We start from the raw sequence: 72089 nt of genomic DNA, 5'->3' as shown, positions 1-72089 counted from the left end.
AGGGGCGCGCAGCTGTGAGCTTGCATTCGGGAGATAGTGGGTTGGAACCTCACTGTAAGCAGCCCTGAAGATGGTTTTGCGTGGTTTCCCATTTTCACACCAGACAAATATTAGGGCTGTGCCTTAATTAAGGCCAAGGCCGCTTCCTTTCCACTCCTGGCCCTTTCTTATCCCATCGCCGCCATAAGACGTATATCTGTCGGTGCGACGTAATACAAAAAAAGAATGAGTTTCTCTACCATCAGGTAGAGCAAAACGAAAAAAGAGAAGAACACTGCATTGGCAAGCATTAATGACGTAAAATACGTGCGCATTCCTAAAATCAGGTCATTCAGTAAGTCTGTTACTATTACTCCACCACCGCGCATCGTATTCCAGTTTAAAGTAGGTGCCGTTATATCAGGTGGGTCGGAGAAATTACGCTGTTGCCAAGGTTATCTAGTAACTGATGTAGAAATGTCCACGAGGCAGTTCTCTCCCGAGCTCCTGATATCCCCAATATCGTTGCAAAATAATTATACTATAAGCTTCAGGAAGATTGCTTACTTCAACGATATTATTATTATTATTATTATTATTATTATTATTATTATTATTATTATTATACGAACTATATATAAACGTGAAAAATTAAATATAAATCCAAAAAACTGTATATTAACATTTTCAGTAAGCAAGGGCCTTTCTGTTTCTTGGGCCTGTAACAATTTTTCAGCAGAAAAAAATGTAGAAAATTGCCTTAATTAAATGTGTTGTCTGAAACATTATATGTCACCTAGTTTTCTGGGAAAGTGGACATATAAATGTCGCTGTCAGTCCTCAATCACGATATGAAGACAATAACACTGGCCTTAGACTGGACAGGACTACTTACAGACGCTCGACCATCTTCGCCGATACCCAACGACAGCGCAGTTTTCCTCCGCCGCCTGATTTAGTAGCTGCTACTGCCGAACGTTGTTCTTAATCAGGTCAGGGTTCGTAGAATTCCTTGGCTGAATGGTCAGCGGGTTGCCCTTCGGTTCAGAGTGCCCCGGGTTCGATTCCCGATCGGGCTGGGGATTTTTACTGCGTATGGTTAATTCTTCTGTGACTAGGTATTTGTGGTTGTCTCAAAACACTTCTCTTCGCCTACACACATCACACCACATAATATCACTCCACGTTGAGCTGAAGTCAAGAAGGGCATCCTGACGTAAAACTGAGCCAGTACCTATCAAATGCTCACCCAAAAAATTGGGGTAAAGACCAGGATGAAGAATCAAGTGGGGAGTGATAAGCCCATTGTTCTGCTTCTTGAAACAGTCGCGTTCTTAATAATAATAATAATAATAATAATAATAATAATAATAATAATAATAAAAACCTACAACCTGTTTTCCAGTCATTGACCGGGTCAGGGATGGAATGAATGAAGCAGATATAGGCTATTAGTACGATGGGGTCGCCACTCCCAAAGTGATTTATTAATGACTGATGGATGCTATGAAATGAGAATGGAGAGTGTTGCTGGAATGAAAGATGACAGGGAAAACCGGAGTACCCGGAGAAAAACCTGTCCCGCCTCCGCTTTGTCCAGCACAAATCTCACATGGAGTGACCGGAATTTGAACCACGGTATCCAGCGGTGAGAGGCCGACGCGCTGCCGTCTGAGCCACGGAGGCTCTCCAATATTAATATTAATAATAATAACAACCATATGACCTCAGTTACCTAGACCTCCTGATGTAATGCCATCTAAGCGGCCTGCTTACCAATTTCGACGTCCCAATTGGGCTGAATTCTACTGCAGTTAACTGAAAGGGGTTTCACTTGGAAACGTGTCCTTAGCTGAGTCCTGGCATTGCGTTCACTTAGTTGTGGCGGGCCTATCCTATCCGACCTATCTCGGTAAATTCTTGTTCTTTTCCGCTGTTAGAACATTCGAGGATTAGGGAGTCTTTCATTTCCTCGCCGTGCGTGGCCCTTGTCTTTCCTTGGCCGATAGCTTCATTTTTGAAGTGTCGGACCACTTCCACGTTTTCCCTTTGATTGGTATTAATAGAGGATGGTTGCCCAGTTGTACTTCCGCTTTAAACATTAATCACCACCACCTACTGGAGTTAATTTGATTTTACCGAGTGACAAGATCTTCAATATGCCAACAATAATGATTTGGAGTGCCAACCAAGGTTTTTAACCGCGTTCTCAATGAGCTACCTCAGCCGGAATTGAACCCAACAACTTGATATCCGACGTTTTATTACCGATCCACCATTTTATAATTTAACATTTTTTGCTATTTGCTTTACGTCGCACCGACACAGGTCTTATGGCGACGATGGGACAGGAAAGGCCTAGGAATGGGAAGGAAGCGGCCGTGGCCTTAATTAAGGTACAGCGCTAGCATTGATCTAGTGTGAAAATGGGAAATCACGGAAAACCATCTTGAGGGCCGTCGACAGTGGGGTTCGAACCCACTATCCCCCGGATGCGAGCTCACAGCTGCGCGCCCCTAACCGCACGGCCAACTCGCCCGGTGATTTAACATTTCTACCTTTACTTTTGTCCTACGTTTTGATTATATTCAGTCCTTCGTTCTCTTACCTAATCGACTAATTCTAAGTACTGCTACTAAATGTTTTAATTCCTCCCCTGAAGGGTGAGGCGGGCGTCCTCAGGCCAGGAGATATGTATCGGAGAAGGTGAGAGGTTTGGCAGCCGTGACCTACTGCCCCGGCATTCGCCTTAGTGTAGGAGAACGGAAACCACGGAAAACCATTCTCAGGACGGCCGACAGTGGGGACCAGCCTCTCTCATCATCATCATCATCCAGGTATTGGCAGGTCTTGTCATGGGATGAACCTCTTCCACTTTTGCCTGTCCTGCACCAAGTTTTTCATGTCCGCATATTTATTTCCTTTGATATTATCCAACATTTGATATCTTTTCCTTCCTCTTCCTCGTTTACTTTTCACCATTCCTTCGATTCCTTCTTTCAGTAAACAGTCCCTCCTCAAACAATGTCCGATCCAATTCATTTTTCTCCTTCCAATGATTTGCAACATACTTCGTTCTTCTCCAACTCTTCGTAATACCTCTTCATTCCCCATTCCACTTGTTCTATTCTCCTCCATACCCACATCTCTAGTGCCTCCAATCTTCTCTCATCTTCCTTTCTCAATGTCCAAGTTTCTGCGTCATACAGCGCTATGCTCCAGATATAACACTTAGCAATTCTTTCCCTCAAATCTTTGTTCAGTGGTCCACAAAGTAATTTCGATTTTCTCTTAAAGCTTTCTTTTGCTATGGCAATTCTTTTCTTAATTTCTGTCGTACAATACATATCATCTCTGATCATACTTCCCAAATACTGACTTGCTCTATTTTTTCTGCCCGTATACTAGTACAACTTCCACCTCTTCCTCCAATTATCATACTTTTGGTCTTCTTATTAATTCTCATTCCATATTCTTCCAGTTTCATGCTGTGTTTATCTAACATTTGTATCATTTCATGTTCGTTTTCTCCCGTCACAACCATATTATCTGCAAATCGTATACATTTTACTCTCCTACCTCCAACACAAACTCCGCTTTTTCCATTAAAACTTTCATTGGTTATTTCTTCGAGATGTTGAACAGTGTCGGTGATAAAGAGTAGCCCTGTCTTACACCTCTTCCTAATTCAATTTCTTCACTCATGTCATCTCCTAATCTCACTCTTGCTCTCTGGTTTAAATACAAATTATTTATTAGCCTTCTATACCTCCAATCAACTCCATGTTTCTTCAAGATTGTCATCAATTTGTCCCATCTGACACAGTCAAAAGCCTTCTCAAGATCAATAAATACAGAATAAACCTTCCTGCTTTTTTCTATGTATCTCTCTCCTATCACCCTCAGTAGCCCAATGACAACTCTTGCTCTAACTCCTCGCCTGAAATCAAACTGTTCTTCATTTATAAAGTTATTCAGCTTTTAATATATCCTACGGGGCCGATGACCTTCGATGTTAGGCCCCTTTAAACAACAAGCATCATCATCATCAATATATCCTACTGTTGAGCGTCCGCAATAAGACTTTGGCTGCATGTCAAATTAGACTCAATGTCGTATGTTCTTCACATGTTTTGCTGTTATGTTTCCTTTCCATAGGGATTAATATGATTTCACTAAAGTCCGTTGGCCATTTTCCTGTCATTTATATCTGATTACAATCCAATCAACTCCTTTCTTCCTTAGTTATTTAACGCTTTTAACAGTTAAACAGAAATCTCATCTATTCCCATTGCTTTTCTATTTTTCATCTCGTTCAGTGATGCTTCAACCTCTCTTCTCAGAATGGTTTCCACTTTATCATCCCGTTTAACCATTTCTTCCTCCTCTGATTCAAGTTCTTCTTCATTTGATCGGTTGTCCCGATTACAACAATACATACATTCTTTTCCTCTTTCTCGATGAGTTGATCCATATTCTCATAACACTCTTCTACCTCTTCATCCGAATGATGTATTCTTTCCATCTTTTCATTATTTCTTGGGGTTCATATATCGTTGTGCCATCTTTAGCCTCTATTTCCTTATTGCTATTGTTCTTTCTCTTTTCTTTGAATACCGAGCTCGATAGCTGCAGTCGCTTAAGTGCGGCCAGTATCCAGTATTCGGGAGATAGTAGGTTCGAACCTCACTGTCGGCAGTCCTGAAGATGGTTTTCCGTGGTTTCCCATTTTCACACCAGGCAAATGCTGGGGCTGTACCTTAATTAAGGCCACGGCCGCTTCCTTCCCAATCCTAGCCCTTTTCTGTCCCATCGTCGCCATAAAACATATGTGTCGGTGCGACGTAAAGCCAATAGCAAAAAGAATTCTTTGAATATTATATTTTTTGCTTCTTTGTACATCGATCGATCGCACCGGCCAACCGAGCAGGTGAGGGGTAGCCACGGCTCTACGCCTCAGTATTCGGGAGATGGAAAGCGTCTGGGCCCAGGACATGACCTGTGGGAGTCACTAATTCAACCTTGTGACTCTTGCTAATAAATGGGGGTGAGATGCGAACATAAGAACTCAACAAGAGAGTTCTCTTAGCCTATCTCACCCTAATTCTCCAAAATTCTACCTACATGTGGTGCCCCTGTTAAAGAGTGCAACCCAGTGGAAGCTTGGGTACCAACCCCAAAGGGAATCTAGGTCAGCGAGCCGACAGGATGTGGAGTACTGTGGAAGGCAACGGGAAACCACCACTGGCAGTATCTCCCAAGACGTTCATGAGATGGACCTCTTTGTAAAATATTCCGGAGGTAAAGATTCCTCTCATTCGGATCTTCGGGAGGGGTATACAACTAGGTTTATAAAGTATGGTAGGAAGGAGAAGAAGAATTATTGCGGATAGGGACGTGGAATGTTCTAACCCTTTTACAGGAAGGAAAATTAGAAAACGCTAAATATGTGATGAAGAGAAATAATTTGGATGCACTTGGAATGTGTGAAGTGAGAAGGGGGTTTATGTGGAGAACTAGCAAGCGGTGACTTTCGAATGCATTAATCGGGTGAAGATAAAAATGGAGTTGGAATACTGAAGAACAAAGTTATGAAGGTTGAATATATCAAAGGAAGGATTACGATGATAAGACTGAAAGGGAAAATAAAAGAGTGATCATTCAGGTTTATATGCCGACCTGTAATCATTCTGATGAAAAGGTAGAAGAGTGTCAAATCGCGTCGTGATGAGGATGAAATGATGATGAAGACAACACATAACCCAGGAAAATTAACCAATGGTGGTTAAAATTCCCGACCCTCCAGGGAATCGAACCCGGGACTCCTGTGACCAAAGGCCAGCACGCTAACCATTTAGCCATGGAGCCGGACTACCTATGCAAATGATTTTATGGCAGTAAATACACTGCAAAAATTATGTTGAAGATAATCGCATTAATATTTTTCCCATGCAAAGTATGGTTTAATGAGAGTCCAGAATCACATATGCCGTTTGCCTTTCCTCCATGTTAAAACAAAATTCTGTCAAACCTTGCCAAATCTTTTCAAATATTGTCAAACATTCAGCAATATTCAACAATCTTTCAAGATTTGACCATTTTTCTTGTGAAGTATTGATGTGAAAATAAAAAAAAAATTCTACCGCTTTTCCCACAGCTTGTGGGGTCGCGAGTGCAAATTGTGTCGTACATTTGGATTTGGACCTATTTTACGGCTGGATGCCCTTCCCGACGCGTACCTTATAGGCCTATGGAGGAATACAATCCCTACTGCGTGATTGTGTGGTGGTCGGTAGTGTAGTGTGTTGTCTGAATATGTAGACATTGTAAAATACCATGAGATGTGTTAATAAAAGCAAGCCGCGTCTTAAAATTTACTATTTCTGAGCCGCGCCTCGCTTTGGTAATAATAGCATAATTCGTCTCGAGCTTCGCGCGCGTGACCTTGAGCAACACCGTCTCATCCCTTCTTGCTGAGACGCGACTCCTGATTTGGAATTAATAAAACCCTACCAAGCTGACACGAGCGTATTTTAGCTTCAGTCGCGGCAGGATATAAACATCTTCCTGGAATCTCCATTAACGAAAACAGCTCGGTGGAGAAGGATCTTAAACTAACCGATCTTTAGCTACGCGACTCCCTTTTATCATCCGAGGTTAAGTTGGTTGGTCGCAGTGCAGCAAGAGAGGCAGAAGTATAAACCGCTATTCCTCGCGCTGTGAGAGGTGGTGCTGGTGATTATTGTTTTAAGAAGAAGTACAACTAGGGAACCATCCTCTATATAACGCTAATCAGAGAGAAAAGTAGAAGGGGTCCGACACTTCGAAAAATGAAGGTATCTGTCAAAGAAAGGAAATGGCCACGAAGGGCGTGAAAATGAGACTCCCTAGGCCTCGAGTGCTCTAATACAGTCATGGTAGGAAAAGAACAAGAGTTGACCAAGGAAGGTCGGATAGGATAGATGAAAGTGAGGAGGCTGGCACAAGTAAGTGATAGCAGTGCCAGGACCTAGCTAAGGCCGTCGTGATCCTCAACGCACGCTCCAAAGTCCATAGCCCCTGGGGCCCCTTCTAGTCGCCTCTTACAACAGGCAGAGGATACCGTGGGTGTTATTCTGCCGCCCTCAACCACAGGGGGACGCGCTGTGAGAGATCAAGAAAATGTGCGCAGGTAGTACCTCTCTGATTTTTATATATAGGTCGCAACAAAAATATTGGGCAATTAATATCTCATGTAGAAAAGAATTTAAAAACGTTGTTACATCCAGACTGCTACACTAATTGAGATAAAAGGTGAAACGCGCCCTAAGGAGTGGTTTTCGCTTTACTGCAAAACTCTGCTTACAGTTGCATCTCAAACAAGTAGTCAAATGATTAGCGTAGTGACGTGATAAGTTGAGCGGTTCTCTCGCCCGAGGCCGTGAACGTGCTGCCATCTGTGGCGTATTTAAAGGCTACTTATTCGTAGTGGAACGTCGCTTCCGGTTGTGGAAATCTCATCGGCCACTCAAAATGCCTCTACGACGCAATTAAAGAGATATCTGAATTCGACAGGGGGTGCATTATTGGAATGCTTGAGGCTGGATGTTCGTATCGTTGAACAGCCTGTCACCTAGGTCTATGTGGCGTGTGATTGGACCAGTGAGGTCACGCACACTCCACCTTCAACTGACCACCAGGTCCACAAGCACTATCAGATCAACTGATACGGTGTACATCATCCAGGCACATTAGCACCATCGTTACAAACCTTTTGGTGCGCCCATTATATGTCCTTCCACTGACAACCAGCCATCATCGTCTCCGTTAGTGGTGTCGTTGAACAGCAAACCTGGACTGCTATGGACTGGAACCGTGTTGTCTTTAGTGACGAATCCACGTTATCTTTGTGCACTGACGGGTGAGCGCCTCAATGTGCCTTTGCTGTGGCGTGTCGCACCACCCTCACTACTGATCTGCTAACGACTGTCGGATACCCCTATAACAGTGATACGACGGACATTGGCATCACAGAGATATGTGCAGGAGTTCCTGTGGTCCTTCAGGCTTCCAAGAAGTCCAGCAGGGCAATGCTCGGTCGCATACAGCAAGAGTATCACAGGAATGCCACATTTCCGTAGCGCGCCCTATTGTCAGATTGTCGAAAGTGTCGGGGACAACCTGCAGCAGCCTAGATGCTTACACCATCCAGAGTTCCAGCAGATATGAAAAGATTTGCCCCAGAATGCCTTACAAGACCTGTACGCCTCCGTTCCTGCTCGTATAACTTCTAATATCCAAGCTAGAGGCGGACCAACATGATACTAGAGTCTCCCTTCAAGTTGTTCACTTTTCCACAGTAAAGTATTCACATTGCAGTCACTCACACTAACGTTACAATCAATGAGATTCCGGCGGCTCCTCTTTGGTTCGCAATTAATTAGTTTATTACCAATGAGTGTACACGGGGATTCTTTTTCAAAGAATTTGTACAAACTAATAACTTAATGACTGAGAAGGTTTTCTTGACTTCATCAGAACCAACAGCTGTAATCAAACTAAATGTGAACTACGCCAATCTGTTCCTGATAATGACGGTGAAGAGAATGGATCATCAATTTGTCGTCATTGTGTAGAGGAGAAGGAAACTCCGACCATGTGCTCGGAAACGGTCCCTCATTAATCAGAGGCCCCACAAAGTGAAACATAAACTTACCAATTTCTTGATGGATGAAGGTCTTGAGTTTCGAAGAGGTCCACGCACTGGATGAACATGGCTCCAGTAGATTTCTTGATATTGTTGCTTTCAAGAAAGATTCTCCCGTAGCATATATATTCTGGATGTGAAAATGCGTTTTGAAACAAACGAAACAAATCAAGTCGATCAAGACAGGGTGCATTCCTTTCGTGAGAGAGAAGTTTCGTGAACGCTACGGGAACGGCATGGCGCGCGAGGAAGTGTGCATCATACGTGGCCCAAGTTGAGTATATGATCGACATCATGCACCATCACATTTATGTAAAGAAATAAGTTGGAGAAAAGAATTGACCACGTCTTATATATTAAACATAAATCAAAACGTGTTCACAATAAATTGTTAATGCTGATTTAATTGTAATAGACTATACTGTGTCTTGTGGAAAATGGATGAAAATCTACCAATACATTTCTAAATAAATGTTTTCTCTTTCTCCCACGACAAGATATTTACAATAATGAGATTAATTTACAGTTATTTTCGACAGTGACCAAACAAGTGTACAATCTGTAGTACCTCAACCGGTACACCGCACAGTAAGTTTACTTCTCATCAGCATTTTCCTGGAATTCTTTACTGACCGAACTTTTGGATACTTTTCAAGGTTCTCTGTAAATTAGAAGTTGTAATGGTTTCCTTGGAATTTTCAGTCGAGTTTTAGGTTCTGTTTACTTTCAAACACAAACTTGAGACTCCGGCCAAGTTTTGGCTGTGCCAAGTCTGGCCAGCAGTGAAGCGGTCCGGGTTAACTTTGTTTACACAACAGCTGTAGCCTTGGCTAGGGTTAAGTGGCCCGGCTCATTACTCACAGTTAGGTAGACCAGGTATCAACCCCAAAACACGAGCAATATCTGATGATCAAGATAGTAAAAATATCCAATGACCGTCATAGAGGCTTCGAGGCTAACTGTTTAGCATGCTGGCCTTTGGTCTAAGGGGTCTTGGATTCGATTCCCAGTACGAAGATTAGTACGCTGACCAAAGAGAGGGACTCCCTTCAAGATCTTGATGGTTCTAGTGACTTCCTTACTTTGCTTCCACTCTACTTATTTTCACACATCTACATTAACATAACCTTCTTCTTCTTCTGCCTTATCCGTCACCGGATCTTGCTGATCATTCTGGATATCACAGTTTTGTTGTTGACTGCGCCGAAATTCCTCAGGTTCGCCAGCTAAGACGTGCGCGGTCTCCCAAGATTTTATGACCGAAAAAGGAGAGCTTCCTCATTTTAAACACCCTTACACATTTATTTCTCTTTACACATTCTGTCTACTCAGCTTATGTAAACCGTATGACGCGCTGGATCCACATTTCTTTTGTCATAGTCCAGGACTCTTCTCCGTACACCACGATGGAGAAAATACAGCACCGTGTGATCCTAACCCGCAACTGAAATGACAGTTCTGCTACAGAGCACTTGACGGAGGCCTGCGGGGCTCGATGACGACGTTACTTAGGTACATGATCTTCTCGACGCGATAGGCCCTCTTCTTTGGGTTCAAGTTTAGCCCACGGTTTTCACATGCCTCCACTGGTTTTGCCTGAATCTGCTGCAGGTTCTTCGCATGGTAGGTGAGGACAATGCTTTCAGCATATCTGATGTTGTTAAGTCACTCCATGTCATACAATCAGAAATTAAATTCTTCTTCTAGTGCCTTCTCACAGAAGGTTGGAGTAATTCTTCTTCTTCTTCTTCTTCTTCTTCTTCTTCTTCTTCTTCTTCTTCTTCTTCTTCTTCTTCTTCTTCTTCTGTACTTCCTGTATCAAGGTTGTCGTATCGGGATCTCGAACCATTGTTGGAGGTTCTGCGCGCAGGATTAATGTTCTCTGCTCATGTCCCTATTTGTCATTTATCTTGCCTTCTATGATCAGTCTATCAGGATGTACTTGCCCTTTCTGAAGTGGTAGCTCAATAGGCAGCTTTCTGGCTCCATGTTAAGACTTTGTATGTTTTCCTGGCACGATGGAGCACTTCCTCGGTCTACTCATAGGGTCTTCAATATTCTGCGGTACATCCACATTTCAGAAACCTCCAGTCTAGCCTTTGACAAATTTCACGACACGCCGCCGGATTTCGAATCTGAAATTAAGGTTGCCCTCACAAGCCCGTGTACCTTGATTGTTAGGACGCGTGCAAAATAATGCATCGTTCAAATTTCCACCAGGTATCGAGCAGAAAATACCGAAAATCATGATATTCGGTGTATCCATGACATCGCCGTGAAAGTGTATTGCAGTCTTTTCAATCAATCATCACTGATCGCCCACGTGCCAGATTCGCTATCTCACGTCTAGCTTGGAAATTGCGTTGAAGCAATGGAGTGTTGGTCGAATAAAACTTACAAATAGCATTGCAAAGTCGTAAGCTAAATATTTCAATTACTTTTGCATGTGCCGTTTATTCTCTGTGTGGTGTTAAGTCCATATTTGCAATTTTGATATATTTTGAGATTTGCTTTTGATTTCATAGTAAATTATAGGAACCATATGTACAATGATTTTGGACTCAAAAATTTCTCAATTGTTCATGCCCAGTGAAAAATTATAATTTACTTGAAAAGCATTGCTTTTTAACATGGAAAACGATAGAAAAGAAAGATAACATTTCTAAAACGAAATTTCGAAGCCAATATGCTGTTAATTTTTTCTACTCCCAAATCAGTGACTATATATTTTTGCAATAATTTAATCTCTTTTTATTACATTTTCATTTCAGTCGGAAAAAGCATAATTATGGTTACAGGAGTGATAATTAATAAATTTTAGAAAATCAAACTAAATTTATTTTTTATATAAATATCTTATGGCTGAGGGGTCATCTAAAAATTTGCATTACGCAACTTAGCGTCACAAAATGTGTGACGGAAGTGTAACCTAGCAACCGTGCAGGCTGTGATGTAAGGTATGGATGGATGGGCGGACAGTGTTACCTTAGATACCGTGCAGCTATGCGTCATGGCTAGTGCTTATCTGAAATTAGTAACTGTTGATGAATGGTCATGACCGAGAGACATATTTATGATCATTTGATTTTCGCAAAGGAAAATGTGAACTTTTTCCTTTTTATTGAAATTGAGAACATAGATATTACTAGGCATTGGTAAAAACATTAAAAAATATCTGCGATCTTAAAAAAATAGCAAATAAACTAATAATAAGAACCAGTGCACCACTGGGTCCTGGACCGTTCACCACGACAAGTTTGTGCTCTTTGCCTGCAGGTAGTTTCGAACTACGAAATACCCTACTTTGTTAGTAGAGTATGTAAAGGACACTTAAAGAATTTATTTGCTTACATCAGTTGAGAAATAAACGGTTCAGTGGTTTTAACATGAGACCGGTAACTCAGTCGACAGAGCGACGCTCCTTTAACCAAGTGAAGAATACAGTCCCGCAGTACAGAAGTCTTCGTCTGATACGCCACGCGCTAAGACATTCTTGTGTACGTTGATCATCAGTACAGTGTCCTGAAGTATTATTCAATTTCTGCCGTTTTGGAAGCCCTTGCTCGATATCGTGGCCATCGCCTCGAAATTTTTGGATCAGTTATATGTCTTTTAGACTTAAGAATCTATTTATGAGGAGGATGAAAGACACCCTCGCCCAGATCGTAGGCTCAGGATCCGTTACGGTCGCGTTGATACCCCTTCAGTAACTCTAATAAATGACTTAATAGGGCTCTGATGAAATCCTAAACGGCCGCTTCAATAGGGAAGGAAGGTGATCTTTGGTACGGCAAAGTTGTTGGAACAGACGTCTTCCTTCTTGTAGTTATATGAAGAGGGATTAGTGACAACCCAAAGAGAAAAATAGCATGTTTGGAGACCCTACTACCAAGCTTGAGTGTTGTGGGCTACTAGCTGTTATCCTAAACGACTGAAGAAATAGCAAGAAAGCAGGATATTTTTCCTTATATCCTTGATAGCAGGAATTAAAACAAGCAGTACATTTAATGAGGACGACTCGGTACAAATTACCCGTGATTAACTCAGGTGCTTGCCATTTGGATGACAGAATGTCGAATACCGGTCGATCTCTGGTTGGAATGTTCACACAAAAAAATAAATCTCGTGGTGTGAGGAAGGTCAACAGACATTAAACTCCTGGCCAAAACTTAAATAAGATGGGCTCGTTGCAGCCACCCCAAAAATACCTCGGATAAAATAAAATAAAAAACGTTTTACGCGATTTAAATGAAAATACTCACGCACTCCAAATTTTGTTTTGTGAACTGTTATGGCAGTCATGTATATGCTGTTCCTGAAACCAAAGGTTCGTGGGTTCCCAAGAATATAACCCTCAGGTGTGATGTATACTCAAGGAGTCAGTGAAGAGTGAGGAACTAGATAGTTCCCTGTTGTTTACGAACATTAACCTATGGAAATAATTGCTCTATAGGTAAAACGCACAAAAATTTTGGACAAAAATTCTAATAACTTTTATTATAAAGTGGAAGATAAGACAACAGCGGAAAATGTCATCACCATCGAGAAGGGAATGAGAATGGAAATTCTAATTCCATAAGGTATCTTTGCTGTCATTTCTTGATGGTTACAGTACTTTTGCATCCATCTCTTGGCACAGGCCAGAGTAAAGTGTAGCCTCCACCGAAGTCCCAGTCAACATCCATGGCTGTGACAATATAGAAGTTGCTGGGGTATGGGTAGTGCTGAGTAATGACATTCAGAGCATGACTAGTGCATCTGAGTGTTATGAAAGGTGCTGCTCATAGGGTCAGTCGTGCTGCAGTAGTACTTTCTGACCCAGTGAGGAAAGCAATGGCAAACTACCTCACTCCTCATCTTGCCTAGTACGCCTCATTTTGGTGCTGCCATTGGTTTTTGGGGTTTCCTTATAACCGCATAACCTTTGGTGGTGCTATTTGAGGATCCAACCAGCCTCTGGGCTGATGACCTAACAGACAGACAAGGTATCTCTTTGGACATTTGGTATTCTCAACAGAGAAATGGGTGCATAAATTGTCTCAGAAGCCCTTAACGCCACTCCGCACGCTGTGTGTGTTGCTTACCATCTAGGAGAAACAGTGATGATGACATTTCACTACTTACTTGTCCGATATGACGAACATTTTGTCCCACGTACTGTCTACCGACGTGAGCCCCTTCAAAGACCACAGGACTGAGCCGAGACCAAACACGTCATCTTGTACTCAGATGGCGGTGGTGTTTTTCAGAGGAAGTACAACTAGGGAACCATCCTCTATATAACCCTAATCGGAGGAAAAAAAATGAAAATGATCCGACACTCCGAAAAATGAAGGTTTCGGCCAAAGAAAGAGAAGGGCCACGAAGGGCGTGAAAATGAAAGACTCCCTAGGATCGCAAACCTAATACCGTCGGAGTCGGAAAAGAGTTGACCAAGGGAGGTCGGATAGGGTAGATAAAAGTGAGGAGCCTGGCTCAAGTAAATGGAAAAAATGCCAAGACTCAGCTAAGGGCACCGTGGTCGCCAACCCACGGCCCGAAGTTGAGAGCCCATGGGCCCTTTTTAGTTTCCTCTTACGACTGGCAGAGGATACCGCGGGTGTTATATACCCACAGGGGTTCTTGCACTCAGAAGGCCAGCGCTCTACCATCTGAACCACTCATGCCATTACCATCCAGGAATGTGCGTGTACTTAGAGCCCTGAATGACGAACAAAACCCGCGGTGTAGGGGTGGCGAGTCTGCTATTCGTACACAGGAAGCTGTATTCTCTTTCATTCGTAGCTAATGTTAGAAAGATCATTTAAAAAACAATGCAGTACTGTACTGCATTTGTCAAAATTTATAAAAATCATAATCTGCATCCATCATCGATATATCCAAATTTGAAAATGTGTTTATCATTCTAAATGTATCCCGCCTGGTGGCCGTGATCGTTAAGGCATGTGACAGCGTGCTTAGCCGGTTCGTGTCCCGTTGGTCGAAGAAATTTTTCCCATCATAATGTTGGCCGGCAGGGTAGGGGAGGTGGTGGTATACAATTCCTAATCACTAGATTGCGTGTCAAAAGCCTGGATTAAATTCCAAAACTCTCCGCAGTGCTCATATGGAGTGAGGGCATATGACCCTGTTGATAGCGGTTCGTTCGTCGGATGGAGACGTTAAGCCTTGAGCAGACCCCTTGGTGCTATTCGACAGGAGTAAGCTATGTGCCGATACCGGGGTTCACCCTCTCTCTTCCTACTATCATATATCACGTCATTAATTTCATCTCATTCTCTCCTCTGAGGTTGACGTCAGGAAGGGCATCCGGTCAGATTCATCTCACCTCATACCCGACCCCGTAGAGAAACAGTGACTATCTTCTTCTGCCCACCAGCCATGTTGAGGTTGGACTTTGTCAGCCGGCCCCGCGGTGTAGGGGTAGTGCCCTGGGTTCGATTTCCGGCCAGGTCAGAGAATTTTATCTGGACCTGAGGGCTGATTCGAGGTCCACTCAGTCTACATGATTACAATAATTGACGAGCTATCTGACGGTGAGATAGCGGCTGCGGTCTGGAAAGCCAAGAATAACGGCCGAAAGGACTGAACCACATGATACTTCGTAATCTGTAGACCTTCGGGATAAGCAGCGGTCGCTTGGTAGGCCACGGCCCTTCGGGACTGTTGTGCCATGGGGTTTGGTTTTGGTTGTACTTTTGTTAAGTACTGCTTTGCTTGTAAAAGATTTTCTAACGTTTTCTGCGAATAATAATACTATCAAAGAACGTTGCCCATCTTTTAGCCAGTACTGCCCTAACTATATATTCAATCAGAGTCGTAATACCTTTTCCCTATCCTACGATAGTCAGGTTATTTGATGTCATCTTCGTAATCTTGCAGTAACTGATCAGAATAGCATACTTCTTCAGGCCCGCTTGATGTTGTGCGATCTCTTGCTAGATGGAAAAGTCTTTCAGCACTATGATGTAGAATTCTGGTAGTCAAAATGAGAGAGCAGAGGATAATGCAGGAAGGTACAGCCATGATGGAAAGTTGATAGTAATGTGTGTACCGAGGACGAACCTTTGGGTTGTATGAGGATACAAAACGAAGTAAGGTTATAATAGAATTGCACTGGAACACAATTGCTGCCTACCTGCGGCGCAGAATATGGTCGCCTTGACTGCAGTCCCTCGTTGGACCGCCTCGAACTTGGATATATCATTGTTACGATGTAATCAGACAGATGGAGTGTTGCCTACATTTGTTGAAAATTGTGCTCCAAATCACAAACACTGGTGTCCCATCGGGTTTCACATATTTTAGATCAGAGACATTTTATGTCAGGTGATCGTCTCCCAGTTACCACCCTATCACACAGATAATTTACCTCTCCTGTGTCGCAATGCTTCTCGCTAAGGGTTTCTTAAATTTTTGGGAAGTGATCATAATCGCTCTAAAATAGCGGATGTTCCAGTGCCTGTCATCGCCACTCATGCCAGAGATTCATTACTGCTTTAGCAGTGTGAGACCGTGACAGTAAGTGCCGTCCTGTCTCCTCAGAGCGGGACAAAACTGGTATTCCAAAATGTGACAGCAATAGATCGCCTGTGAGGTACTGCATGATGCAGGATGACGCCATCATACTACCACTTTTGCAGGGCTCACATCCGTTGACCAAGGCAATCCAGGGTGCCGTATTCCTTGAATTCCCATGCGATTTTGAACTCTTCGTCGAAAGGAAAGAATTCCTTCGCGGGAAGCACTACAGTCTTTCATCCGTAAGGTGGTAGATGGCAGACGTGCGGCAGAGTACACTGAAGCAATGCAACTGGTGTTTCCTTTTCGATTAGTGACAGGTAAAAATGTTAGCGGTTTTGTCATCACGTTTTAAGCAAACTATGTATGACCCAATTTGACCATGACCTATAAGCTCGAAAAATTTCGTCTGTAGCTTATTCATCGAGACTCCAGGGTGAAAGTCTGAGCTAATAAGATAGAACTGGTCCCCCTTCAATTTCAACCGTTTATACTAAATTGCTGTGCCAAGGGTATTCATATGCAAACGATCGGCATGTGAGCATCTTTTCAGATATTGAATACACAAATGTTGCTTAACTTTGGGAATCTTACACGTGCGTCTGTTGTAACACGTCTTAGCCGTTTTTGTGTTGTTTTTTTGTCCGCACCCAGTAGATCATACGTAATCCAAACTGTGTTTGCAGTGTATAAAACGCCCAGCCTTTTAACACTGCCAATCTTCGAGCGTTATTTCAAAAACCTCCGTTGAACACATTGCGTGCCACGCAAGTTTTGGTATAAGCTTTCTCGGGGCCAAATTCCGCCGAAAATCGTGTGTGAAGAAGTATTGGAAGAAGTTTTGTCGTCTGCACTTAATATTTTTCCTACTTCGGAATGGCAAATATGAATATGAAAATGTATCAGTTACAAGCAACTGGCATGGCCTTATTTTGTGATGGCTTCATTACACAGCAGGTGGCCGACATCGTAACAGGCATGAAGTGCCAGTAGTTTGATGTTCATTGGAAAGCTTGAACCTAATTAGTCACCAATATGGGTACTCGGTGTACAAATAAAATTTACGTTTGGTTTCTAGGTACATTATGACAACTAAAAATCCTCGTATGTCATGCAAAGACTTGAGAGACCACAGGTCAATTTCATGTATGTATGTATGTATGTATGTATGTATGTATGTATGTATGTATGTATGTATCCTATGTATCGTTGGTTCGCGTATCACGTCATATGTTGTACAGTTGTGTTAACTTGGATGCTGGGCTAATTGGCATTATGGTGTTCAAAGGAGGAATGGAACCTAAGAGGGGTTTGAAATTGTTTCTTGATGATAGTAAAGGAGAGTGCGTATAAGTCACTGGTAAGACCCCAATTAGAGTATGGTTCTAGTGCATGGGACCCACAACAGGACTTCTTGATACGAGAACTGGAAAAGATCCGTAGGAAAGCAGCACGATTTGTTCTGGGTGATTTCCGACTAGTCCGCCTCTGTGGTGTAGAGCTTAGTGTGATTTAGCTGCCACCCCCGGAGGCCCGGGTTCGATTCCCGGCTCTGCCACGAAATTTGAAAAGTGGTACGAGGGTTGGAACGAGGTCCACTTAGAGGTGGGCTCGATTCCCACTTCAGCCATCCTGGAAGTGGTTTTCCGCGGTTTCCCACTTCTCCTCCAGGCAAATGCCGGGATGGTACCTAACATAAGGCCACGGCTACTTCTTTCCCTCTTCCTTGTCTGTCCCTTCCAATCTTACCATTCCCCGCAAGGCCCCTGTTCAGCGTTGCAGGTGAGGCCGCCTGGGTGATGTACTGTCCTCCTCCCCAGTTGTATCCCCGACCCAAAATCTGAAGAGGTGGGATCCCTCGCTGAGTCCGAGGAAAAAACCGACCATGGAGGGTAAACAGATAAAGAAGAAGAAGAAGATGATTTCCGACCAAAGAGTAGCGTTACGAAAATGTTGCAAACTTTGCGCTGGGAGGATTTCGAAGTAAGGAGACGAGCTGCTCAACTAAGCTGTATGTCAGTGGAGACATTAGTAGACGAATAAGCTTGAGTGGATCGTAAAATGAAGATAAAGTTTGAATTCAAGAGGAGAAATTGGGGTAAATATTCGTTTACAGGAAGAGGAATTAAAGGATTGTATGAAGGGATATGTTTGATAAATTTCCAACTTCTTTGAAATCATTGAAGAACAGGCTAAGTAAAGAACTGTTAGGGAATCTACTACCTGGGCGACAGCCCTAAATGCAAATCAGTTGTGAGTGAATATATATATATATATATTTATTTTTTTTGCACAGTGGGAAGGAAGCGGCCGTGGCCTTAATTAAGGTACAGCCCCAGCATTTGCCTGGTGTGAAAATGGGAAACCACGGAAAACCATCTTCAGGGCTGCCGACAGTTGGGTTCGAACCTACTATCTCCCGAATACTGGATACTGGCCGCACTTAAGCAACTGCAGCTATCGAGTTCGGTGAATTGAATATTTACAACTACGCTTAGTTGTTTTACCTGCTGCCATTTCTTGATGGATACAGTACTTTTGTATCCATCTCTTGGCACAGGCCAGAGCAAAGTGTAACTTCCACCGAAGTCCCAGTCTCATCCATGGCTGTGACAATATGGAAGCTGCTGGGGTATAGGTGGTGCTGAGTAATGACATTCAGAGCACGACTAGTGCATCTGTGTGTTATGAAAGATGTTGCTCATAGGGTCAGTCGTGCTGCAATAGCACTTTCTGACCCAGTGAGGAAAGCAATGGCAAACTACCTCACTTCTCGTCTTGCCTAGTACGCCTCATTTTGGTGCTGCCATTGGTTTTTGCGGTTTCCTTATAACCGCATAACCTTTGGTGGTGCTATTTGAGGATCCAACCAGTCTCTGGGCTGATGACCTAACAGACAGACACGCTTAGTTGTACCTCTTATCATTAAATCATTCAGAATCGGGTCTGTCTATTGCTATCTTGGTCTCCCTGTACTTCTCTTACCAAGCGAGCTGGCCGTGCGGTTAGGAGCGCGCAACTGTGAGCTTGCATTCGGGAGATAGTGGGTTCGAACCCCACTGTTGGCAGCCCTGGATAGGGTTTTCCGCGCTTTCCCATTTTCACACCCGTTAATGGTGGGGGCTGTACCTTAATTAAGGCTATAGATGCTTCCTTCCCGCTCCTAGCTCGTTTCTATCTCATCGTCGCCGTAAGACATGTTTGTGTCGGTGCGACGTAAAGCAACTTGTAAAAAGAAAAGTACTTCTACATGTCAAGTTCTTCATCCTCCTCCATTCACTTCACATGATCTCACCACCTAAGCCGGTTTATCCATCGAGTTTATTAATAACTGACCCTTTATCTCCTCATTCCGAGTGCCCTTCTGCCATTGTTCCCGACTGTTTGTACCTTCCAGTCTGTTACTTCTGACTAATGAACAAAATATTACTGAGTCCACCCTGCTTTCTCTCGTGTACGTCCCAGACCTGTATTCATCTAGTTTCTTCCGAATGCTGACTTTGTTATAGAATACCGCGAGCTCAGTGCATTAGCTTTGCTGCAACATGATTCGGTTTCACTTTTTTTCTTTTTAAAGCACAGGGCCTACCATCCTCGATTAATAGACATCCTAAATGCTTGAAATTATTCACCTAGTCCAGTTTGGTATTCCCCACCTGACTTTCAATCATCTTGGTTTCTCCATCACTCACCTCACTTCAATCTAGGAAATACTAATTTTCAAATTATGCTACACCTCTCTCTTTTTTTTTTTTTTTTTTTTTTTTTTTTTTTGCTAGTGGCTTTACGTCGCACCGACACAGATAGATCTTATGGCGACGATAGGATAGGAAAGGCCTATGAGTTGGAAGGAAGCGGCCGGGGCCTTAATTAAGGAAACCACGGAAAACCATCTTCAGGGCTGCCGATAGCGGGATTCGAACCTACTATCTCCCGGATGCAAGCTCACAGCCGCGCGCCTCTACGCGCACGGCCAACTCGCCCGGTACACCTCTCTTCAAACACCGAGAAAGGAGAAGCAGCCTTTCAGCAGAGGCTGGCATTAAGAGCAAGTTGTCGTCATAGGCCAGACGTCCGCTACTGTACTCTGATTTTTTTTTTTTTTTTTTTTTTTTTTGCTAGGGGCTTTACGTCGCACCGACACAGATACGTCTTATGGCGACGATGGGATAGGAAAGGCCTAGGAGTTGGAAGGAAGCGGCCGTGGCCTTAATTAAGGTACAGCCCCAGCATTTGCCTGGTGTGAAAATGGGAAACCACGGAATGATAAATTTTTAGCGGGGTCTAATGATGTAGACTCTGTTACCCGCGGCACCCTGTGATGCAGCGGATCCAGGACTTGTTGGCCGTGTTATGAAGGGTCAGCACCAGAATTATATTTCTGTGGGTGTAGTGGGAAACGACTTAGGTGATCGGCTGCCAAGGAGGGGTCACCTTGCCCCCGTTGTTTTACAGATTTCCAACCAGTGATATTCCTTCTCAGTTGAGACATATAGTGATTTCCAATTAAGAGCTTGAGTGGCATTCTTTAAAATGAAGTGAGAGCGATTGAAGGAACTACGAAGATATGGAAGACCTCCCTTCAAGTCTCTCGGCGAGAAGCAGTCTTAGGATCGGCCATGTTATAGCAACCTCCCCGATGTGTAATTGCGGCGTAGTACACAATGCGTGAACCTGGCCGATCTGCGCCGTATCATATCCCTTATTCTAAGAGATGACGAGCAGTCAGTAGACAGTAGGGATAGTGGCCTGGTTTGTAGCGTTTAAAAAGTGTTCTTATTTATATTTTAGTCATTAACTACGCTTTCTTTCTTTCTTTTGGCTATTTTTTATCTTTTTCTAAGTTTCGAGCTTGATAATTGAATGAAATACATTATTTTACTTCAAAGGCAGTGCAATATTTAATTTTATTACTTTATAACCAACCAAACCCCACGGCACTACAGCCCTTGGAGGGCCTTGGCCTACCAAGCGACCGCTGCTCAGCCCGAAGGCCTTCAGATTACGAGATGTCGTGTGGTCAGCACGATAAATCCTCTCGGCCGTTATTCTTGGCTTTCTAGACCGGGGCCGCTATCTCACCGTCAGATAGCTCCTCAATTCTAATCACGTAGGCTGAGTGGACCTCGTACCAGCCCTCAGGTCCAGGTAAGAATCCCTGACCTGGCCGGGAATCGAACCCGGGGCCTCCGGGTAAGAGGCAGGCACGCTACCCCTACACCACGGGGCCGGCACATTACTTTGTAACCTATTCTTACAAATAATTATATAGGGAAATAAGGCATTGCGAATTAAACTTGCTGAGTATTTTAAATTCATAATCATTTTCATGTCTTGGTATTCTGTTATTTAATTTGGTTCATCTCATACCATTAGGGGTGGAATACCTAGATGTCAGGCCACTTCATCATTCATCATCAATTGAAACGATAATTACTAACTTGTTCTCCCCTGTTACTGGTTCCTGTTTTCGTAAAACAGTAACTGGAGATTGCTGATCGAAGTGACGTCGTCAGCCAGTCAACCTAATTGCATAATGCATAGTCTACTGTAGACTTAATACCAGCCATTGCAGTTTCTGAGAACCTGGCCTTGACCCACTATTTACGCTGCGGGGCGATGAGCATTCCACGGCGATGAACACCGACAAGATTCCCTTCTCCTTCCTAGTTTGCTTACAACGTAAACATACACGGGTTTCCCCTATGTAAAGTTTTCATTGATTATGTTATTAATTACGAAAGAGACTCGAACCCTTCAGTTGCACACTGTCGGCAGCCCTGAAAATGGTTTTCCGTGGTTTCCCATTTTCACACCAGGCAAATGCTGGGGCTGTACCTTAATTAAGGCCACGGCCGCTTCCTTTCCACTCCTAGCCCTTTCCTATCCCATCGTCGCCGTAAGACCTATCTGTGTCGGTGCGACGTAAAACAACTAGCAAACAAACAAAACCTTCAGTTGTATGAGCATTCCTCAGCCTGAAGGCTGGCTGGATCCCCTACAGCTGTCATAGATAGCCTATGTGTCGCTTAAGAGGCATAGATGGGAAATGAGGGGTGAGGTAGTTTCCCGTTGCTTTCCTCACTGAGTCGGAAGTTATTACACGTCATTCTTTGCCTAGCCTACTTAAATGTATTGTACACACCAACCCACCATAGGGGCGACACACACTCACCATTTTTGTCAGGGACTGGCTAAAAAAGATAGGCATTCCTAACATAGCGCATAGCTCAGTAACATTCCTATTGTGAAGGCCAAGGATGAAACTGAGATAGATCAATGAAAGCAAGAGATTCGATCGAGCCCATAGCAGAAGATATAGGCCCTAGTGCACTGTCTCACCGGACAGATTCCTTCAGATGATACATGCAACTAATATTGGTTGATATTCGGAGGTAACCTTTGTACTACGCGAGTTTCTGCACGATCTTTATTAATGAGGAATATTTTGTTCGATTTTCTATGGAGCAAACAATTACTACAGGTTTTCTCATAATGCAGCGAGATTCTTGCCGCGGTTTTCAGCCTTTCGGGGGATTCTCGAATAGAAACTGCAATCTCGAGAACTAAAAGTTAATAATAATAATAATAATAATAATAATAATAATAATAATATTTTTAGTCATCAGTCAATGGACTTGATTGGTACAGCTCTCCAAGCTACCCTATTCATCGTTTGGTATGCCCTTCCCATTCTTACCGCCTACACTTTCCTGAAAGTTAATTGAACAAATGCTGGTTGTCTTAACTATCATTCTCATCTTCTCGTTGAATATCGCCGATTCGCTCTCCTCTCACCAATTCGATTCATTATCTATTCGTTCTTGATTCGATCTACCCGGTTCACCTTCAGCATTCTTCTCTAACACCACATTTCAAACACTTCTATTCTCTCTTTCTGAACAAGTTATCGTCCATATTTCACTTCTATACAATGTCATGACGAAACTCTTCAGAAACACCTTTCTAATTGCTATATAACAATGTTTGAAGTGAGCAAATTCCTTTTCTTAAGAGAAGCCTTTCTTTCTTCTGTTACTCTGCATTTTATGCCGTCCTCCTTACTCCTGCAATAATAATAATAATAATAATAATAATAATAATAATAATAATAATAATAATAATAATAAATAATAAGCAAGTTTGCAGTTTTGCATGGAATCCGAACCAGACACACGACTTTCCATTACCAAAATCCCTTATGCTTTGGCCGGGAATTGAACCGCGATTGTCTTGTACAAAGCTAGCGACGAAGTCATTCGGCTATCACGCCCCCTTCCAGCAATAATAAACATAATAATAATGATATACGAGCAGGGTTGCCGTAAGAACTTGTTGTGATTGTAGGTTGTGCCGTAATGTTTCACTAGAAGTTCAGTGACTTGAGTTGCTTTAACAACATATCTTTGGTTATGCACGTGCTAATAGTCTCGAGCCAAAACTCTTGGCTAGAGAGGAACTGTTAATAGGTTGGAAATTCTTGGCAACATGCCTCCAACTTTTGAAACTATCCAGTCTGTAAAAATAGCATGCGTAATTGATACTTGATGCACTCGAACCGTTCAGCCGTTAATTTAAAATGTGCACGCATGACTAACAGTTCAGAATTTTGGAAAGCTTTTGATTTCTTCATTCGTTATTTTCACAGAGAAAAATTCACGTTAAATGTCTGTTTAAATTCTGGCTTCTACGGCTTCGCTGTTTTCAAATCAGAAGAGCATTCAACCAATTATTCGTAACTCCTCTGACTTTAATACTGGACAGGTTGCTGATAAATTGTTATAGAGCAGTGAAATCAGGAATTGAACTGAAACTGTACTTTCCAGCACTGAATGTTATTTTAAGTTGCGCTGTTTTGCGAAATTAAAGCTTAACACATTCGCATGAAAATAGCAAGCGTAACCGATTGACAATCAGCTGGATAAAATTCTATAATAAAACACTTTATTTTAAATGAGTTTTTTACTTCCATATTGTTGAGAATGTTTTTAAAAGGAATATGCTGTACGTAAATATAATCAGCACAAGAACTTACTTGATTATAGCGTTTCGTGGCTTAATGCGTGAATCCTCTTACAATTCTCGAACATAACCTCCTTCAGATTAATTCACTGTAAGAGAACATTCAGATTTACATTTACAAATATGAACTTCGGCTTTCAGGATTTTTGGTTACTAGCTATCCTACAAGCTTTGCGTTATCGCAATTTTTCGACCTGCACATTGTATGCGACATAGTTCAAAATCATTGGCACAAATATATCTTATATCACTTCACTGCTCTTTAAAAAACAAATCACTGTGCTCGTTTTGCCTTTACAATTTCACACTGACACAGCCAGATACTAAATAGTAAGAGAATGACGTCACTGATAACTAGTGCTATTCTTTTCGGAACTGTTCAAGATGCTACGCGACAGAGTTCGTTTGAAAACCAAAACACACCACGATCACAACAAGCTGCCTGTCAACGGAGCGAGCTATCTCGAAGTGGCAGTTGAACGGACAGGCCAGGCCTGACTCGCCGTGAGTGGAATTCCGTAGTACGTGCCAGCACACTCTAGTGGCCGTCGTGGGTACTAGCAGCAGCTGCTTGCATACCAGGGAAGGTCGTAACTGCTTGACGGCACGAGATGAGAGAACAAACGACAGAGTTTAGAAGAGGAGAACAGACGATAAAACTTTGTAGAAGTAGCTGGACCATCACAAGGCGTGCGCACACTGACAAAATAACACTGTAGACCTGCTTGACTTCTTCGAGCGCTAGTGAGAAGGAATAACCGGCTATCAAAGCAATCGCGCGGTTGCAGTCTGAGTGAGTGAGTAAGTGACTGTATGAGACACGGTTCTCACTATTTCCCCCCCTTCCCCTCCGTACTTGATGACGTCACGTGGGGGAGGAGGAACAGGTGGCCAGGGGGGTAAGCGAGTAGTAAAAAGGCGGCTTGAATGGTCCCTCCCTCCACCAATGAACGCGCGTCTGTCAGAAGACAAGACCAGTACCATTGGCTAAACAGGGAAAACCCCCAGACAGGAGAACTTCTTCGTCATCCTGGCTTTGCCCTCTCCTTAAGTCATCTAAGGTGTAGAGGGGCAGGGGTGGTGTGTGTTAAAAATCCGTCCACTTGAACTTCCTGTGACACTATATACTGGCGGGCACTTTGTGGAGAAGAGTCAGTTGAACTCCAGCAGTTGTCAATAACACGTGCTAAGTGAAGCTATAGTGATTCAATGTTAGTGTAGTCATGGAAGGTTATATGGGCAGTAGTGTACACTTCGAGGGCCATCCGGAGGGCCTCCTAGACAGGGACCAAAGAACAGTGTCCAGAGGAAGGTTTGATGACATGACAGCTACAAGAGTGTTGGCGCGAAGTTGTGGTAGCAGCATCACCACCACCACCCTATCAGCAACCACCGTCAGTTGGAACAATAAACGAAGACAACATCCTACTGTCAGGTGGTCCACCATCCGTCGAACATTACGCAGTAAGTTGCCCAGTTTTCAGCGCTGTCAAAATGTTTTAAGTAATTCTCTTCTCATTCATAATTCTCACCATCTTCATCAAAAATACCCATTGACTGTCATTGCCATAAATATTTCACTCATTGAAGATGACAAGAAAATTAATATAGTTGCCTAAACCTACTTCTTATTTCAATCTTGATTGAAACCAGCGAAGCCTCTTAAATGTCTTTCGTCATCTTGGCCTGGCTCACCTCGTCACTCGTAAGCTCGGGTAACTGTCTTCAGGTCTTAGTCATAAAATCACACGTGACTCTCTTACCTTCTTGCGCCATACCTAAACCATTCCGTTGCAAATCTGAAGAAAGAACATTTCAGAGCAGATATCCTATTTTTGATCTCTCACTATGCATGAGCTAGCTCTCTTGTTTCTCAAAGCGCTAATGTGCAAGAAATTATTTCGGAAAGAACAGTGTGAGTTTTGGGTCATTCGTTTATGTCTATATTTTTTATCTGTCCTCGGCAAAAATGTGTGATTTTGACCAGTGAGCAGACGAGGATATAAACTTGCCACCCTACATCATTCAGACTCTCGTTTAGCATGTGCCGTAGTGCTGCGCGAGTCCCTCACTGACGCGACCAGGAATGGGAGAAGCTCAGCTTGATATGAGTAGCTAGGTGTATCTGTATTCAGAAATGCATCTTTGTACTTACGTAAGGACACTGCATGCAGGTATCTCACGCAGAATGTCGGATGTCACCCAGCGTGGGGTCTTCTGACTTTGATTCGCACGACGCATGCATATCTTATGCTGCAACCTGCGTTCTTTGGAAGAGACACTTCACATGAAAGGAGCTTTTTAGGTAGTCGACATGCAAGGTATGTGATCGGACTCTGGAAACAATGTGCTTGCCCTCCCTGATTGAGCTACTGTTTAATAACATCTGACAGGATGATGTATAGCTTTCAGATAGGACGTGAGTGAAACAACAAACCCAGAACAGAGCGACGTCCTCTACTGGAGCCACACGTATGGCATTTGTCTGCGTTACAATTAGAATAGTTGTAACTCTAAGCATCGAGACTATCACCAAATGGGAGATTTATAGCTTGTTATCTTTTACTGCACGTTCCTTTCATTAAGTCAAGACAGAAATATATTGTCAGTTTTCATATTAATTCCAGTAGAATTATTCTTTAGATCAAGTATTAAACATATGGTCCACCAGGATTCGCTTTACACTCCGCGGTAGCTTTGAGGAAATTTGTTCCTTGGTTCATCGTTGATATTTAATGAATAAGTAAATTAATGTTTAGGAATTTAGTAATCTCTTCAACTAACCAACACTCAGTAATGCTCTTATTTCTCTTCATAAAGTTAGTGAGGACACCTCGTTTACTTCAGCCAGTCTCTGTCACATTGCCAAGTATTGATCGAGATCGGATAAAACTAAATGCAGTTTCTTCTGTAATATATATACAGACATTTAGTTTCTTAAATGTTTTAGTTTGTTTGTGACATAAAATATCCTGCTTATACTTCGAAGACTTCAAAAAGTAGAATATAATACGAAGCATAAATTATTGTTATTAGTGATGTTGTAATTGAACGCCAACAACATCGAACATTTGTCTTTTACTGGATGAAGTAGCCTATATTTGAAGAGAAGTGTAAACCAGTACCCAAAATAAACAGAAACAATACCGATTTAATGATTATTATGGACAAATGTGTTTAGGTTTTTGATGTTCGTACTCTGACTCGCTCTTTCATGTCTGAATTTTCTCGAGACTCGAACCATGTGATATCCATGTTGTTCACAGCGGCTGGCACCTGTTGCATGCAAAGGAAGCTCCTGCTTCTCATTCCTTATTGAAGTTCTTCGCTCCCGCTAGAGTTCAGTGTAACCTCTGTTTGGTCTTCTATCATTCGTTACCGACTGGGCGCTGGTTTACAAACAAAGCGCTGCGCATTCTCCCAGTTTCCGCGCGTTCGCAAAAATATGATCTTATAATCGTTGAATGTTCTTGAATTAAATCAGGATTTGAAGTTTTATATTTCCTTTATTGTATTTTTAGCTATTGAACATTTCTGCTTTTCAGTGGTTGACGATCATATCAATAAAATGCCGTTATTTATCTACAATATTTAAAATGAAGGCCTAATTGAGTTTCAGTAAGGAAATTCTAAGGAAGATTTTGAAGATTTTTGCTTATCTAGCATTAATCATTTTTATAACAATGAACGATTTTATTAGGCTACCTGTTTAATGTATTTAGTTAGGAATTGTGTTTCTTTCATGCTCTCTGTAGCGTACTTAAACCAATGAGCGGTTCAGAAGAATAGAATGATAAAGAATATTGACCTAATCATTGTCTGGTGCCGTTACAACCGATTGTTCAGACGTGTGGCGAGGCCTGGTGCAGGTCGTATGATTTGACGTCCGTAGGTGACCTGCGCGTCGTGATGAGGATGACATGATGATGATGACACATAGGCCTACACCCAGTTCCCGTGTCAGGGAATTAACCAACTATGGTTAAAATTTCTGACCCTGCCGGGAATCGAACCCGGGATCACTGTGAGCAAAGACCAGCACGCTAACCTCTTAGCCATGGAGCCGGACCAGAAGTAATTTAAGTTAGGCAATGATAGACTTCCATCAGAGTATAAAGATTTTGCATTTTGAACTACCGGTACCTTAAATTTCCATCCTGATACTCTGGCCTAATTGTGCTGTTAATTTGAATATAAATTCTAAGCTTCTCTCATCTTTGTCACTACCCTTGTAATAACACAGCGTTCTATTCTATTATATATGTTGAGGGTTTGAATTCATGAACGCAGTTTTCTCAAAAAATAGAAATATTCCAAGGAGCCCTTTTCTCTGTAGCGGGTTACCTCTTTTGATTGAATTTCTTCAGCATAGGCAAAAATTCATCATCCTCCTGGCTATTTCCCAATTAGGTGGGATCAGCATTTTTATGGATTTGCCTAGTTTTAAGGCCAGCTGACACCAACCGTACGTTGAGGGACGTGTTTCTGTGGTCGGATGTGTTGTAAATGAGGATTTGTATTAAGATGAACACACACAGACACACAGCCCCCGTGCTATAAGAATTAACTGTATGCAGTTAAAATCTCCAACACGAACCCAGGGTCCTTTGAAGCAAAGACCACTACGCTCACTACTTAGCTAAGAAAAGGCTGCGTCTTGAATTAATTAGGGTAGCACAGAATGATACCTACTGGAAAGGGTGCAAGGAAGATTGAGGAACCAAACCAAACTCCATGGCACTACAGCCCTTGAAGGGCCTTGGCCTACCAAGCGACTGCTGCTCGGCCCGAGGGCCTGCAGATTATGAGGTGTCATGTGGTCAGCACGACGAATCCTCTCGGCCGTTATTCTTGGCTTTCTAGACCGGGGCCGCTATCTCACCGTCAGATAGCTCCTCAATTCTAATCACGTAGGCTGAGTGGACCTCGAACCAGCCCTCAGGTCCAGGTAAAAATCCCTGACCTGGCCGGGAATCGAACCCGGGGCCTCCGGGTAAGAGGCAGGCACGCTACCCCTACACCACGGGGCCGGCAAGATTGAGGAACACTTCCCATAAATCAGATTCAGTATCACAGGTACGTTCCTACTACAGTACAGTTATGTAAACAAACGTGAGTGTAGGAAGCGGGGAGATAGAGGATTCTCGGAAGAGAAAAGCGCTTACTCACAGGATGTCTTTAAAGCGGACTACCTTGCGGTCACTTATTACGCTCAACATATTCTAAAATTGTCTGCGAACACTACATTGTGGTATCCTTACACCCCATCGCGAGCGGTATGATTGTCATAAACTCCACAACGCAAAACCCACTCGCTATTCAGAACTCCGTTCGCTGAAAAATAGCTGGTCATGATCGCCTTCTATGCTCAAGGTTGCGAGATCGAATTCCGACGGAGTCCGTTAACATTTGACAGTGTTTAAATGCGAGACATTTGAGACTAATATAGTCTATGTTAAAGAACTGTATTCCAGGAAAAAGTACAGACACACTGGCGTTTTCAAAACATATGTAAAAATTGACCGGACGTACGAAGACTCAGTAATAATAATAATAATAATAATATTTCAAAATTCTTCCGTACGTTCCCTAATACAAGGCATGGTATGCTTAGCGATCACTAACAAACTTAATAAAGTATATTCTTTGAAGAATAGAAAACTGAGAAATATGCTTACAGTGTAACTGTTGGTCGACAATCTTCGTGAACATAAGATTTCTTTTGTTTCTGTTTGTTTTACTCCGTAGCGACTCAGACTGATCATACGGTGACACGTCTGAGAATGAAGCGACCGTGGCCTTAATTAAGTTACATCCCCACCATTTGTCTGGTGTGAAACCACCGACGGTGGTGTTCGAACCAAGCATCTCCCGAATGCAAGCTAACTGCGCAGTCAACTCTGTCCGCTTACGAGAAAGAATTAGAAAAATAATTGGAAGCAATTCTTAAAACGAATGAAGTACGTTCGGAACACGCATTTGAGGGTGAAGCAGTGAGAACGCACTGTGGAGTTCGCTGGAGAAACGCTGAGTCATCCCTCTCTGATCTAAAACGTTAGTCCTGTTACCGACATCATAGTAAATACCGCCTGCTCGAGTTTGATCCAACAGTTACCAGAGTAGGGCCCGGGTTGGTGGATTCGACACCGACTCAGTCTAGTGGTATTTGGAGGTGCTCGAATACGCCAGCATCAAGAGGACGTCTACGAACAAAATTTCGGTACCTCGGTGAAACCTTAAAAAGTAGTAGCCAATGAATGTATCTGTATTCTCCTAACAGACTAGGCATTCCTAATGTCACTACCATGCAGAATGGTTCATGTAGCTGTTAACTTGTATCGGAGATCTACGAACCCACCGTCGGCATTAGTGAAGGAACGTCATTGTTTTCCCGTTTTCTACTTGAGGCACACGTCGATATTATACCTCAACTAAAACCACGGGAGCTAACTTGACAGTTTATTTACTTATCATCGCAGCGTCACCGATAACCACTTGGCTATGTGCGTTTTAACTCTTACACGATAGTGATTCCAACTCGAGTCCTGACAATATAATTATGATCACGTTATCAACAGCCACGTAAAATTACAAGCTATTTTTTTTCTTCTCGGAAGCAGTTCACAAGCAGTTTGTCCGTCATAGATGCACCGCTTTCATAACCGATTATTGTTTTGTCGCCAGTACGTTTGTCCAGGCACTGAGGGCTGAAAGGGCTCACGCAGCCCGAAGAACTGTGATACGAGAGACAGTGGGTCTGGTCATGGCCGAGTTTCTCGTGACACTGGCCATGTTGCCATCTGACTGGCATGTTTTTTCTTCAGTAAAGTCGAACTTCGTCGCTAATCGGTTAGAATGCTGGCCTCTAGTTTAGGGGTTCCGGGTTCGATTCCCGCTCAGGTCTGTGATTTTAACCTCAGATTATTATTATTATTATTATTATTATTATTATTATGTTGATTCATTGCTACTTCTTTTCACTTGATATCCATCGAGATCAAAAGTTGGACGTGAAAATCAGATTTCAAATCACGAAACATTCGTGGCGTAGTTTTCAAAACTTACGTGCCGCTCAAAGAGATGCAATGTCTTCCTATCAGTAGTCTAAGAGAAAATAAATCACATCTACCAACAGTGCTTGCATTCATCTTAATATTACACATCTTCATTTGCCCACAGGACATCACACTACCAAGCTCGTGAGAAACCACATAATAATGAATAGATCAAGTGTCAGGAAGTGCATCCGACCATAAAACCGGCCTTATCGACGTATAGCGATAACCCCATTCCCAGAAAATGGGAAAGGCTAGGAAAAATGACATATTTATTATTGGTTTCCCTTGAGTGAAAATTTCGTGCTCCTGTTCAATTAGACTACTAACTTAGTATGATTCTGAAGATACTTCGCGAGCTTTTAGAACAGCGGAAGGTAATGGTAATACATAGCAGTGACAGTGTAGAATAATTTACCATTAACCAACACTGTAATGCTATAGCCTGTACCACAATTTTAACGTGATCTGAAATTTCTTCTGGAAGAGCAGTGAGATAGCCATGGATCGAGAGATTCACGTTACTTAACCAGTCTTCTTTCATTTCTCTGACGCTTCCAGACATGAGTGATATAGATTTGACTAGCTTGAACGTCTTCCTCGAAATGCTACCTCATGACTTATCGTCGCCAATTACCTAGGACTGTGGAATGATGGATCAGCACACATTACCTGGGCAATTAGTGACTATTATTGCGGTAGGTCGACATACACACTGCAAATGAATGCCGCCAACCACAGAGAGTACAAAAACATTACACTGCTCTGTGCAGTCTGGTATGTCGCCGAGCACACCGCCATGTCTTCGTGTGGTCGCCGTGCGAATATCACCTATGAGCCACAGCACTTCAGCGTAAGGGCGTAGTTAATAGTAATCGAATCAGTGGATGGGAAAGAATCAACTATAGTAGCTTATGCTGCTGTTGCGAGCTTCGAATCCCAACGCTTCTCTTATGAGGTCTTAATAATAATAATAATAATAATAATAATAATAATAGTGTAATAATAATGGCATTAGTCTTACGTCCCAGTTCACGAAGGAGATGCGTAATAGATGAATGACAATGCCATATATTCGGTTTCATTTCAAAACGGCCATAGTTCAAATACTGATCAATGCATGCGAGATTTTGATTCTTGAGTGTAAAAGAGATCGCATAAGTATAGTTCGGATTTCACGTAAAACTAGAGATCCTGCGTCCGTTCCACTCCCAATAGAGATGGTATGATTTTGAATCCTTACAACCGAGTGAATGGCTACGCGGTATTGTCATCAGCTTGCATTTGCGAAATGGTAGTTCTGGCAGCCCCGAAGATGGTTTTCCGTGGTCTGCCATTTTCACATCCTGAGACGGACTGAGGTGCTGTATGGTATGAGAGGCAGCGGCCCGATCACGAAATCCAGCCATTTGAGTTTTCACTAGCTGCCCCCGTGGTACTTCAGAATCTGCAATCCAGGGCTGTTGTGTGTGGGTCTAGAATTTAAACCTTTGACTACCAGGCCATTCCAGGCACCAGTAAAGTTAATCTAAGGTACTCCCCCTACTTTGACGAGCGGTCATTGGCTTCTTATTGGAAGGGTTGGTTCACATAAAACGTGCTTCATAAAAATATTAATACTGTGGGATAATTTGATGGTGCTCACATCAGTTTACCATGCAGATGTGTTTAGGCTAACGGATTCATTAGTTTGGTCGTAAAGCGTGGTGGGTCTACTACCTGTTGTGACGTCAGAGGTCAGCGACCCTCATCAGGTCGGACCATGGCGTCCTGAATACGGAAGAAATGTTAAGGAAAAACGCAACACGAGGATGTGATTTTTACATAATATTGCACCACATCCTTTCTTCGCATAGAACCTGCGCATATCTGCAGGTTGTCTTTTTAAAGTGCTCTCTCCCCCTTGTTCTGAATCTGCGTCGTCTGTGAAGCCTCCAGTAAACTGTTAACTGCCTCGATTTAACCCTACGTGACATCACTATTTGCAGAAGTTGGCCTATGAATGGAGAACTTGTAGTTTAAACACTACTTAGTGGATTGTGAGAGTTCAGTCTCCTGTTTATAGCAGAGACGGTAAAGGCGTGCTCGGTTCACCCGGAAGTACGTGGGTTCGACTCCCCGTCGGAAAGTCGAAACATTTAAAAAATGAGATATCCACTTCCAGAGGTGCACATGGCCCTGACGTTCACTTAGCCTACACCAAAAAAATGAGTACCAGGTTAATTCTCGTAGGGGCAAAGGCGGCCGGGCGTAGAGCTAACCGCTCTACCCCACCAAGCGCAGAGGTTACTTATAGTGGAAGCATTTACCTTCCGCCCCTCCCAGGGCCTTCATATCCTATATGGAGATGACTGCTTGTTTATTCTTTATACATATTAGATGTCTAGTCGGGAAAATTCTGCTTTAGCTTTCAAATCCAATATTCCTGATTTGACTTGCAGCGGAACGAGCAGAGGACAGGCAGCCGAGTTATTAGTGGCCGCTCACCAAGACGGTTACGATTTAGATATCACATCCCTGTGGTTCGGATTCCGCGTAAAACTGTGTCTATAATCACTATATTATCAAGAGTGAGATAAAACTGCTAACTTGCTTGGTTGCCTTTTCTCGCAGAGGGTGCATAAGGTGCCAGATGGTGTCCATTCTAATGATTGTGATCTGCAACTGAGACCGTACATCACCCGCGCACCCTATGGGCGGGCTATGGTGATAGGCAGTTTGTGACACTTGCGACTCCGGCTCGGAATGGTATTTATTTTGAATGGGAAATCCACCTGCAGGTGGAGGGGTGGGATTCATCTACAGGGAAGGGTAGGTAAACATTTCACTTAATGTGATCATTTCCTAACTGTTGCCTAACCTAATTAAGGTAAATTGTAAAGATTTTAAATAACTGTTCGTGTTTTTCTTTTAACAGTTTGCTTTAGGTCGCGGCGACATAGATAGGGCTTACGGCGACGGTGGCCTTAATTAGGGTACAGCCCCAGCATTTGCCTGGTGTGAAAATAGGAAACCACGTAAAACCACCTTCAGGGCTGCCGCCATTGGGAGGGGGGGGTTCGAACCCACTATCTCCCGGATGCAAGCTCACAGCTGCGCGCTCCTAACCGCACCAACTCACCCGGTACTTGGTGGTTCAGTGCGCGTCATTGAGAGATGGCTATTTGCCACTTGTAATTGTTTAAACAGAGCATTCCGATATCTGGTATTTACACCCCCCACGCGACTGTCAAGGTCGCTCGGTATGGAGCTGGTTCCCTGAGCTAGTCAGACCGGTGGCGCTGGAAGTGTCAGTGGAGCCGGGGCTGTCGGTCAGCTACCTAGCCTTGGTCCTTGCTGCCCAGGCACTGTGCCACCTGACATTCCGAGCTTCTATGAATCGCGAGGCGGTGCACAGGAACTGTTGGCAGCAGAATGTAAACAAGGGAAGTATCATGAATAAGCTAGGTCGGCCCAGCCAAACACCACCCCTCGACAGGTGCTCCACTGCGATCGTTCTGTTCTTCAGAGATTCACATTTATCTCTTATGAAGAATTCTTCTTTTTGCTGTACGTAAGGTAGTGTTGAAATATTGTTGCTTATACAGCGACAGGACGGATTTTAATGTAGTGTTCGTAGTTGTGGAAAACATTTAACGAGAAAGGGTTAGGTGTTCGAAACATTACTGTGACGGAAGGGAGCCGAGTAATAGCTAGTTTAGTGAAGGAAGTCAAATAAGATGGCCTTCCGAGCGCTTTCTTGGCTTATGCTGCCTAAACAGCCAATGATTAGACCCCAAGTATGAATAGAAGAATTGTTGAACATCAACAAAAACACTGACAGCGAACTGTATCCCTCGATAAGCAGTCATGTTAGAATTCGCAGTACAAGATCATTCTTAAATTTAGAAACCATAATTTTAAATAAATCTTGTAATCCTTAACACAGAAAGAGTCCATTTCTCTCAGTCTTTATTGGCATGTTTGGTTTGGTTATTTTAAAGAAATCTCAGGAATGGTCAGACCACCAGTACTCTGTCAGGACAGCTCGAAGCTGTACTAGAGCCACCTGTCTACCACTTAATGGTCAATGGAATTACACCTGCGTACTCCCTGTGTTGAGACATGTCGCGCATATCAAGTATCGTCACCGTTCATTCACAAAGTCGGGGAAACCCATTGGCTTGTTTTAAAAGGGGGAGATAATTTTTTTTCCGTCCTAAATAGCTGAGTGTCAGGCAGGTCAGGCGGTAGGAGCATTGTTGTTCTTTATTGGAAGCTCATCAAGACACAAAGAAGGCTGTCAGCTGTTCCACATACATCTGAGCTGTCTCCCTGCACGGACATCCGCTGCGGACTGCCGTCAGCACCCGGCCTTGCGCAATGCGATCCTCTTCCTGCACGCGCCGACTACTACCGTCTTTAAATCGACAGATCATGCGATTCACATTCCTAAACATTTCTACCCTCGGTAACTTCGATTTCTTGTTCTGGTTTTGTAATTCTTCAATTCAACTCTTAACTTTTGACTGACAATTTCCACTTCAGTTATCCTAATACTGATCTATAATGGAAATTGTACTCAGGCGGACAGGTTGTCCGATGCACAGTGTTAGCAAGCGCCTGGATTCTCCTGTTGAAGTTACAGTGACTTCATAATGGTGGACATTTCCGAATTCCTTAGTTAAAAAATACAACAGATGTTTGGTCGGTGATCGCTGTTCTAAGGCGCGAAACAACTAGATTATCTCATTTTGTTTATTGTTTTCCTTGTCGGATGATGTTGCAGTAACCGTCGAAAGTAAGAAAGAAGTAAATTCGCCAATTTCACATCGTCCTCGTACGGCCGACTTAGCTGTTTGAGAGCAGAAGCTTAGTTCAAACTGTGTGTGTGAGGATTCCTTGTCATAAACTTGTGTCGATAGGTCCTAAAAGGATGGATAGATGAGATCACTGTCAGAGGGGTATTCATAATGGAAAGGACTGGAAATCTTGAATGATTGCATTTATTTGTGCGTTTGGTGGGACCGAGCTCGATAGCTGCAGTCGCTTTAAGTGCGGCCAGTATCCAGTGTTCGGGAGATAGTGGATTTGAACCCCAACGTCGGCAGACCTGAAGATGGTTTTTCGTGGTTTCCCGTTTTCACACCAGGCAAATGTTGGGGCTGTACCTTAATTAACGCCACGGCCGCTTCCTTCCCATTCCTAGGCCTTTCCTATCCCCTCGTCGCATAAGACCTATCTGTGTCGGTTGCGACGTAAAGCAAATAGCGTTTGGTGGAACGGAGGACTCGGTCGCAGAGGGTGAGGACTAGGAGAAATGGTGAGACTGTGTTGTTACCGATGAAGTGATTAATCATTTGGTTTAGCTATCGACGATATTACAGTATTAGGACGTCTTGTGACAGTCTTCAGAATTGGAAATTATCTTACTACTGTAAAATGGCTGACAGCTAAGGATATATCCGTTCGACTAACATAATACTGCATTTAAATGTGTCAATCAGTCTTCTGGTCGGTAAATTGAACTGTTCTCTAAATCAAAATCGGAGAATGATATAACCGCATATGATTGAGGATTCTACATCGAAAATTACTGTTACAGTATCACTCGCGAGAAAAAGAAATTACTGTAGTTTACGAGGATAATGCAAATAAGTGTTTGGGTGTGTAGTTTGGAGCTGCATAACACAGAAGTGAAGGGTGGATGGATTCAGTTGGGCGATGACGAGGTATATTGAGCACAGAGTCGTCTGCTCTTCTGGAAATACTTAACCACTCGAAAGGTGTGTGTGTGTGTGTGTTTTCAGTCTTCAGCCCTAAGGCTGGTTGGATCCTCAACAGCTCTGCCATCAGCTGTCATAGATGGCCTAGATATCACTGAAGAGGCGTACTAGGAAAATGAGGAGTGAGGTAGTTTCCCGTTGCTTTCCTTACCGAGCTAGAAGTTTTTATTACATATCAGTCTGCTAAGCCCACTGAAATGCATGCATCAATTAACCCTATGAGCAACATTTTCACACCATTCATAGCAGGAACTGGCTGCATAAGGAATGACATTAGGCCTACTGGCATCGCTCATACCTCAGTCACTTTCATATTGTTAAAGTCAAGGATAAGACTGAGACAGGTCAGTGAAAGTAACTAAATTGCTCTAGCCTATACCAGAAGTCATAGTGCACTGTATAACACTAGGTCCCACCAGCAAAGGCATGATCTGAAGTAACAGTCATAAAAACTGAGTTAGTTGCTTGTAGCTTATGCAAATAATCATTTCGTCCACCGGGACTTTAGACAAAAGCCTGAAAGGAATAAGAGTTTCTAAAGAAAAGAGGAATATACGCGCGTAACACATGCGTGAGGGCGTAGTAGGCTGCTGTGCTTCATCTTCTCGAGAAGGAAGTGTCTTACCTCGTTCACAGGAGATGCTACGTCCTTGCAGCTCGTCAACAAAAGGGAACATTTTTCACAGCCTGTTAAATGGTAACTGCAGCCATCACATTTCATTAGAGTTGCTGTCCATCAGCACAGCGGCGCGCCGAAGTATCCGGTCTACTGACTGCCCAGCTGGTGCTAACTCAACTCATATGGCAGTACTATTTGAATTCTTTCATTCAGTCACCAATCTGATTTCTTAGGGATATGGGATAATAATATATCCTCCACTGGTAACAAAACGGCCCACATGTCACATCTCGGTAATTTCCGTCACTATTACGGGTTTGCATAGATCTGAGAGGTTACTTCATTTAATAATACCACCGAACTGAGGCGAGATCGAACCCAGTAACTTAGGTTCTACTTCTACTGTCTGAGCCTCGTACCCCTGCTTACTTTATTCAATTTCTCATTCTCTTCGCTGTGGCTATCTTATCTGACGTCAGGTTTGCACTAATCTCGACCGCTGTTAGAATCCACCAGATGAGGGAAGCAGGACTATTAGCCTATAAACCTTTGGGATGAAAAACCTACTGGGCTGTGTGTGAGTAAAACCAGCAACATGCTCCACAGATTCACCGAGTACGGTCACGTTGTTTGCCACCTTTCTACCAACCCACTTGCAGAATGAAGAGAAATAAGTCTACGTTTGAAACATTGAAAAATTATTATTAATAATAATAATAATAATAATAATAATAATAATAATAATAATAGTTATTTGCTTTACGTTCCACTAACCACTTTTATACGATTTTCGGAGACGCCGAGATGCCGTAATTTCATCCACGAGGAGTTCCAGTAAATCTACCGACACAAGTCTGACGTATCTGAGCACATCCAAATACCACCGGACTGAGCCAGGGTCGAACCTGCCAAGTTGGGGTCAGAAGGCCGTCTGAGCAATGAATTTTTTAAAAATAAGAATAAGGTTGAAAAAATGGGCTATAATCCTCTTAAAAGGGTTAACGTTCTCCGTTTCGCAACATGAAAATTTCTGTTTGTACGCAACGCTGAAAGGCATTGTGTTCCAATAAGTCAAGGAGTTTTGTATGAGCTTTTTTGTTAACAGTATTCAATGGATTATAACGATTTCATATTCTGTAATTATACTTAAAGTACGCTGCGCTATAGCCTATCAGATAATTGAAATATTGGCTCCATTTCCAAAACAAATGAAATAGAGTGCTACAGAGAATTAATATACACATCCGTGCCATTGGAAGTACAGCAGAGTCTCATTACCCTTGTTTACTGTTCGGCTTAGTAGGCTCTGTAGCTGAAAGAGTATTTTTGTAAAACCATTTTTACGAAGTTTGTGTGTCAGAAGTTGTTAAATGGTAATTTGTTTTTCAGGACTCGGCGAGGCGCTGGTGATCGGTGTGTGCGTGTTATCCGCGGTTCGGCTCCCCCCTCTTGCCATGGCCGCGCCCGTTGATGTTCGTGCCAACAGCCACCCGAAGTGGATCAACCCGTGTGGAATTGGGCAGACCCCAAACTTACCCGAGCTGGACTCCGAAATAGCATCGGACTACCACAGCGAAGAACTCCTTGATCGCATCCTCATCCAAGCCCGTACTGCTCTCATGCAAGCGGAACGTTTCAAGGAGGATTATGTAAGTATCCCTCACATAGTTATTACCTCCCTCGGCGAGATGTCCACCAAAATAAGTGAACCGAGTGATATTATGTCAAGACCTATCTGCTTCGGCGTGACGTAGGCTGAAGCAAATTGTAAAAATAAAAGTTACAGCCACGCGGCCTATAAAACGCAGCCAACGCGTTCAGTTATTATTATTATTATTATTATTATTATTATTATTATTATTATTATTATTATTATTATTATTATTATTATTATTATTCGGTTCGGGTAGTCCCGGTTCCATTCTCAGCCGGGCTGGGCATTTTAGTTCATTCCTCTGGATCGGAGACTGTTTTTCATAATACTCGCCTCTTCGTTTACTTCCAACACAACACATTAACAACCACCATAGATATGCAGAGTAGTAAGTACATGCCTTCACTTAGGATTGACGTCAGGAAGGGCATCCGTCCGCAATACTGGGCGAAGTGCACATATGGATCGCACCTGCAACCGTACCAAGCTGTGGAAGTAATGCTAAGTAAGATGGAAAGTTTATTTATTTACTTAAGAGTATACATAGGGTTAGTATTCAAAGTTTACTGCTCTTCCCGAACATCCTGAAGATGATTGCCCAAGTCACGGAATTGTTTACATACTTTCCCCTCTTGTGGACATTCCGTGGATTGGATGTTGGTTGTCTGCTAATCGGTGGAAGCGAGAAGAGTGTTGGGCGAGACAATGGCTAGCTGATGTCTGGCCGATAAGAGCAGGTGTGGAGAGGGTGGGTTGTGTAGCTTCCAAGACGTGCGCAGAAAGTTTAAATATGCTTCCGTCCCTCTTCCGGCAGTTTAGACAGACATGAATATTCTTCAAAATGACGGAGCAGTGGAATCGAACCAAGGTCGTCTTGTCATGCCTTGTGATGGGGAAATCCCTGTGGCTTACCTGTGACCGCGCACAGTCCGTGCCAGCCAATAACAATGGACGCTTTTTTTTGTCTTGTCTGGATATTTTTTTTATTAAAAACGACATTCAGTTACCCACTAGGATTGCCATTTTTGTCCCGTTACATACATATGCCCTTAAAACAAGGGAAGAATGTATTTAATTTAAATTCCTAGCTTATGGTAAGTCAGTCTTAGTTATCATATTAGTCATACTTATTTCTCGATTTATGTTCAGAAATAGTGTTATTCGCATTATAGGGCCTACTCGCACTTCCATTCGAACTGAAATTTTAAACAAAAATCATGGTAATCAGCAAAGAGAAACACCATGTAGGCTACAGGTGTCACATTTTCAGGTGCTAACACAGTACTGGGTTCTGGATGTAGAAATAAGGACCGTGTTTTGTGAAACCTTGAGCTCCGAAAGTTACCAGTGCTGCTTCCGGTGTCGAAGGAGGGACACTGTAGTCAACTGTGGGGGGGCGTTCTCAAGATCCCATGGGTAGACCTTGTCATGCCGGGAAATCAGGTCAAGTCGCAAAACTCTGTAAAGCAACTACTTCAGTCACATCTTCCAAACTGACAAATACAGCCTGTTTTTTAATTTTATTTTTAAAAGCTATAATAGTTATAGCAAATCGAACTCAAATATTGGGATTGATGTGGTGATTTAAGATTTTGCAGGTTATCTGCTGCACCGTCACTACAATCTAATCTCTAAGACTGGATGGAAATTCTAATCTCTTCCTAAAATATTGAAAAATCTTGGTATGGCACCTCGAGTTCCCAGTAAAGTCCATAAAGACTCGAAGACATTTATTGTGCGTTCATGAATATTCTTTTCTTGGTGTACCTCTGAATCCTGTTCGTTTCAAATCTTATTGTGGGATCCGCAATTACAGCTCAAGAGTTCACAGCAAAGCAGGAAATTTCCTCTTGTACTGTCCAGCTCTTCTTCCTCCTTTGACCGTAAAACGTCGAGACGCGAGTTCCGAATTAGCATTGAACTGATCATAGAAAGAAACGAGGTCGTGGGCGGAGATTATCCTGGACGCGATAACTCCGGCATCCGCTACTGAGTGGATGGTCGCCAGGAAGAACTACAAACACTATTGCTCACCAGATACGGATGTGTGTTGTTCTGGAGTTATTATTAACATCATTGTTGAAGAACAACACTCATCCCGAGTTAAAAATAAAGTTATACCTGTGTAAAAGTATTCCCCATAACCTGGTTGATGATAATGGTGTAAAGAAGCAAGATACTACACAGTATGTATCCAGAGTTGCACATCCGTTAAACCTTTATCAATCAATTCGAACACCTGTCCGAGAAGAGTTATAGATAGAGGTAAGAAAGCTGTGGGCAGGAGACTGTCAGGAGGATGTAATGAAGACTCGACCGGATGTAGCAATAGGCGACACGCTACTGGCAGGAAGGCGGGTTGGCCATTGAAGTCACCGCCGTCGTACTAACTGGCATTCATTGGTACCAATATCGTGCAGATTTGGAACAATAGCTTTAATCTTCTCGTTACCCTGGAAACAGAATTAAGTCTCCAGGTTAGGTTCGTGTATATGTGAGTTAGCTGAGAACAGACCACCCGCCGTGCAGGCGCAAAGGAGGATCAATTAGCTAGAACCTGGCGTGCATCACTAATGCCTGGCCACTTCCGCTAGTTGGGCAGGACGGGTTAGGATCGAACCCGCTGTGTCAGCGCACAGTCAGCAGATACTCAGGTGTGCGTGGATTGAGCTTGCCGGGCGACACGCAGTCTGTTGAGCCCCACGTGATGTTTTGCATCTCAACAGGTTCTGACGGTGTCGTCTTCTTCCACAGAGCACAGCTGCACCGACTCATTTGAGATTGCATTTCTCTGAATGCCATTCCATCACCTTGTAAGTTCCTCAACAAGTGGCGAGGCCGGCAAATCAGTCAGGGATGCGTTCAAAATGCAAGCAAGCTTGTAGCTTTTCGTGCCTGTTTATGTTAGATCTTAGCCATGGCAGCGGGATCCCCTGCCTGTCGCAAGGGACCACTAAAAGGTGTCTCACGGGGCCCTTAGCTGAGTCCTGGCAATACTTCCATTTATTTTTGCCAGGCTACTCGTTTTCATCCATCCTATCGGACCCCCCTTAGTCGACTCTTGTTCTTTTCCGACCCCGTCCCTATTAGAGCATTTGAGGCCTAGGGAGTCTTTCATTTTCACGCCATTCGTGATAACACGCCGATAACTTCATTTTTCTAAATAATAATAATAATAATAATAATAATAATAATAATAATAGCGTGTGACCTCCGGGGAAGCCTGGTGCAGGCCGTATAGGCGACCTGCGCGTCTGACCCTACCTAAGATGATTTCTAGTCGACAACACACAACCCAGCCCCTAAGCCATCGGAATTAGCCAATGAAGGTTAAAATCCCTCCGGGAATCGAACCCGGGACTCTCTGGACCAAAGGCCAGCATGCTAACCATTTGGCCATGGAGCCAGACATTTTTCTAAATGTCGGAGCCCTTCTTCCCCCCCCCCCTTCTTATTAGTGTTAATAGAGGATGGTTGCCCAGTTCTATTTCGCTTAAAACAATAATCACCACCACCCCCAGTTTTACGTAGAATGCTACTGCCTGGTTCGTGAAAATCCCACATGCATTGGCGAACTCCTGCCCAGTGACGTTATCACGCATCATATTGGTGGTGCTGTGCTGTTTTGTTGAGTGATTCTAACCTTTTGTTCCATGCAAGTTCCGAAAGGAGTAATTCATTGGTACGTATTCTTGGCACCATGGGAGAGGTTTACTTTACTTGCGCCTGTTGATCTCATGTTACTGCGACTATTACTACAAGGCTATTCCAGCATAAAGGCTTGTTAGTGACGATTGGTGCAGAATTCGCTTGCAGTTGCAAAGTAAACCAGAGTCAAAATATTTTTCAATTTTTACATGGCGAGTAGTATTAACTTGAGTTTACATCTGATCCGAAAGACAGAAACTATACCTCAAACTCGCAAACATAAAAAATCGTGTTTACTGTAATAAGATATATTTTTGGAAGATTATTAATAAATTTAGTCACAGACCATTTCGAAGCTTCGAACAGTGTAGTACTCCACCAAATGTTAATAGAAACCGGAGTTCAGTACAATCTGCAATTATTCGAGTACAAATACGTTTGGCGCAAGAGCTACTAACGTTTGTAGTAATAAGTAAAGTTGACTCTATTAATTATGGGTTCGCAATAGAACTTGAGAGGTAAAGTCGAAGAGCACATTGGAAGAGTGTTAAGTGGATTGTGATAACAGGAGAGAAGAGACAAAGTGTACACAGAACGCACCCACCAGTTTCCGGCGAGCTGTTCGGTACTGGGTCAGAGCAGGGGTGCCACAAACCTCATTGTTTCACTTCTCCTGTTTCTGTCAAAGTTTGAAGGAGTGTTAGTAATTACTTACCCGTAGCCTAGATGATAATAATATTGTGTGGCTATTTCTAGCCGGGGCAGCCCTTGTAAGGCAGACCCTCCGATGAGGGTGGGCGGCATCTGCCATATGTAGGTAACTGCGTGTTATTGTGGTGGAGGATAATGTGTGTGGTGTGTGAGTTGCAGGGATGTTGGGGACAGCACAAACACCCAGACCCTCAGCCACTGAAATTAACCAATAAAGGTTAAAATCCCCGACCCGGCCGAGAATCAAACCAGGGATCCTCTGAACCGAAGGCCAGTATGCTGACCGTTCAGCCAATGACTCGGACAGCCTAGATATGCGCTGCCCAGAGGGTCACGTGACCAGGTCCGCTGCTTACCCCTCAACCCAGAATTAAAATGCGTAGACTGGCTGAGAATCGAACCCGAGGCAGGCACGAACATGAAATCAAACTGACATATTCCCTCTCTCATCTTATTGGGTTAATTGGTACGAGGCTTAAATCGAAACTGATCCCAATCAACTAGAAAGTTTCTTATTCTACATGGCCTATTCCCCAGTTTTTTGACGTCGGCTCGTAGAGTGAATTTGGCCCCAGTTTTGACATCGGATGCCCTTCCTGACGGCAGCGCTTATTTACTATTGCATGTTTCTGTGGTGGTCAGTAGTGAAATGTGTTATATATTGAGATAAACACAAACTTCCAGTCCCCGAGCAGTAATAGAGTTCTCTGCACCGAACTTTCAAATACTGTACCACCGAACTGAGCCGGAATCGTGCGCGCTGAGCTACTCAGCCCGGCAAATAATAGGAAGGACTTCTCGAAGACTGTAGGAGAGTGTGGTAATGTATACAGAAATTCACCGGGCCATTCCGTATGTTCATACGTAAGAACTTTTCGATATAAGTAAAATTTACCAACGGTACTTATATCTGAAGTAAGAAGTATTAAATTTCTAAATTCTATTTTGTGAACCATATTACACTGAGTGAGGCTTGAGCTACATGCTAACATGGCAACGCTGCACTTGTCATAAACTGGACGGGGTACACTGAGACGTAAGAATAAAAGGTTATGTACTGTTTTTATAAACCATAATGTTATTCAGTTTTTCCGTTGTGGTATTATGTACATACCTTTCGACTTGCGCGAAGAGCCCTAGAACGTTCTATTTATATTCGTCGAGGACTGTCTGAATCGTGTCTGCTTACAGAGAGTAGTTAAGATGGGTGAAATGACATTCCGGTGGGGGGGGGGGGGGTGTTTTTCGTGGAAGGCAAGAGAAAAAGGGGAAACATTGAGGCTGTACCAGAGAGGGTATGCACGGTATGCAGCTTAATGTCCCTTCGCATGAATTTACAACGTGGACGGAAAAGTGGGTTTAATGCAGCATCGAATTGTGGTCTTATCTTCTGCTGGTTCCTGTGCGTTATTACGCATCACTTAGCCTACATCTTGTTTGAGATATCTGTTTCATTCCCCGAAAGCACTCGGTATGAATATTTTAATAAAAGGAGAGAAAACATGTTGAATGTTCAGTTGTCCTTCAGAAGCAGATATGAAGCTGGAGTTAAATATGTCTACCATTTTACAGTGATCTTCAAGTTTTGTTATTGGTAGAGCATAGAGTATTACAAAGTCATTTGGATTGTTTAAGATGAAGTCTTATCAGGCCTGTCATTACTTCTCCGCCTAACCTGTATGTCCTCCACTTATTGACCAAGGTAACAACACGTTTGATTGATAACTAATTTATAACGGCGTAATTACATATTTCTCGTTAAGAACCGGACCTGAGCTTAGTAGAGGTCAGGCCGAAAGAGAGATCCGGGAAGTAAATAAACTAATTGAGGAGTAACATCCTGGAAGGGTTGCCTGCCCTGCCACTCACCCTATACAAAGGCCCCTGTTCGTTGATCGGACAGGCATATGATCTAGTGAGTCTGAGATCAAGGAAATGAGTATCGGTATGTGATGGAGTAAGCGCTTTCTTTATCGTTATGGTAATGGCTTTGGCAGTCGGAGAACTTTCTGTTCAATGACATCACTCCTTTGTCACGCGCTGTTTTTACTGAACATAGACTGACAGACAGACAGTGGGGCAACTAATTTACCTGCCTGCCTTCCACACACACAGCTGAAGCCCAAGGACAACAGGCCTACCAAACCCCCGTTAAATACCGTGCACTTCATTCAGCAGACCTGCCTCTTAGTAGTTTTACTATAACTTACTAATGTAAAAGTTCCTTTGTTTCTTCGGAAATTGAATTCGTATTTGAACTTAAAAGGAGCACCAGAAATTGTGCAATACCTGGACTTTTCATCTGAATGAACTTTCCATCGTATTATATAGGAAATTTAATAATGCCTTCTTTAACACTTGAATAATGACGGTTTTCCCTCGTTTGGATTCACAAAACATTTCTCAAAATCATGAATGCTGACCATTTCAAAGCATTTTCAGTTGCTTTCAACAAGAGCCATTTTTTTTTTAAATCGACCGCCTCTACATAATATTTTATTTTTAGATTTCCTGAATGAAACGTCAATTGAATTTTACGAGATCTACTTCTCTTTGCTCAGGAATTTAATTTATGTCGAGGGAAATACAAAAGATTACCTTGTAAAGCCTGATGTTCTCATAGCTATTCTACCTTTGCAGGTTTGTCATTACTGTGCCCACTTTCCACTGAAGCTTGTTGTTTTGTTTGTGTTTATAAATATTCAATCAGCTCTGTATAGTGACTCACTTCCGAGCAGCCCCTTGGCGTACTTGTGTGAGATTAATGTCATTAATTATCATTAAGTGACGACTACTGGCTATCGGGAAATATCAAACATCAGTCCCCGAGCTAGAGGAAATAACTATACACAGTTAAAATCACCTGTCGGGCCGCAAACTGAACCCAGGGCACTAGGAATCGAAGGAGCCAAACGTACTTTTTGTACTTGGGATAGTGCCTGCTCTCTGCAGAGCAATTTACACCTTCCTTTGAACGTATTTCACTATTAGTCAGCATGATTACAACTTCGTGGTCAACCAAGGCATCCTAGAGCTGTATTCCTTGTCCTTGCAAAACCGTGTGTGGGAGACCGCATTATTGTGGGTGTTAGCAGCGCCTACACGCACACAGGTAGGAACCAGCAGGTTGTCAATGAAAGGTTTAGCGAACTCTTGCATATCACGGTAGGTCCATATTCTCTGCCAGTAACCTCTTTTTGTTGTAATTCTAAAACGTTACTAAAAAGAGTTTGTGAATATATGGGTTTTAAAAAGTGGTAAGAACAGAAGAGGTGTGACTTTCTCTGGAGTGATCTTCACCCCACTCGAAAGGGCATGATTTAGCTCGTATTATTTCCTCTAAGACCACCTCGCACCAATGAGAATTACTAATAGACCTAACTAATACATAATGAAACTGAAATTTAAATAAATCAATTAATAATTTTAGCTATAGGTCTAGTACAGAAATCGACGGGAGCTGCCTAATTCAGGCTGTAAATGCGTCCTCCGGTCACCCGAACAATATTAATAATTTATAAATGCTGTCAGCTTGCATTTAGGAGATGGTGGGTTCGAACCCCGGTGTCGGCAACCCTGAAGATGGTTTTCCGTGGCTTGCCTCTTTCACACCGGGCGAATGCTGGGGTAGTACCTTAATTAAGGCCACGGCCGTTTTCTTTACACCTCTAGCTCTTTCCTCTCCCATCGTCGCTGTAAGACCTATCTGTGTACGTGCGACGTAACCGAAATTGATTTTTTTAAATACTGAAATAATACGGAATATTCTTTAGTCAGTCATTCTAATATTTGCAGTTAATTAATTCAGTCTGTATTGCGTAAAGTGGTGCAGTTTATAGTATACATATCGGCCCTACCCGTTGTTTACACAGATGGTGCAGCAGACCATGTCAGTGTAGGAACTCTCCTTTCTTTAACGTCGTGGTGCACCTTTCTCAGACCTAATGAGATTTACGGTCGTTTCCTCAATTCATTCTGGTGGCTGCGTTATTTATAGATAGTTGCAATTAAGTAGGAAAAATATAGGGGGTGGGGGGCTGTCGAAATAATTTACCAAGAGACATGTTCGATCTTTGAAAGCATTCAAGACAATACTGTTTAAACAATTGATGGACGACAGTCTTAAACGCAAATCAGTGGTGATTGATGATTGAAAATAAAAATGAAGTGATCTCGCGGCACGGCCCCTAGCGACTACTCCCAGTTCCTAAAATAAAGAGGATCAATTGGCGGCATTCGTTTCACTTTGTACCGCTTGAGACGGCGATGATTTCCACTTCGCAGATGGTATTATATGATGGATGAAAGAAATCACTTCAGCAATTACTTTTTAGTGGGTGCATTAACCAGAAATTTACAGCAGTTTCCTTTCATAAAACATTTATCGGTAATAAGGACAGCTGTGACCACTTTACAAGCCAGCACACTGCTTGGCTTTTTCTTCGGGCACAAACAGATCTTTTGCACTTCCTTCTCTTCTTTGCTGCGAATGTAGAATCCGTTTCACATCCCTCAGCTCTCTGTCGCAGTGCAACATATCGGGAGGGTGTTGCGTCGTTCTCCGAAACCGTTTTCGTATTTCCCTTCAAAGCAGAGAAGCGAGGGATTTGTATTTGACACTTTCTGCATGCACATTTTTGTGATAATTCAGGGCGGAGAAGAGATACAATACTGTCGATGCATTTGATCTGTTTCCACTTGAAGAACATAATGCTTCCGTAAAATGATAGAAGCTTAAAATATAGAGCACTCGCCTGTTGTAAGACGTGTCTAAAAGCGGCAGTTACAGCTACACCCAGTAGTTCAACATGGGTAAACGAAGTGGTTACTTCGAAAATCAGCTACTTTAAAGACTTTCCTCAACTTTTTGTGAACTACCTCGTGGTTGTATTTATTAACCTTCTTTATAACTCGTTGATTATAATGTTCGTGTTATACTCACTGAACTTATCTTCTAATATGGGAGAAAAACCGTAGCGCATGCAGCTCATCAAGGGCGGGTTACGTGATCAGCATGGTGACAGGAAGGGCATCCGGCCGGAAATCACACAAGATTGATACTAATTCCACCGACTAGATAGTGTTATAGGTTTGATATTGGTGTTCTGTGTTCCAAATTTCGGGATCGAAGCCCAGCGGTATTAGTCAGTAGACTTACCGACTTGTGGAATCTTTTTAAGGGCAAAATTCCTGCTCTGAAAGGAAGTTGTAATAACAATTACCAGCAGCTTAACCCTTTCACTGAACACTTCAACCTGTAATTGAGTTGTTAGTTTTCCTTCCTCTTGTGCTCATTACCTCCCAGTGTGTGCATGCGTATGTCGCTTCACTGTGTACTTTGCTAGGCTTACGAAGCGTTAATAATTTGTGGTTACCGAGTATTAGAAAGGGTTCAAGAACTCTACAGCTTGCCTTGAAACATGGGCTGTGGCATTGACCAGAAGTCGTCAATCGGAGCTGATCACTGGACGGAGAGACTCCAGGGCGACACAAGGCCAGCACTCGCTCTCCACTCTTCAGATTTTTTGTCATGCCGCCCAGTGTCTGCTCCTTCACTCTGCAATTACTATAGACTAGTTCCTATATTATTTTTCCATTTTTATATGTTATTTTCTGTATTTTTTAGTAAATGGCTACTTTTCAATTATCCAGGTACTTTGTTTACTTTGAGAGTCGGTTGCTGCCGCCGCCAGTTACAACTAACCGTGCAGAAAACATTTGCCTTAGCTATTACACAATTGCATTTCCTTTCTGAGCACTTAAAATGTAACCACTGCAGCATTATTTCACTTATGTAAAGCACTCTGTCTGTAGAATGTGAATTGATCGCCGGGTAAACCCTTGGCTATTTCAGTACCTTTTGATAGACTTCTAATTGAAAGAAGTCTGCCATGTATGAGCTAAGATTGTGAGAATAGTTTTTGTCGCAAAGTTTTTACAGTGCGTCGAGTGCCTTGCCAGAAAACATTCTCTCAGTAACTTACGGGATAGAATTCGCATTAAAAATATCATGTGTAAACTTAGCTGCATTTATTGCATTTTTCTTTACGTGAAGTTACAGCACACTATGAGGATACAGTTTCTTATCGCCCACGCACTTCGAATATATCCTTGAATCAGTAACGCTAGACAAATTTTAATTATTAGGTATCTAGGTGCCTTACGATCAGTGCAGTGACTTGAATATTTTTCTAATATGCGCACTACAGTTGCATTTGGAATAGATCTACTTAATGCTTTTCTTGTTCGATTTAGGGACTAGGTCATTATTACCGTACACTCTTCGTCTAACGTTCTGACCATTTGATCTACTTACAGAAGAAGAGAGACTGCACTACACTGTGTATTGTAAATGCACGGTTCTCCGGAAATGTTATGTAATACTGTTCAGAGGTAATATTTGCATCAGGCCTATACTCATTGAAACTCTTAATCTCTCGCCACCGGGCGAGTTGGCCGTGCGGTTAGGCGCGCGCGGCTGTGAGCGTGCATCGGGGAGATCGTGGGTTCGAATCCCACTGTCAGCAGCCCTGAAGATGGTTTTCCGTGTTTTCCCATTTTCACACCAGGCAAATGCTGGGGCTGTACCTTAAGGCCACGGCCGCTTCCTTCCAAATCCTAGCCTTTCCTATCCCATCGTCGCCATAAACCTATTTGTGTCGGTGCGACGTAAAGCCACTAGCAAAAAAAAAAAAAAAAAAAATCTCATGCCATGGGGAATATGTTGTTATACAATTGTATTAAAACAAAATTTGAATGGGGCGTGTTAGCCGCGTAGCAGTCATGGTTCGAATCCCGGCCACTGCACGTGGGACTTTCGAACATAATATTTCCGTTCGGATTTTACCTAAAGCATTACGTCTTACGAATTTTTACGGCAGTTTCTTAAAAAAACTTACAAAAATACAAGCTTAAATTTCAAGATGTCCCACATGCCTCGCAACCACTACGCCTACGATTACTGGATTTTTCTTTAACGTGTTCTGGTTGTGAGTGTGCAGTGTGTTCACTGCTAACATTTAATTTTGAAAATCTCGTGACAGTCTATTATTGATTGCGCAGCTCCGTGTGAGATTGACAGCCTGAAGCTCATTACGCGTGTTCTGGCTGGGCTAACGTCTTACGCACGGGCCGTACGTCAGCCTGGGGGTCCGCGTTACAACCTCGGCAGTAGACACGACACGCAAGCCGGCGGCGCAGCTCTCCAATTAGGAGACCATAATGGTGTCAATCAGTAGAGGCAGTAGTGTCGCACAGGTGGAAGGATTCCCTATACTCTTGACAACTTCTGTCTCCCCCACCACTTAACCCGCTCCCCACTCCACCCGCCCGCTTCTTTTCGTAAGTCATTCTCCTCTTTAGAATGCAATTACAAGACAAAGAAGTACAAAAGGAAGAAATCTTCATTAGATCCAAGTTGTAAGGTAAACTGCATATTACTTCACCACGTTCAAATATGCAGGATAACTTTTGAAATAGGCCTACTGACTAGGTTTTATACACAGTCCCTGTTAACCTGATGGGCTGGCGGAACTTCCATTGTACTTCGTACATTCACATGACGCGTTCCTTTGCCTAATTCAAGTCATTTAGAGTACAGGTTTCTTCATTTGCACTGTTCCCATCCATGTCGTCTTGAAACGTGTACAAGATGTGTTTTTAGCACTTTACTGGAAGGTATGAAATGGCAGGGAGGGATTCAGTTGAATATAATACTCAGTTTGCTCGACTTTGGCCGATGGCCTACAGTCTTATATCTTGGAGCTTGAAAAGTGGTGGCATGAAAATTAGCCTTTCCAAGACTATAAATTGATGTCAGTGCGTAAGAAACCTGAAAGAATTGAATGTCAGGATGGTAGTATAGAAGATGGAATCAAGATGCAGCAGAGCTAATGCAGAGAGTTCGCAGTTGCGATCTACGGCAAACAAAGAAGTGAGTCCTCGAACGAAATAAACTTCACATCACTCTGTTATCAGATCTACTCTGTTGTACGGGAGTGAAAGCTAGATAGACTCAAGATATCTTGTTCACAAGTTAGAAGTAATAGATATGGAAGTAGCGAGAATGATTGCTTGTACAAATAGGTGGAACAGTCGTAGGAGGATATAAAGACTAAGTTAGAAGCAAACTTGATGGATGAAACTATGCATATAAAACGTCTTCAACGGTGGGGTCATTTGAAGCGAATTTAGGTTACCTAGGAGAATAATTGATTCGGCCGTGGAGGGTGTACAGGGAGACGAAGGAGATGGTAGTAGCCCTGAGTTTTGAGTGAGACGTGAGGAAAGAAACGAGGCCCAGAGTTATTGCAGGTGCTTAGTTAGTTCACAGAGATTTGCAGACTGAACGGTGTACGAGTTGATCGATAACTCCACTCAGCCCGTGGTGTGTCTCGACGTAGGGGCAAGGGGCCTGTTAAAGGTGAAGGTCACTTTTCCTGTTAGTTTGTTAGTTGGTTTGTTTGTCGCGGCTTGGAGCTGAACGGCGCGCAGCGGTTCCGCTTAACTTGCTCGCCAGTTCTCCGAAACTCGCGCGCATTACGAAGAAACCAATTTGCATATTATAAAAGGCAGTGCGCGCGCACCTAGACATACATTACATCCTGCTACGAGAATCAAGGTGAATAAGCAAGCAATATATATAGTCTGTTAGGTGATGTCAGCCGGAACAAGACGATGCTAGGTATCTCAAATGCCATGCCCACCTGAGTTCTGATCTCGATCCACTTGCTATTATAAATTATGATACCGTATTTACGCTAATAAAATTTAACACGCCGAAAGACTGGAGTAGGATACTACTACTACGAAAACGTTTTCATTCCTCCCCTGAAGGAGGATGTGGGCCTCTTAGAAGGAAACGCCGTCTCTCAGGCCGGGGGATGTGTTACGGTAAAGGAGATGCACGGAGAAGGTGAGGGGGTTGGCGGCCGTTACCTATACTAGGAACTGTCCCGGCATTCGCCTTAGTGCAGGAGAATGGAAAACCACGGAAAACCATTCTCAGGACAGCCGACGGTTGGGGCCAGCAATGAGATCCAGCCCTGTCCCGTCTCCGAATGCAGAGGCGTAGAGCCGTGGCCACCCCTCCTCCGCTCGGTTGGCCGGTCAGAGTACAGAGCTGTTGCCACGTGAGGGCCGAGATCCACTCTACATCTACCGACTAGTTATGCGGTAACAAGCTGATACTTCTTGGAGGAACAGACAGTGACTGTTAGCTGCGCGTATTAATCTCCAAACGAAATATTGCTTTAGAATGTTCATTCCCCGTTATGTTCAATGGTAGTCCAGTTTATCCTGCATAAAATATACTCTAAATATATTTGACATTAAAATTACTAACGTCATTATCACCCGTTTTCAAATTTTACAGCATATAGGAGCCTTCAAATCATAGGGTGTCCGGTTCGAAGACTGGGTTTTCGTCTTAAATAAGTTCATTCACATCCTGTCTGACATTAACGCTCCAAATAAAAGAATGTGTGTCGAAGTATAGTACGCGAACCTTTTCTCCAGCCCTGAGCTCCATAGTGTTGAATGGGAACTAGGGCTCAAGAAAAGGTTCGCGTACTATAATTAAGACAGTATCGTAGTGCAGTTCACGAGTAAAATATGCAAACTAATTCTGTCTATACGATGAAATAAGACCGAAAGCCAGTTTCTTTATTTTTAAAGAAAAAAGAAATCATATAGCACCATTCCATCTGTGATCTTAAAGAATGCTGATCTTCGTTCGCAATTTCTCTTCAGTTGCGAAAGTTGTTACGAGGTGGCGTTGTTGAAGAGTCGTTAATGTGTTTTACGCCCTCCTAACTGCTTTTACTGTTTTCGGAGATGCAGAGGTGCCGGAATTTAGTCTTGCAGTTCATCTTTTACGTGCCAGGAAATCTATCAACACGATAGTAAACACTTTCAAATGCCAACAGATTGAGCCGGAATCGAACCCGAAAACTTGAGTTCATTAGACCAGGGCACTAGCCCGTGAAGTACCCAGCCCATTTTCAAAATAATTTATTTTTTAACTATTTGCTGTAACAAACTCTCGTACAGAATATAATACGTGGTTCACAGCTGAGAAACCTGCCTTCAAGAGTCGGAAATTTACAACGGTTTTGAAATTATTATTATTATTATTATTATTATTATTATTATTATTATTATTATTATTATTATTCCGTCACTTTCCCCCATTCTTGTAGCTTCGTCCGTGTGAACTGTGTGATCTTGCCCCTGTTTTAGGAACGGATGCCCTTCCTGACGCCGAACTTATGTGGAAGTGTGTATTCACTATTGTTTCTGTGGCCATTGGTAGTGTATTGTGTGTTGTGTGATATGCATTGGTGTGTAATGAGACAAACGCCCAGTTCTGGAGTGCTGTTGAAATCCCCGACTCAGCCAGTAACCTATCCCAAGACCGCCTGAACAGTGAAGTAATGAATAGGACACAAAGCTATTTTGATATAGTAAATCATTCAGTAAGAATGTTTTATGAGCTGAACTGTGCTGTTAGGTATGAGAGGTGAAGCAGGTTCAACTTAATGGTCTGGCAGTTTCGTAGAAGCGATACGTCCAGGTCGGTACGAGCCTTGGCTCAGGCGAGGCGAGACTAGACTCTCTTCTCAGAAGTGCTCTTCACACTGGGAATCCCTCTCGACATGTTGGCAGCCCTGCAGGATTGGCACGGGCGCGATCCGAGCTCTCTCCAAGCCCGGAGCGTGGTCCCGACCTATAATTAATATATCTTTAACAGTCTCGTACTGTTCTAGGAAAAAGCAGAATTTATTGTTAAGCGGAAAATTAAAATTAATTCAGCGAACAAGAGTTAAGTTGTTGTTGAGTGAGCACGACAGCGGGGCCGTGCTGTGTATGTTGTGTCACACAACTCGCCCACTCTGGCTGAACCCAGAACCCACCAGCCGCTTAGACCCGTCCCCCACTGGGGCTCTGACTGGGAGATCGTCCTACTTCTCGCTGTACTGGCTCGATACATTATTCTTATTGTGTCTAGCTTTCCCGAGGTTAATCTACATGGGTACAAAATCATCAGATATTTAGAAATTCTCTGGATTGGGTTTTAATTTTAGAGGTTTTAGCATTTCAGCACCACTTGTAAGCCGTCATATGAGCCAGCATTCAGAGAAGCGTTTTCGTACCGAAGTGATCTAGGCGCTTGCTCCGCATAAAGTCTGCATGTTGTCATTTGTTATGTCATTTTATATAATATAATATAAAATATGAGAGTATTTACGTGTAATATAATATACAGTAACATTAAAATTATGTGTATTTCATTGTATTTTTAACTGTATGTTTTTCATAGGTCCTTTTATTAATTTATTTAATTCTAATGTTTAATAATAATGTGTGATATCTGAAGCTATCTCTTTTCAGTTTAATTTGTAGCTGTTAGGTTCTTCAGACTGCAGAAACTAATTTTGAATAAATACATTTATGAACTATCTGAAGAACAAAACATATGGTAACAGAATTATACCTGAAAAAAGAAACATCGTAATTCAAATATAATGTGTTTCATTTTTGAAAGGACATCATCAGGTTCTATCAAATCACACTTGATCTGTTTCTTTTTCATGTAGTTTAAAGTTTATTCATTCGGCAGACCTAACCGTTACAAATTTATCATATCACTTTCTGTAAGTAACACATACAAAAATCATGTTCCTAATAGACAGTCTTGAAATACAACGAAGAACAAAAAGTGGAAATTACACAAAGAAACGAAAGAAAATACAAAATGAAAAATATTACGAAAATGAAGGCTCGATGACGACGAACATAACTTAGAAATTAAACTGGACAATTTTGAGCTTTAATTTTAAAATACGGAATATTTGTTCAATTGAATTTAAAAATTAATGTAACAATTGTCATATTAATGTTCTTAATGCAGGTGTGTTGGGCCGTCTACACTATAAATCGTTAAGATAATTGGCATGTTTCCATGACTTGCTTTTAAAAGCCAGACATTGGCGTAAAAATTACTCGCATAATATACAGTGTGGAAAATCTCTCGGATGATCGCTTACTGAGATCACTGAAGTGAGTAGGCTATCCAGAATGGTAGACTATGGTCACATTCAAGGTTTTTCCCCACTTGAGCTAACCATGAAAATGAAAATCCACCGCCTGTTTCCAGTCATTTTACCGGGTCAGTAATGGAATGAATGAAGCACCTTCGAGCGGCGAGGATGGGAATTGTGCCGGCTGCCGAAGCCTGTCGCACTCCTCTGGGGCAATGATTAATGAATGATTGAGCTAACCATAAGGCATCATAATTCCAAACACCTGAAGCAACAGTCATTTACACAGATACCACATTCCATGGTCCCATTTCTACACTTACATAGTAGGCCTACGTAGTTTTGATAATTGAAATAAAAAATCAATGACATCTATTCTACCTTAACATTATGAAGTCTGTCTTGATATACTGTATATTTTATTTGGCGACACACATTTGAAGATGTTCTTTCATTTTATGTTACAGACGCTGAAAACGTTCAAAATGGGTTTCTCTCAGTTCTACGAGCTGTGGAAAACGAACCATTACGAGTGGCTACCTAGTAGCGAAGAGATCCCCAAGGATTTAGGCGAGACCATGCCTCAGGAACATCTCGATAAACTAAAGGTAAGAAAATAAAACTTGACCTTCTCTGCGATTTGTTAAACAGTTATTTTAGGAGAGAAATATCTCAGCAGTTCTTTCTCTCCATGAGTTCCTGTACTTAAAATGAAAATAATTATTTTTATCATAGAAATTAGAACTTCACAATATTCTTTCAAAATTTCTTACAATATTATATGGAATGCCTTAAAATTGGGGGTTTAAATTCGAAAGTTAATTAGATCGATTACGTCCTCTTGGATACACAATAGTCTCGGCAGACGGAGTGTAAAGTTACGGGGCCTACCTAGAACTTAAGAAAACTGGAGTTATATGGAAAAGGGACGCGGAAAATGTACAATCCAGCAGATAATTGTCATTGTGACTACCTTTATTTTTCTTATTGGAGTTATCATCACAGACGGCCTAATGTAAAATCATTTAACTTAGTAGGCCTAATCAATGGCTGTTCGACTCCGAATTTGACAAAGTTTACCCAACAAGATGACTTCCAGTGCTACATATGTATAATATTTACATAAGAGGTACAATAATTTAGCTCATTTGCCTTCTCTGCGAGTTTCTTATGGATTGGATAGTGAGGAGCTTCGTATTAAGGGGAGTCTAATATCTATCGAGACTGTTGTATTTGTGAACATTTTCGATTTTAGACAAAAATTATGCGAAGTTCTTTTGAGGATATTCTTTTACTTTAATTCATTAATTTGATTAATTTTGGCCTCGGTGCTGAACTATCCCTGTGGATCTAAAGGAAGCAATTTCTATTCGTTACAGCTGGACATGGCATTGAGGAATGTGTACCAGTATCTGCAGAGATTCGCTGTGGGGCTGGAACAAGTAGTGTGGGATCAAGGAGAAGATGGTGAATTTAAAAGCGCTTTCGAGGATGCGGAGTTGAAGCTCAAAGCGGTAAGTTCATACACCATTTATTTTAATAAAGTCTAAACTATAGCTACAACATCTTATCTCAGGTATAGACTACTTATTTCGGTTCATGTTGTAATTCTTCTTCTTCTTCTTCTCTCTCTCTCTCTCTGATTAGGATGCCTTACTTGGAACTCTTGGCCTGTATTGCTTTCGCCCGATGGTGTTTGTCATTGTTTAGAGCCCAGTTCAGAAGCACATGTATTATTCTTTGTTTCATCGAATCACTTTCCCTTCGCATTTCCTACACTCGAGCTTACTAATTGACTGCCTGTTATCTCAATGATATACAAATTACCTAAGTTTTCATGAGAAAACTATTGCAAGAAGTCACACGTATTGATTCCCTGAAATGTACACTCATTGTCGGTTTTCTCTCTGCACATATTTTCTCGGTGCATATCGATAAGCAAAACCCATTAGGTACTGAAGTCTTCGATAAATGTCAATGTAAATCAGCAAGCCTGTTCCTAATGATCTATTCTGAGAAATTCACGTTTTCTGAAGTATAACTTAATTGTGCTACACTTGTCGAAGGTGGCTACATCCTACACAATTGACGTAAACATGTTCAGAAAGACAAACTTTACAGTTTAGTTCGTCAAATTATTGTAGATTACAATATAATTATCCAATGGTTTATTAATAATTTTAAATTCTCCACTGAAATAGATCCTAATGTACTTTTATTGCATTTTTTGAATACTTGTCTTCTTAATTTCTGTATCACCATCAAACGATCAGGAATTTATTCTTTAACAGAAAATTTTCCTCAGCAGGAATCAAACACTACTTTTCTGTACCACATGCCAACTGTCCCACGATGTTTGAATCTGAGTTGCTTCCGTTGTTAATATTGCTGTTCCTTACGTATTGTATTATTACGAATTTGTAATAGAATGTGCATAAAAAGCATCAAGTAGGTTTTGGTATAAGTTAACATAACCCTATATCAGTTTTTTACTTCACATTAACTCAACAATTTAGAAGACAGGTTATTCAGTGTGAGAAATTTATATTGTGCAAAGAAGAATGTTTGAAGCACGGGACTAACGTAGATATTCTGTTCTTTCCACAGACGCTATGCGAGGTGCAAGTCACGATGCTGGAGTCCAGCGTGAATCAGCCAGAGGATATCAAACGAGACATCATGGGAGAACGTTACCGCGTTATGAACGAACTCTCATTACGTAACCTACGTGATTGGCTCATATTCAGAGACTATATGAATGGCCTGGAATACGTCATCCAAGTATTCGAACACTTCAAAAGAAAGTGAATCTTCTGTTCCTGTTCTTTGCAAATGCTTCTTTCAACTTCATTCATTAATTTATTTATTTTTCTACCATTAAGAGATGAGTAAAATAACAGCATTGTGCAGTATTAGTAAGAACTGGATCGTCAAATGTTACATCGTATCATAGTAAAATGTAAAGAGATGTATCTTCGTATTTTATTATTTTAGAATAATTCTTATTTATTTTATTTATTACCAGTTTCTGTATTATTAAGTACGAGAGCAGCTAACCTGTTGTTTTTATTTATTTTAAAGAGAACTTTTTAATATTGTCCATTTTTATATGCTTGTATGTTTGTGTATATTCGTACGCTCATTGGCGGCTAGTGATAATACGGAGGAGAAACGCAGTCTCGATTTTACGATGGCCGTGCACTTTCTGACTCTAAATTATTTTATTATTTATAAAAATTACGTATTTAATTATTGTCAAAATTGCCAGCAGAAGAGAAGGAAAGAGAACAAATGTAAAATATGGATTTCAGATTACGAGTTATGCAATGATTTCTTCATCAGTAAATATCACAAAATTCTGTTCTTTTAGGAAATATGACCGTATATTTTATGACGGTAGTTTTTAGTTTCAACTTTTTGAGTTGAAATAGTCTAAGTATTGTGTAGTTCATTGATTTCCTTGGAGGCACAAAATATTACGCTTTTTACAGGACTTAGGATGGATAGTCCCTTGTGGATGGGGTTGGTAGAATACATCCACGGTATCCCCTGCCTGCCGCAAAGAAACTACTGAAAGGGGGTCAGGGGTTGGTGACTACTGGTCTGTCATTGCTCCTCCTTACTCCTTGCTTTCATCTTTCCTATCCGACCTCCTTTGGTCAACTCTTGTTCTTTTCCGACCACGACGGTACTAGTTCAGCGAGGCCTAAGGAGCCTTTGATTTTTACGCCCTTCGTGACTCTTCTTTCTTTTACCGATACCTTCATTTTTCGAAGTGTTGTATCTCTTCCAGTTTTCCCTCCGATTAGTGTTAATAGAGGATGGTTGTTCAGTTGTACCTCGTCTTAAAACAATTATCACCACCACCATTAAACAAAGGCACGGGTGAAGATGTTATTTCGTGGACTTCAGTTACTAACACAAATCGAGCGTAGTTTTTCATTCATAGTGTCATAATTTAATTAATTTTGCGTATTTATTGCTACATTTTAACTAGGTTCATTGTTCCTTTACTCCATTTGCTTTCAGTTAGTGAATGGGTTTTTGAGAGCTAATGTACAACGTTCAGTGCAGCGGATGAAAAGCTCGACTAAACATTCAGTTCTTTGATGATTTTCGCCTCTAACATCAGTATGTTTCTCAGATAGGTGTGAATCTCATAAATGCCTCACAAAAATGATTTGTTTTATTCTACTAATCCAAGTCACAAATGTTAAAGTCGTGTAATATAATACTTGAATTAAGAATATTCTCCTTTGTATCATGGACACTAGCCACCATTGTCGACGCTCGTTGTATTTTTGTAAGTGCCAATCTTGTTACTTAAACCACCCACGAATCAGTTAGACGATTGTTTTTATGTGTCTCTGTTATATATGTATATTATAGAACAGTACTTCCTTGGACCATAATATTGTGTTGATGGTTATGCTGTAGATATTTAGTAAAAAAGGTGTATGTATTAGAGGAATTTTAAAAGTTGTTAAAACTGAGTGTGTAGTGTCTGTGTAACTATTGATGAGTGGCGCTGACCTGCGGCCTCGTCAGAGAGCTTTGTCTATTCCAAAGGCTTATGAACAAGTCCATATGCGCGCGCACTGCAAAGCCATTCTATCATCATCGTCATCGTTGTCGTCGTTTCTCCTAAGGAACGAATCCTCACCTTCGGCTGTGATATTAATGTATTTATTTGTATCTATTTGTTTTAAATGAAGTTTGTATATCCCAAACAAGAATTACATTAATTTTTATGTAGAAAATAAAGTGAGTGAATTATTTACGTATGAATTTCCTTCTCCTGTAAAGAATGTGCCAGTCTTCTTCTGAAGCCTGACTCATGATATGTTGGGTCCTAACTAAAAACTACGTCAGCACCCTCCCTTGGTGTTCCCTTTAACGATAAGTTGCTAACATATACTGTATTTCGTGCCAGGGAGTAAGACTAAGTCCTGTTATATCGGGTCCCCAAGTACAAGTTAATGATTTAATTTTCAACAGTTAGCAGAAGAAAACGATTAAAGTATGGAAATACAATTTTCTGAAATACGGTATCTTGATGTAGGCCTCTACAGTTAATACTGTCTGTGTTCTTAAAGCTTCAAACTTATGTCCTGAAATGCAGCTAATTTTGACTTACACTCTTTATCCCTGGCACGCATATCAGTCTTCATGTGCGATATTTTCACCCCATTTATAACAGGGACTGGCTGAATAAGGAATGGCATTACTGACATTGCTCCCATCTCGGTCACCTCGTCAAAGCTAAGATGAGACTGAGACAGACAGAAGCAAGTAGCCCTTGCCAAGATACAAAGTGCATGTAAACACTAGGTCTCCTATCATTTCACCTTATTAACTCCTCTGATGAGGTTGATGTCCTCATCTCGCTTTATACTCGGCCCCTTAGAGAAACGGGACAAGGGTTGGACACACACCACAATTTTGACAGCAGAAATATGGAAGGTCTAATGAAAAAATTCTAGTCTGTTGTACATATAAAATATATGCTAGACCAATGCTAAATATTTACAGGGCTTACTATATGAATGTGTAAAGTATTATGTGTACATAATTTCTCACTGCTCATTAACCAACTGACGAATCAATTCCAATGGCCCAGCCATTATCTCATTCGTGAGCTCACTTCCTTTCACTGTACCCGGCAGTCATTCACAGACATCTGTAGTAGTTCCTCATTACAATGGGCAACGGCAGGTTCGTGGCGTACCCTGACGTCGAGTTCCATTGCTTTGCGCAACGCCAATAAACTTCCTTCCGGAAGATAGAGAGGTACGGGTGAAGAACACACTCCTCCTTTCTGACCTGAAGGGTGTGCAAGTGATTAGCGGTGTCACGTTGCCAGTATCAAGGCTGAAGGATGTCAATTTCCTTCCTTCGATAGTTCGTATCACGACCAAATCCCATTCCCAAGCATCATCCCTCTACTAATATACAAAGATCATTTCAATGTACTTGGAAGAGTGCAAGTGGGTACGCGGATTGGGTCACGTGGCTATCAGCTTGAATTCGGGAAATACTTGGTTCGAACACCACTGTCGGCAGCCCTGAAGGTGATTTTCCACGGTTTTCCATTTTCAGCTGGGGCTGTTCCATAATTAAAGTCATAGTCGCTTCCTTCCCATCGTCGCTGTAAGACCCAACCGAGTCGGTGCGGCGTCAAGCAAATTGCAAAATAAAATAAAAACATTTGGAATCGAAAACCGCATTAGACCAAGCCCTAAGGCTGGCAGTCATAACGAATAGAAGAGGAAGTGATATCACTGGCATAGAACGCCTGGTCCGCCGCAGCGCAGCGTTGGCTCCGACCTTGCCTTCAAGTTAGCACCAGCGCTTACGAGACCTTTAGACACTTGCGACCTGTTTTACATCTTAAAACACCGTAAGAGATCCTCTTAGGCGCTAATAAGTTCGACATCCCCACTTACTTTTTTGTGTCCAATAAGTCGTCTCCAGTAATAGTCCAGTTCGACAATGGTTTCTTTGTCAGACATACATTCAAGATAAAATCGTCATCTAAAAGCAGGCCTAAACACAACATTTTTGGAACCGGTAACAAAAAATTACCAACCTGAAATATAATTATTACCACGTATCAACACACATATACACATATTAATTAATCTAAGTTCATTAGAGAAAAAATAATATCTTAATATAGTTCAATAATTCACGGAAAACAGTAAGACTGCATACAGGTCTCAACAAATCAGAGAACTAGGATGATGATGATATCAAGAGTTTGAAATTAATAGTAAATTAAGTTCACCAAGCACCACCCTCTCGTGACCTGAAATCTGTAGGGCAAGTTTGTTCTTGAGGGAACTGGCTCCTAAGTATAATTACTGATGGATTTTTTTGCTAGAGGCTTTACGTCGCACCGACACATATGTCTTATGGCAACGATGGAATAGGAAAGGACTAGAAGTGGGAAGGAAGCGGCCGTGGCCTTAATTGAGGTACAGCCCCAACATTTGCCTGGTGTGAAAATGGGAAACCACGGAAAACCATCTTAAGGCTGCCGACAGTGGGATTCGAACCCACTATCTCCCGGATGCAAGCTCACCGCCGTGCGTCCCTAACCGCACAGCCAACTCGTCTGGTGCTGACGGAATTCACTTGATAAATAAGAACAGTAACACGAGCATTCCATTTCATGAAACAAACACAATACGGTCAGAATAAGGACGATGTTAAAGCATGTAAGAAATTATAGAAAACTGGATGCAAATCAATAGGACACGAATAAAATACCACATCACAAGGTTACGTAGGCCAACCTTATCTTAAGTGCCGCATTAACTCGTGCAGAAAAGGAACAATGTATAAACTTAACACTTCAGATTTAAGAATAATCGGATTTAGGTGTGTTGGTGAACTGGATATTGCTGATATTACAAGGGGATTCAGAATAAAGAAATTTCGAACATTTGGGGGATGTCTTTGCCTGAAGATTATCGGACGATTTTCTTTTTTGGGGGGATTTCCTTTTAGTTACAGTACTAGACAAATATTCAGGCAAATTAGAAAATATATGTGGAACAGAATTAGTCTTTCAATCGCCAGTTGGTTCTTGGGTGAAAGTAGGCTTCTTTTCCTTCTATCACAAATTTAACAATTAAATCTTCTGAAAAGTGAACATCATAGATGTTGGACTTTACAGTAACTTCCCTATACTTCCTTGGTACGGCCCTTTTCCATATGATAAAATGTTCCTTATCTTTAGGGGGTTCGAAAAGCCGTCTTACCCCTTTACAGTCCCTACAGCCTGATCTGCATCCTGGTACAAAACATCAAGGCATCTTCACTGCTCACAATTAATCACTCAGGAAAATGTAATTGTTAAACTGCTGTTTATTTGCATTAAATAACAAGAAAAATATCACACGAAGATAACCTCAACACACGGCAAGAAATCCATTTCCCTTTCACTTAATGCTTCCTACAATAGCATTTCAGGTATTAATACTATGAAGTAATAGTGTAAGCACTTGTATACAGAGTATTACTAAAAGTTTGCACAAAACACCACCAAAGCACTCCAATCGATTAAAAAACTTAAGATGTCGCACATAAACACACGTGGAGATCTGTAACTAAAGTCGACTGGAGCGCTGCGTAGCGGAGAATGCCAACCCGATCCGTATTCAGTAGGCCTACATGCTATTAAGGGAGAAGATACAATATTTCTTCTATTCGTTATGTGGCAATATACGCGAACAATTCTACCATCAGCTGTCTTACAAAGCCCTGGTGTCATCGAAGAGATGTAATCAGGAGTGGCTGCGAGGTTTGCGGGAAATAGTGGGTTCGAACCCCACTGTCGGCAGCCCTGAAGATGGTTTTCCGTGGTTACCCATGTTTATATCAGGCATATGTTAGGGCCACTTCATTCCCACTCCCACCCCATCGTCGTCTTATGACGTATCTGTGTCGGTGTGATATAAACAAATTGTCAATTTTTAGGAAAGCGTGACGTTGATTTTTCACCAAATATTCCTCTCCCTCTCTCTCTCCCCCATCCTTAATTTTAATGACGTTTCATTTCATGTCGAAATCGGTGTTTGTAGTACATTTAGGAATGTCAGAAAAGTAATTCGCTGAGCAGAAAGTATCTCGTTGGTTCATGTTTGCTGAACACGTGCTACTGGACAGTCTCTAACCTCGCAAGTTAAGCACGTGCAGGAAAGAAACCTCCTTCAATATTGCTGGTGTTGTGCTGGGGAAAACAAGACTCGGCGACAGACTATGAAGTGCCCGCAAGTTCAGGCATTTATTTTCGCTAAAATAAGCACTTAAAATAGGCATTTATTTCTTACTGTGATGTAATTGGCCTTCTTGCTGTACTCGAAAGAGTACGGAAAATGACACTTCACTTCAACATACTGTACTTTCCCCACTGTTTGATTGCAAATCGTCTCAGGTTGAACTCCGATTCACAGTAATGTAAACATGGGTAGTCAGAGAGACGCTGAATCAAGGAACACCAGACTTCACCCTGTTGATTATTTCTCCGCCTGATTGCCGTACCGTGGTTCTGTACCCATCTACACAATAAATGGCGTCTCTGACATCTCAAGTCATCTGCTGCCATCCACCAAGGCCCTGCATGGCTTGTACTGATACGACATTGCTTTTTAAAAAAAAAATCTTATAAGCGGGCTATGTAGCGAAAGAAAATATGAAGGAAATCGGAGAAAAACGTACGCTAGGGACCCTTAAAATTCAATACGTTGCCTAAGCGGTTAATCCAATTGAGCAATAGAACGCACAAAGTGTACATGAAATTTGATCTCTCAGAAAAAACAGTTTATGAATGCTCTTCGTATTTCTAATAGTTTTTGATAAAAAAATATGTTGCTACGTTTTGGCGCATGCTTTATCCTTGGTCACCTTCTCTAGGTTTTGTGACCGGCAGCAGGTAAGGGCGCCTGACATTACAATAACAACTCCCCAACTCGATTCTGACTACCAGCAGGAAAGGGGACCTGACATAATTACAATTCCCCAATCCCGACTTCACACGAGGAACGGCGTATGGCAACCACCCCGTGGTGTTTCTCGGGTAAAGCAAAGAGCCATGCAATTTGATGAAATCTTACAAAGTGTAGACCAACGACATGAAAGATACAGACTGCAAAACATAGGCCTACCAGCGCCTCCTAGAGAACAAGGCCTGGCAATACGAATGAGAGTAGCCGATGACGTATGTTGAAGCTGGCCCATGCCAGTAACTCAATTAGCTTGTTGCTGCTTGGTGTATGAGGACGCGTTTCCCTATTGTGTGTGTTTTTCATCGATTATATTAATGTTAATCGAGTCTTGTGTGTTAACACTCGCTTAATATTCCTATTAGTGTAAGTTCAGTTAAAGGTGATAGTACTTATAAATTGTTAATATTGATAAATTGTGTTTAAAGTGCCGGCATGGCCACCACGTGAGGTTAGAACTGAGTTTATTTTTAATGGTGTGTTGTGAATTGCGATCACTGTTTTTCAAATTATGAATAACGATGCCTCAAAAATGCAGTGTTCCAAACTGTAAGGGCAATTATCGCACTGGCCCTAAAGTGAGTGTTTTCTCGTTTCCATCTGACGACTCGGAGAGAGCTAAGTGGTTACGAGCTATTCGCCGCGATGATTTCGTTCCTTCCAAAACTGCAGAGGTAAGTCTTACTTATTAGTGTATTATATATGATTTCAATCATTCAATCACTTAAGTTGTGGAATGGTCCTTGAAATGGAGCCCTGTGTTGTAGGTGTGCGAGCTCCATTTCAAAACTGAGGTTGAAAAGACGACCACCATGTATGATGAGAGAAATGGGAAATTATTGACTGCACGTTTATTTCATCCAAGGCTTGTGAAAGGTTTGTGGATAGGTCTCTTATATATTTGCTATTGATGAATGAAATAGTAGATTTTTTAGGGTGATTTATATCTTACTGATTTAAGCATTTGCTGTATTGAATTGACCAGTTATTACATTTAGTTTGGAATGTGCTGAGTATTCACATTACTTCATAGGACTACTGTTGTGGGTATAGTGATATTCTAAGGGAAACTTATAGGGCTTAAATTATGAAGGTATGTAAGGTATTGGCTTTCAAGTATTCCTTCTGTGCTGGACCCTTAACTGCAAGTGAGCCAGTTCTGTTTATTATATCGCATGAGGTAAAATACCACTTAGTGTGGGTTAATATTTTTGCTTCAGGCTAGACAGCAATGTTATTGTGTTTATTGCAACTATGTTAGGTTTTGTATAATTATTATAAGTTCAATGATTTTTCTCTGTCTCCTTGTGTGCTATTCATTATATATTAAAATCAACCAGATATATCTAAGACATGACATGGTCCTGTGAAGTAAGTGGTGCCATGAATTAATATACGAGCGCATTTATATCTAGGCGAATGCATTCTAACTTGGTCTAAACGTTTCAGGAGCTGTTCCTTCTCAGTTTCCAAACTGCCCAGAGTACTTGTCTGATACCACATTTGCCCACCGAGAAGCTCCAGACGATAGGTGTTGTCGAGTAGACAATGAAAGTTTGGCCAAGGCTCTTGCTCAAAGTTTAGAGACCTATGAAGCTCATGTCAGTACTGTTTCTTTCAAGAACTTCCAGGAATTTGAAGAAAAATTAAGTTCAATATCTGTAAAACAAGACTGGAACTGCTCTGAAAAGGAACAAATTTAGTAGCTCTATTTTCCATAGTAGTTTCTTTAGAAGAGAATACAGTAATAACACAAGACCACTTTTATTTTATCATATTTATTGCCAGGTGTTACGTTTTCAGGGAGTGACATTACATTTGAGAGGGCACCTTTTTATGTTAAACAGGTATTTTGTCATTTAACAAATACGGTTCATTACCTTGGTGGCACATATCCTACAAAATCATTAACCATCCTTTCCTTTTGTCTGCGGTAAGCTGAGGCTTTCTAATTTTTTTAGTACATTACTATTATTAATCACTGAGTTGATGAACCTCTATGAATGTCATTCAAAGGGAATGTGTAAACTCTGAATTCAGGGCTAATCACTGTAAGTTCCTTCAGTAGTAAACATTCCTGTTTGAGTAATTGTGAATTCGATTATGAATTTCCTCTTCCAGCATTATAGCCTATTCACACTCTGGTTATGAATTTCCTCTTGGAGAAAGTACTCCTTCCAGCTTTTGTTATGTAATGAATCTAACATGCATCTGTGAAAAATTGGGGATTAATTACTTAATTGATCTCATGTGTGTCATAATCTATATAATGCAGCTGGCTCATAAAGCGTGAAATGAGTAGTTCAGTGTGTGTTCTGCTACTTTTTTATTAATGTAATGGCAGGGATGCAAGTTCTTAATATGGTTTCTTAGGATTTTAACAATTACTGTTCATAGAGATTTCCTTTTATATTTTCTTATATAATATTCACCTCATGTCCATTTCAATTTTAAGCAACCTGGTGAAGTTAAATTGAAAACAATTTCAGAAAATGTCTGGCTGAAGGTCAGTTCAAATGTAATAAGAATTGGCATGCTACTTTTCAAATTTAAGAATTTCAATTTTTTTCCTGTTCTGGTTACTTGAATCAGGGTCCAAAATCATATAAGTACATTTATTTACACTAGGGATTGCGAATATAATTTTGATGACTTGATGAACAAACTATTGTTGGCATGTTCTATAATCATTCTCTTTGCATAACAGCCAAATTGTGTGGGCTCTTCACGCCCTTAATTTATGTGAGGCTTCTATTGTAAAAAAAAAAAAAAAAAAAAAAAATATGTTTACCTGTTTTCATGACCGACAACACTGAGCATTACAGCTTGCATGTTCCTGGACTGCTACTAATATACTGTAAGTAAGGTAGTTTATACGTTATTATTTTTATTTAATAGCTTTTTCTGTACTTACATGTTGTTTTTTATCTTTCATCAGCAAGTTCAGTTCTGTAAAAGCTTGCTTTTTCTTTTTTTGTGTCGCACCGACAGAGAGAGGTCTTATGGCGAGTTTCGTAAAAGGAACTGATCATTTTTGACTCTTAAATATATGTAAGAAAGTGTCATATAAACATATTATTAAAGTTGTTCAGTATTAAGACTCTTAAAAAATTCTTCTTTGCATTCTTAACTGTTCTTTCTAATTATTACGGTATATTACTCATTTCGCTTCCGATATGCGCGTCTACGAGAAAGAATATTCGTAGAATGCACTTTAACCAACGGATTTTTCAATTTTCGTAAGGAATTAGCTTCATCTACTATCCACTCGCACTGAGCTGTGGTGGTCACGGCTGAGCCCAGTCGCGTGACGTCACGAATCGTATTGCCAGGCCTTGTTCTCTAGGAGGCGCTGGGCCTACTCATTACAGCGCCCCTGGTTGAAGCACAGCGAACTAACTTTTGCCTGTAACTGTCATGGCGGCTGCCACTTCTTGGTCTCGACAGTTAGCCCTTATCAGTTCAATGAATTGATGAGATTATAGTGTATGTTATTGCAAATTAAAGATTTATTTAAAAAACCACGACATTTTCAAACAGGCTTAATGTTGCATTGATGTTATAGTGAAATAAGCGCAGTGAAAATGGTGAGCATTTGCTTGGTTAAAACAAGAATTATGTAAGTTATGTAGAAGGATGGATAATTCGGCGTCATGCACTAACTATAAAGTCATTCACTACAGAAGGACATGTTATACGTACAGCAGTTCATTGAGGAATTCACACGCGTAGAGAAAGATACCACTGCCTTTTCACGACATAGGCTACCTTCAGTGTCATTCTGGTATAATTTTTGAATTTTGCTTCTTGGTCTGGTTTGTTATGTTTTATGCTTTTTGCTACTTATGGCTGCTTTCTAAGAACTGCTGTGCAACATGCAGCACATACGTCCGTTGGTTGCGGTGCAGAATATCTCTACGGCATCCTTTGCCTGTCATAAGGGGCCACTAAATGGGTTAACCCCAGATTCTAAAGTTGAGACCACCGGACCCCTGGTTGAGTGTAGCATTCCTTCCACATGCGGTATCCTACCAGCTTTACCACTTTAATATTTCTACCGGACCTCTCTTGGTCAAACCTCGCCTGACTTCATTCTACTGAATTCATAGCCTACATTTATTTATTTATTTATTTATTTATTTATTTTAAATTTGCACACCTTCTAAAAGACCGTACTCCATCACACAACAACTTCTCCAGATCCTTTCTGTGGCAGATTCAGAGAAAATAAGCATAATGTTTTGCCTGCAAGTGTCATGGCTGCCAGGGGTTCAAGTAGATTCAAAGATGGCCACCATATTAGCAGGCTATGTTTTTAAGGTCGTTGGTGTAAACTACTTCATATACAGCTGTGTATACAATGTAGAATTCCGTAGCGAAGCACGGGCACTTATCCATCCAGATAAAAGAGGCATTTTGCATAACTCCCGGGCCCTAGTTACGACCAACCAAGGTCTACAGTATATACACAGGTTAGGAAACGAATGTTACTTATGGAGCCGCCGTTTTGGGACTCAATGTGGGCGATCTCTAGGGCTACAGCATTTCCATGTTACATATAGGGGAGTTTCGGATTTATGAAATGTATTTAAGAACCAAAAATCCTGTTGAAATTACTGGTATTTGCTTTGGACTGCAAGGAATTAATACCTTTCCTATAACATGAATTGTGATATAGGCTAATGACATCTATTTTGCCATCTTTAAGAACTCGGGTTTCATAAACCGTGAGCAGTTGCAATGGAATTAAAACCAGACTGTATGAGAAAATTATACTTTTTGAACCCGTGGACTTAATTTAGGTTAATTTGTGGACGGTTATTTTTTTAATTTTTACATTATTGAGCTTCATGTAGTCTTATGGCGACGATGGGATAGGAAAGGGCTAGGAGTGGGAAGGAAGCGGGCGTGGCCTAAATTAACGTACAGCCCCAGCGTTTGCTTGGTGTGACAATGGGAAACCATGGAAAACCATCTTCAGGGCTGCCGACAGTGGGGTTGGAACCCACTATCTCCCGAAAGCAAGCACACAGCTGCGCGCCCCTAACCGCACGGCCAACTCGCCCGATATTAAATACCGTAATAACATATAGGTACGCGGAAGGATCCTAAATAAAAGTGTATGGAATCTGGCCGTAAAGTGCTGATAGGAAATTACCTCAGTTGATAGGCCGTTTGGTGGCCTAAATCAAGATTATTATAATAAATACAGCCAGCAATTTAAGCTACTTTCCTAGTAACTGGAAAATATACTACACATATTAGAAAAATGCGATACATTACAACAGTGTGCCCGCCCCCGTAGCGTAACGGCTAGTGTTATTAGATTCCGTCCTCGGCGTCCGGGTTCGACTCCCGGTAGTGCTAGAAACTTAAGAATGGCAGGAGGGATGATATATAGTTGAAATGGTATATTTTGCTGACTTCCATCGAGTGTCTGCTTGAAAAAGGAGCTGCACCATCTCGGGATGAGGACGTTCGTTTATAACTGTAATAGAGTGACGTAAATTTTATATAATAATAATAATGTTGAATAAGTTATGCAAATTTTACATTACTATTATCAAGAAAACCGTGTCTAAAGGTTAAAGATTATGAGAAGTCATTGATTTACATTAATTTACAAGAGTATTAAATGTATTACAATAATTATTACAATAGTTCTGTGATGTAGTGGTTAGTGTGATTAGCTGCCAGCCGAGTTCGATTCCCGACTCTGCCGCGAAATTTGAAAAGTGGTACGAGGGCTGGAACGGGGCCTTTCAGCCTCGGAAGGTCAACTGAGTAGAGTGGGTCGATTTCTACTTCAGCCATCCTCGAAGTGGTTTTCCGTGGTTTCCCACTTCTCCTGCAGGGAAATGCCGGGATGGCACCTAACTTAATACCACGGCCGCTTCCTTCGCTCTTGCTTGTCTCTCCTTTCCAATCTTCCCACCCCCCACAAAGCCCCTGCTCAGCATAGCAGCCGAGGTCCTGGTCCTCCTCCCCAGTTGTACCCGCCCGACCCAAAGTCTCACTCTGGGGACAGTGCCCTCGAGGCGGTAGAGGTAGAATCCCTCGCTGACTCCGAGAGAAAAAGCAACCCTGGTCGGTGAACGGATTAAAAAGGAAAAAAAAAAAAAAAAGAAAAAAGATTATTACAGTAAACTGACAAACACAGTTTTATATACAAGCATTGAAGGCAGCCCTCTTTCGTTCGGGGCCTTCCTGACATACGATCAAAATTTCGCGAGATTGAGAACTTCGAAGAGTGTAGGGATGGCATTCCATTTTAGCAACTTCCTTCCAACTGCTCTGAAAATGAAAATCCACAGCCTGTTTCCAGTCATTCCACCGGTTCGGGAATGGAATGAATGAAGCCCCATCTAGCGGCGACGATAGGAATTGTGCCGGCTGCCGCAGTCTGTCGCACTCCTTTGGGGCAATGATTAATGAATGACATGTGAAATGAAATTATATTGGAGAGTATTTCCTGGAATGAAATGTGGCAGGGAAAACCGGAGTACCCGGAGGAAAACCTGCCCCACCTCCGCTTTGCCCGGTACAAATCTCACAGAGTGACCGGGATTTGAACCACGGAATCCAGCGGTGAGGGGCCGACGCGCTGCCGCCTGATCCACGGAGGCTCTTCTATCTGCTCTCTTTATTTCGAATTGGCTGTCCTCGAAACGAAGGTGCAGGAAAAGATTATATTCAACATGTGGTCAGTAAAAAATACTTTAGTCGACAAGCTTTTTACAAAAGCAAATAGAATAAACTTTGATTATTACCTCATTTTTCTCTAGCAAAATTTATACTAACCACACAGAGCTGTGAATGTTCTGTTGGCTGCCATTTGTGACGTTGTTAATTCTGGATCCATTTTTCCCTCCTATTCTT

At 41.9% G+C, this 72089-nt stretch overlaps 1 protein-coding gene across 1 annotated transcript; it reads left to right on the top strand.

Moving 5' to 3' along the window:
- The first annotated feature begins 25398 nt into the window (after positions 1-25398).
- LOC136878757 (uncharacterized) lies at positions 25399-60452 on the top strand. Its single transcript, XM_067152214.2, has 5 exons — positions 25399-25672; positions 39037-39296; positions 56169-56309; positions 57081-57215; positions 58309-60452. The coding sequence occupies exons 1-5, from the start codon at positions 25432-25434 to the stop codon at positions 58507-58509; spliced, it is 978 nt and encodes a 325-aa protein (XP_067008315.1). The 5' UTR covers positions 25399-25431; the 3' UTR covers positions 58510-60452.
- Positions 60453-72089: the final 11637 nt, after the last annotated feature.

Source organism: Anabrus simplex, chromosome 8 (genome assembly GCF_040414725.1).
Source record: "Anabrus simplex isolate iqAnaSimp1 chromosome 8, ASM4041472v1, whole genome shotgun sequence".
Taxonomy (NCBI): Eukaryota; Metazoa; Arthropoda; class Insecta; order Orthoptera; family Tettigoniidae; genus Anabrus; species Anabrus simplex.
The sequence above is the reverse complement of the archived record's forward strand: the minus strand, read 5'-3'. Positions and strand labels throughout refer to the sequence as shown.

Coding starts and splice junctions, on each gene's coding strand:
- LOC136878757 (XM_067152214.2), top strand. CDS start 25,432: ATGGAAGGTTATATGGGCAGTAGTGTACACTTCGAGGGCCATCCGGAG. Junction 25,673..39,036: donor CATCCGTCGAACATTACGCA/GTAAGTTGCCCA, acceptor TTTGTTTTTCAG/GACTCGGCGAGGCGCTGGTG. Junction 56,310..57,080: donor AACATCTCGATAAACTAAAG/GTAAGAAAATAA, acceptor TATTCGTTACAG/CTGGACATGGCATTGAGGAA.